We start from the raw sequence: 72,089 nt of genomic DNA on the forward strand, positions 1-72,089 counted from the left end.
ATATGGAGATGTTCGGCAAACTTACATGACTCGATACAAGCGAATCCAGTCAGGTCAAAATCAGGTAATGGTCCATTTATCGATACTATGGTCATGTCATGAGTTGGATGTCCAAATCGCTTAAAATATTCCGAAAACTCTCCCATTCCAAGAAAACTTCCGGGATAACATGCAACAATGCCAACTGAAATAATATCTCTATAATCGTATTTAGTATTCCATAATCCACCGTGCCCATATTCTCAGCAGCTTAACTGCATCTCTTCAGTAAAATCCAATCGTGTTGGTTTCCACGAAATTTTCTCTTTAGTAAAATGAGCAGCAAATGAAGGAACGGTAAAACAATTACTCAGTAATTGTTCAGACCTGACATCGTCATATTTTATCGCAAGATACTTCATTTCTTCATGGAGAGATTCTGTGCTTTAAATGTCTCGGCTAGGTCGTACAAACTCATCATGATTTCCGTCATCGGAACTCTGAAACAACAACACTGATACAGGATCATTCTTACTTATTACATTAATAAAATCAAATATATCTTCGTGGTAAAATTTAACAGTTCGATTTCGTGGAAATATTGTTACTGTATTAGTCCAAGCATGTGCATTATGATCAATAATTTCAATCAATGCTCTTTTCGATTTATACTTTGATTTGCATAAAATCTCTCCGGTTATTGTTCTTATTGGAAATTTTAATTTCGTTTCTAATTCAGCTACGTCTTTGGCAGATGCTCTGGTATCTTTAACTATTTCTCCCCACTCGTTTATTATTTTACGTCTTTTATCCGTTAAACCATTTCCACGTATCACGTTTGTAAAATGTTCCGTTACTCATTTGGCTGCACAATTTAGCTTTGAAAATTTCATCCGTACAAGATTATCAACGCTGGGTTTATCATTTATCAGATAAATTCCATAAATACACGCGGTTACAGGATACGCTCTGTCATAATACGGTTTGTCAACATTCCTGGTTTGGAATTTTTACCTAACATGGCGATAATTCCTTCATGAAGGACAGGGTCACGTTTGTCACTGACAATCCAAATATTGTTTACTTCTGCTAATAGAGTAAGTTCTGTTCTTAAATCTATTTTTGATCGTCGAGATGATTAATAATCGTTGCGGCTCGTTTGTAGTTCATTGTAGCATCGATGACATCTGCGTAGCGTACGATTTTGAACGTCGACCAGTGATGAGATGCACCATCTTTGCTAAATTCTTTCTTGCGTCATGAAATTCATTAATCAAACCTTTCTTCGTCGGATCAACCAGAGCTCTCACCGGTAAGTCAGATGATATTCTGTCAAGATTACATTTATTTTTAGAAGGTTTAATTTTAATCTCTGTCAATTCGTTCATATTATAATTAAGACGGGTATGTATTTAAATTTATATATATATATATATATATATATATATATATATATATATATATATATATATATATATATATATGTATATATATATGTATATATATATGTATATATATATATGTATATCTATATATATATATATATATATATATATATATATATATATATATATATATATATATATATATATATATATATATATATATATATATATATAAGATTCAAACAAAGAATAAATGCAAGTGACTTGTGATAGATTTTATTTTTCCCTGTGACAAAGCTTGTGTAAACGAATTCTGCGGATACCATTCACAAACTGTGTTTAAAATGTGGTGTTGGAGTCAAAACAAACACGCAGTTATGTGTGCAATGTGGTGGTAAAAAAAGAGAGAACTGAAAAGACATTATGATAAAAAAATAACAACGACAATAAGATAAAGTTATAAAAAAGCAGAAAATTATAAAGCAAAATTTTCAGTTTAATAATTTAGACAAAACAATCATTAAACAAATGATATTATTATATAAATGGAAGAAAATGAGTTTGTAAAACATCCTATCCTAACGAATTATAAAGCATCTCGTGATAATGTAATCAAAACTGTCGACTAAAAGATTATTATTCTATTATTAATACTGGTTATCTCAAAATCCGTGTTAGAGGAAAGAAACATTATTTCTGTCACCGATTTATATTCGAATGCTATTACGGATTACTCGAAGTCGGTCTTGTTATTGATCATATTGGTAAAACAATAAATTTCTTGGATAATTATCACGCAGAGTCAGAATTCTGCATGTGGTGGTACTGATAAACACAGAAAAATTGCAAAAAGGGCGATTACATCTGTAAATACAGAGACTGACGAAGAAATAATTTTTCCATCGATGTATGCAACTGGCAATTATTTTTATATTATTCCCAGTTTGGTTCTGCAAGTCGAGGATAAAATATGCAAATTGGCTTTTCCGAAGAAATATGAGGAAAAAAATTATATTTTATTATTTTTAAGGGAGATCTGTCTTCTCAATTGGTCTATCAAAATCTGAGACTTCTAAAGTCGGTGGTGAATATAACTTTTTTCAAAATTTGAACGTGCGTTAGTTTACCCGCCAAATGTTGCACCTCTAAAATTTAATAATTTAATGGAATAAAATAACAATATGTACTCGTATACCAGTTATGTAATCTTATACAGCTAGATTAGCTCGAGAAAGATTAGAAGCAATCAAAATATCATGATTCTGTTAGACAAAAAATGCAAGAACGTCAAGAGTCTCAGGTGGAATTTGTAGAAGGCACAGAAGAGTTATTTAAACCTGTATCAAAAGTCACTGAAAGAGTTGCAGAGGCTACTGAAGGTCTTCTTCCATCAGGAAGACAAACTGCTGAGCAAACTGAGAAAATAGCAAAAAGAACTAAACAAACGAAACAGATTTTACAAAAACTTCCAACTCATATAGGTGCCGCACAACCTCCACCTGTCGGTGAAGAAGGGTTTAAGGGTATTGGTAAAGTTCGTACTGAAATCGCCGACGTGAAAAAAAACTTGCACCTAAACCTAAAGTAAGAAAAGAAAATATTGATCTGATTTAAACATTTAGGGAAGGTGTTGTGAAAGAACTTAGAGAAAAGGTTAAATAGAAAGATATTTCTCGTTTTGCAGTAAAAATATTTTTTCTCGAAAGTCTGAGTATGTTAACATAAATGCTGATAGTTATTTTAAATGACTATATTGTGTGCATTACAAGAAAAAAACAGGCTAGAAGAGATGATGAAGTATACAATGAAAATATTAACGGCATAAACATATTTTATTTAGAACAACTTCAAATACAAAAACTACAACCTCACCATCATCGCTTTCTCTACCTCTGCAACAGATATAACATCAACCTGCTTCACCGTAGCAAGAGATGATGTTGAAACTTGAAAAATTCAGAGACAAAATGAAACAGAGAAGAAGAAATGAAGCAGAGAAAAAAAAAGAGAGAAGAAGAAAGGAAGCAAAGATAAACTAGACGCCATGAGAAATTGTGTTCTTTACAACGTAAGGACAGAGATCCTTCGATGATTATTTTGGCGCTACTGGAAGTAGTTTTTCTTCCGTAACTACAAGGGGAACCGGACAAACCAATGTCGAACTTGCAAGAAAAGATACGCAATTATTTGATAAAGAGTTCAAGAATTTTGTCCCTTTTAACGATTAGACTTATGTTTATGAGCACAATGACTAAACTTGGTGCTGCTAGTATACCTGACGAATATTCCTTAGGTCATCAAGTTTGTCTTCTCAGTAAGTCATTCACTCGGTAGCCTTTGTTATAAAACACATTTCAGTTTAATGCGATCACTTCCAAATGTCAATCCGGCACAACGTTTAGGAATCAAGCTTCTGTTCAGGCTGATCAGAAATCTTTATTTCTGTGTAAGTGCATATGTTGCAAGAAGAACATGTATGTTGTTCCTGCTTGCTACTAATTGAAAGAAAAAATAAACAACATAATCAAGGCAGACCTATTCCGGAGTCTCTTATTTGTATAGTTCTAGGTTGCTGTCATGTATTGAAAGCAATACATGTGTTAAGACAAGCACAAATCAGTATCATTGTAATATATAATTATAAACTATTGATCTCCAACAGTTTTATATCACTCATAGGTGATTCTGCCTATCTTATCCTTATTAAAATTGACGGGACACAAGAGCTGCTCAGAAGCTTTTATTATCATGCATTTTGCCTTTTTTGAAATGTCTTCTTCTAATGAGAGAGTTCTTACTTTAGGAGTAGAGTTAGGGTTTGGTAATGATCCTCTCTATTGTGTAAAGTTGTCATAAGACTTGCTCTCGGGATCCGTGATTCTCGGACTATTGAGGTTATTCATTTATTGCTATGCAGTGGCCAAGCTGGAGTTAAGGTTTGATTAATCCACTTGAAACTGCAACTTAATTCTCGTTATCGCGCGAATAAATTATTTCCACCCATCAAAATTATATAAAACTAAAGCGGAACAGATTAAACTGGACAAGGGCAAAACACTAATTTCTAAAAAAAAAATTGATTATAATTTAAAATTATGTTACTAAAATTATAATAAAGAATATTGTAAACACAATAACCCTGATTCAGACCAAGAAAAAATGTTTCCTCTTCTTGATAATGATCCTAATATTAAACCCATACTTATCGAGAAAGTAGTAGATATGTGTTATGTGTTTCAGAATTAACACCAAAAAAAAAAAATCAATGACTTTAGTAAGGTACACAATGAAACTGATTTTGGACACGACTAGCTATAAGATACATATCAACATAGCCCACATCATATACTGAATATAAAGCAAACAAGCAATGCAAATCAAACCATACGCAAAGGAGTGCTATGCAAGTAACATGCTTAATTATTATCATCAAATATGATTGACGAATGTGTTTCTAATCAAAGGAGTATTATATGAGCAATATTTTTAGTTATTATCATCAAATATATTTGCCTAAATTTTTGTTATACAATGGGGTGTTATATGAATAATATGTGTAGTTATTATAATCAAATATCATCGACTAATGTCGAAGGAGAGTTGTGTGACTAATATTTTAATTATTATCAACAAAATATCGTTGAATAATATCAAAAGGAGAGTTATGAGAGTAATATTCTTAGTTAATAACTGCCATTACATCATGAGAGGATATTTATTTAAGTTTTGTTTGTTATACTGATTAATTCAGATCATCCGCACATATGCAGATATGCCACTGCAATTGTTTCCAAATTATCGCGAGTAAATATTGACCTTGACTCAACCATGCAGTTTCACAATTTTACCATGATAATGATAAATTTATAGTTTGACTCCATTATGAAAATATTTACGATCCATCATGTTCCTTGGTATATTCCATCTTGGATGTCATATTTTCTCGTGGCATCTTCAATATTAATGATGATAGGAGACACAAAGACCGATTAAAATATAACTGTCACATTGCATAACACAAGGACGTTTTCATGCAACTAAGATGCTGACCGTTAGGGGGTTTTGGTTTTTGTCTTTTGTTCGTCCTTAAAATTAAAATTGAGGTCTATGGTTACGTAGACTTAATTGTTTTGAAGCTACAGAGCCATGTCTACGTCAATACATATTACATTTTTTGCTGCATCAAGAACTCCAGTAAAGCTTCAACGTAATTTTGAGTTACAAGTATGAATATGTAGGCTCATGTACATATCTTTCCTCAGTAATTAGAGATTGTTATGATATGTCCATTCTGTTCTTTCAGAAATTAAAGCTTAGGCCTAAAAAAGCCATAGTATTGCTAACCCAGCTGTGGGCTTGAGAAACCTAGATTGTGTTCAGATAATATGAACAGAAGCCGACCTATTATCACGTGGATCGCTGGAGGAAGCTGATAGGGATAATATGCCTATACATGGGGTACAGACAATGAGGTTCTCACACAGGCAGTCATTACGAACATATACACCCCCGCTGATAAAATCACAGTTGTGATGGGCAGGTAAAGTCATTAGCATATCAGAAACTACCAAAGGTGGTCTTCAACAGTGAGTTAAAGGAGGGAAGGAGATCTCAATGAGACCGGAAGAAATGCTCACATGATTACCTCATGTCATAGTTTAAATATTGACTTTGTGTCGTGGGAAAATCCTGCAAAAATATAGACCCCCTCTTGCACAAACTCATCGATATTGTAAGCTACAGACCTTGAACGAAGGTGAATTGCGTTGGAAGTAAAGGAGTGTGAGCAGAATAATTTTTTGAAACTGTAGCACGACCGCTCATGATTCAGCAAACCAGCCGTCATCTCCTGTCGGCTATTTCAGACATTTTGGAGGACGAATTCCTATGTTTGGCGGTTCGGCGTAGGAAGAAAGGGAGAGGCGAAGAGATAAAGACTTGGTTTCTGTGCTAATTTGGTGGTTGTGGGAGTGATTGTGCTTTCAAAGTTTTGTTCCTCAATGGAAATTCAGACATGTTTGACCACAAAGAGTAAAGACTGCATATATTAATCAAACTTGGGATGAACGTATTTAACGCTTGCAGGTTGTATTAACCGACATTAATAAGAATAATAATAATGAGCACTTTGCATAGCGCCTAATATTTAGAAACTCTAAGCTCTTTTCTACATTAGACAAACATATATATCGATATGATAACAAGAAACAAACACTACATAATTAGAAAACAGAAAACAAGCTGAAAATATTCACGGCATGGATATATTATATAGATATAAATTTGTTCTTAAAATAGGTGAGTTTTAAGAGCGCTCTTCAATGAGATCACTTTGTATTTGTGCCTAAGTTCATTGGGCAATTCATTCCATGTTGTTGGGCCCTGATATGCAAAATAAAATTGTCCATATAACTTTATTTTCATATTGGGAATAATGAAAATATAATTGTCAGAAGAAGGTTGTAATTATCTTGCCGGTGTGTACACATGCTTATGGTCGGATAGGTACGTTGGACTGGAGCTCGTGAGAGATATGTAGCACAGAGAACATATTTTATATTGAATATGGATCGAATGGATAGTCGGTATAGCGTACAGAGTAAGGGAGGTGCGCACTGCTCTTGGTACTTTAAGGATGATCTGAGCATATTTGTTTTTAACTGTTGAAGTTTCTGGAGTAGATATTGAGACAAACCAGACATAATTGAGTTACAATAATATAGTCTTGCAAGTACTAAGGAATAAAAAAGTTTGTTATGAACTAAAGCATAATTGTGGATGGAGCACAATATATGTAGCCATGCAAATGTTTATGATATGTTGGTGCAACGAGAGTACTGTCTAGAGTAACACCTAGGTTTCATACTGACTGTGTAAATTTAATGTTGGTGTTGTTGCTATTTATTGTTTGAGGTAAAGGATGTGAATGAGAAAGGCTTTGTGTTGTAGTCAGAATGGCTTCAGTTTTAGTGTCATTCTTCTGCAGATTTTTACATGTCCTCCATGATTTCACATAGAAAATACACCTCTCTACACTTTGGATGTTGGCATCAACTTCAGTTAGGTTGCTAGATTTGTATATTTGGGTGTCATCATCGTACAATTGGGGAGACTGTATGAAGATATATGACACTTGAGATTGGCTGAGTGTATATAATAAAGGGAACAGGTCCAAAAACCGACCCCTGTGGAGCACTACAACATAGATCAATTGGGATGGGGTGTGTTCCATTTACTGACACAATTTGTGTTATGTTGAATAAGTAGGGCTTGAACCACCGTAATTCTGTATCATGAATGACACATACATGCTGGAGACGGTGAAGTAATATGTAATGCTGTCAACTGCAACAGAAAAGTCAAGGAGGTTGAGGGATTGTAATTTTTCTGCTATCCAAAGCAGAGAGGTCATTAACTACTTTCAGAAGAGTAGTTTTAGTATTGTGGCTAGGGCAATATGCATACTGTACATTGCTAAAATTGCTGAATTCAGATAAGAAACAAGTTGGGATAGAACAACTTTTTCCAAGATTTTCGTAACCTATTAAAACGTACTACTGGGGAGTCAATACTTCTTTTACTAATTGGAAGACTGATTAATCTTGTGAGGCACCTATTGCTATATCAAGTGGAGTAGATATATATCACAATGGGAGTGAGAGTATTCGAAAACTAACATTTTGCAATTAATGGAAAATGGAAACATCTGAAACAGTTCGTATCTAAATAAGATACTGTCATGACTCGGCGTGAGGATACGTCTAGTTGCAATGAGAAAAGAGATAAAGAGAGAACGAGAGTCAATGAGAGTTAGAAATAGATCCAAAAAATACAATGAAATGATAATCATTTAAAACATATTGTAATTATTGTGCCATCCTATAAATAGACAATTAAACCAAACTTAGAATTGTGAGAAGACAAAAATTAAAAAGTAAGGAAACAATAGATAAGCCTCTGTAATAACTGCTGCACGATTTAAATCCATGCATAAAACATAGGAGTAACGTCCGAATGTTCAGCATGACCTGTCTTGGGCATTGTTTGCAAAGCTCATTCTAACACAATATGTGTTTTTATTAGAAAATAACACAATGTAATAATTGCAGGTAAAATATGTCAGCCTGTAAGAAACGTTTGCACTTTCTTGAAATTATATGCTGCCACTGCGCACGTACAACTGACAAATGTTGGCGGGGCCTATGTGGGTATGTGAGAAAGCATGCCAGTAGCTTCTCGTGGGTCGGTGGTTCTTCCCAGGGTTTTTCCGGGTTCTTCCTCCACCATTAATACTGGCCGCCATGCATAGCCTATCGTGTGCTGAAAAATGGCGTTAAACCCCACAACAACAACAACAACAACAACTGCTGGCGGATTGAAAAAGAGACGAGTATAGTCAAGTGATCGTCAAAATTGATTGGCAACATGAATAATGACAGTTGCTACATTATTAAATAATATTGTGTTAGGAAAGAGGCACAGAAAGGAAAAATGCAACAAATGAAAATAAGCTTATCACAGAACTATATGAATAAATTCAGGACCATAAATTAAATTAATTAGACAATATTTTCCCTTGAGATACCTGTGTTATTGTGGGACAGAGTTGATAATTCGTACTGCGAGAAAAAAACATCAGCACCATTTTTAATTTATAACTAATCAGTGCTCGAAAGAAAACGTCCTATCAGTGTGACTTTTGATAAAGGAGGATTGGTGATATAATGCATTCAAGATGGCGGCTCTTGTCAGATCAGCACCATTTAAATATAGATTATCTTTTATTTTGACATTATGAAAAGACATTCGGTCAAAACCCCTCGTCAATACGACCAGCAATTGAAGAGGAATTGCGATATCAAGATTTACATTAAGACCGCTATGCTGCTATATTTCACTTCAGATCATCATCATTGTAATTTAAGACCAGCTGGATATCATAAGAAGTCATCTTGTTAAATCCACAGGTCAATATGCCTATATATCCACGAGAGTTTCGATAACGAGATTTTGGAGATGTTTGTCATTTCTGACATAATGGAAGTCATATCGGATCTATTTTCGAAGACCCACTAGACATCAAGCCCTTTTTGATTTGATCATTCATGTAGGAGGCGTAGTGATACCAATATTATCCAGATGCATATTGAACGTTCGAGCATACTTTAAGCCAATTTATAAGGAAATAACAATAGAAAAACTAAAATGGCAAACAGAATAAACTGACATAATTTCAGAACCTCTCTTCTTATGTAACACACAGTGAATCTGTTATTCTTTCCTATTCTCATATTTTCAGAACTTTTATAATATTTCGTACTCGCATCCATTGTCTGTCCCAGTCTTATTTGCTGTTTTTGCATATTTCTAAATATTGCTAATAGTACATACATTATTGTGCTTTCTTTGTGGAGTGCCTTGTTTTATAGTGAATATTTGGTTAGTCGTTGTTAGTCTTTTATGTAAGTGGAACATAACTCTAACATTACTCAAATATTTTATAAGTAATGTTTTGACTGAAGAGTCTCTCGTCTTGAGCATATTTATACTTTCGCATTAGCTTATAGATAACTCCAAAATAATGTGGGAGTGTTTGCATGTGCATCTGTAAGTGAAATACATTTAGAAACTAAATATGAAGATTGACTGTTCCATCACTTTGTTTCAGAAGACTAAAACTATCTGGGTTCATGAACATTGGTACCCTTTGCAAATGAAACATATATATGTCAATCAGTGAGAAATAACATAATGCTAAAGAAAATTAGAACAACATATTAATATAAAATACATTACTACACCTATTATACATTTTGTTAAATTACATCGACTACGGAATATAATAATGAATAAAGGCTTTTAATAGAAAACTGCATCATACACATTAATTTTCGCTGTAAACTATATTGAGCAGTCCATTAACAAAAACATGTATAAAATAATGGTGAGATATATAGGATATGATTATTATGTAACGTACTAACTACAATCTTTTATTACATCTTAGTTTTAATGTTCATAAAGAAACAACATTTAAATAACATTATTAACATTTAGTCCAAGGTAACTAGGGATACAAATCTTAAAATAATATAAACCATGCAGAAGTAATATTTTCGTCATACCTTGTAAACTGTTTCGGTTTGTTATTGTTCTCTGTTTTCTGTTTTCGGTAATAATATTCGGTTAAACAACGAAATAATGCTACAAGATCTTTTATGCAACTGGTTCTGCCACTGTTTAGGCTATGAATTTGCTAAAATGGGTGCTCCAGAATGCAGTGTTTTTATTTGCGTCATCAATATGATTATTTTCCATTATTATGTTTTTCGCTTCGCATGAACCCAAAACCTAAAATAGCAGGTACCTATTTAAAAACAAATTGCCAAAACAAGCAGGGATTAAACACTGTGTTTGTGTTGATACTTAAATGTTTGCCTTATAATTCAATTGAAAGTTCTAGGTTTGATAAGCTGAGATTGAATGTATATTATGTTTACATTTTACTTATGTTTCGCTTTGCTCTTCCTTCAATGGGTCGATAAGTTTGATCTCCTGTAATTTACATTTTCTCCACTTGTCATCATCTGCAACATTGGGAACTTTCATATTCATGCCAGGTAATGGATCCAGATAAAATGCGAATGACATATGCGACCACATCCTTTTTGTCGGCACTCTATACCGTAGGACGGAAAATGGTCTCCATATATAATGATTAGTCCTGGATGTTATCCCAACAATGTCTTGCTTATAACAGCGAAGATTCTCGACCCTAACGTTCATAGTATACCATGTATACTCACTATGACCATCTTGCCTTGTTGCCACAATAGGATGTTGTTGAAACGTCGGATGTCCCTGAGGTGCTACAACTAGAGCATGCATTACTTCTCGTTTATAGCAATAGGTGCCAAGAACTCGAATTTCGGGATGACTTTGGGAGCATTCCCCATATGATCCCATGAGTTCGTCAAAATTGTATCTAATCATATTTGTCCCATACCTCGACCCATCTTTGTAAATATCGGCTAATTCATCGCCATCCAACAGAGTGCCCTGCAATCTGTTTATTTCGGTTTGAGGTATACAAACCGACCACCAGGAGAAGCGTGCAACCATATCATGTCCATCTTCATTGATTCCATACCTTTTTATGTTACCTTTAAACCCACCTGCTTGTATAATTGCATTTCTTGCTGTGTCTGTAACACTTTTCGTCAGTTGTGTGAAATATATGCTTTCTCCTCTAGCATCGCCCTGTTCGGGCTCCCAAATCTCTCGATAGTATATATCCTCGTTGCCACTAATACCATTACCTCGAATAGGTCCTGCAAATTCTTTCAAGGTAGGCAACAGTCGTCGGTTGTCTGAAAATCAAGAGTAATACTAAGAACATGACGAACGTCCTTGGCATAGCGGTAAGACCCCATTCATTCGTGCAAATGCACTCCAAGCCAATGCATGCTTGCAAAACTTAATTTAATTAATATACTTTGCTTACAAAGATAGCTTTTTCAGTAAACCTTTATACAGTTTATATAGAAGGGAATGTATTCACGAAGGTTTAATTTTTTATAAAAATGAATGAAGTGAATTTCTAAATAAAATATGTTGTCACAGGTACGCTACTTCTGATTCAGTTAGTAAGGTATAATAAGTTGACCTAGAGACACCGTCTGTATGTTCCGACGTTGTTTTTCTTATGAATGTTTAGAATATATCGTTTTTGGAGATGTTCTTTGAATTCATTTAATTTTAATAAAAGTATGATTTTGCAAATGTAATTTAAATTCTTATAATAAATAAAATGGTTATTAGAATTTTTCGATTATCTGATTTTACTAAGATGCCTTTCACAAAACCATCAGTACTACTGCTATATTTAAAATAATTATATGCTATTAATCACTGTATATTGTGTCTCTCCCTCATCTTCATTGTCAGACAACATGTGTATCTAATAAAACATCTTCAGTTGAACCTATGATTTACGAATTCCCAGACGGTGACGTAAATAAAAACTCCTCATGGTCTGAGTGTGTACTGGAAGCGGTCTCTGACGAAGCCAGGTATCACAGAAGCACGAGGGGCATGCGATTAGTGAATGGGTACACTCTAAGGACAATGGAATTACCATTACCAAACCCCTAGGACGCTCTAAGGACAATAACAATTTAACATGGGGAATACTGAGTCACTATACAGACAATGGGAATTACCATTACAAACTCCCTTTGGCCATTTTATAGACAATGGGGACAAAATGTTAAAAGGGGTATGTAAAAAATAGGGACCATAGGAATTTAACATAGGTTGGGCCTGTTTAAGGACAATGGAAAATCTAGCCAAGAAGTTGCTGGGTCACTTTAGGGACAATGGGAATATAACATGGGAATTTTATATCTAAAAAAGACAATGGGAATCCAACATATGTTGGGCCTGTATAAGAACACGGGGAATTGAATGGATTGGGTCTGTGTTGGGACAAGGGAATGATGAACATAAGTTGGGTATGTACACGAACAAGGGATATTGAATGGATTGAGTCTGTATATGGACAAGGGGAATTGAACATAGAGATGTATAGTGACAATGGATTGTGACTGTATAGGAACACGTTGGATTGACCATAGGGATGTAGAGTGCCAATTGATTGGGACTGTCTAACGACAATATGTATTTAACATGGGAAAATATTGATCCTCTATAGCAACAAAAATATGTTGGGCCTGTAGTAAATGACCTTATATCTGCTGTGGATAGCGGAATGATTACAATCCTCACCCTCCTTGACTTGCACCACATTTAGAGATTACATCACCTGCCTCTGGAAAGTTCGTATTATGCTGGTTTTAGCTTTGTATTACTATACAATATGAATTGTTCAATATAGTGTTTCTTATATTGTTTAAGGTTATTTTGAATTTGTGTAAATTTAGAATATTAAGCTTTGTTTTTTTTCAGAAATCATTTGCTACCAACTTCATGCTACAAATACTTTATTTAGAAATAGAATACCTTCGAAATTACAGGAAATAGTAGTCTAGTTTAGAAATAGGATTCAATAAAAAAATATTGAAAAACCTTGGTATTCATTTGAAATAACTAACTCTTGAGAATTTTTGAACTATTGACAATTTATTTGGTTTTAAATTTTGAAATGCTAAAATTATATAATTGTGTGAACATGGTTAGGTGTAATTAATGTACAATTTTAGTATATATTTTAAATGAATTGTGCGTAATTTGTCTTCTATATTTAGAGTAGTTTTATTAAATGTTAATAAAGCATTGCTGCCATAGACTTAGATCTCGAGTTCGTGTTTTCCAGTTCGAACCCAATATCTCTTCCCAGATATTAGCGATGTAATACCTGCATCGCTAGAATGACACCGCCGCTTGAAGAAACCAGAATGATATCGTTCGACCTCTCTTTATATCTTCGATCACAACAACAAGGGAAGAATCATATCATTCCCATTTTCATTCAGTCATGTAATATATATATATATATATATATATATATATATATATATATATATATATATATATATATATACTGTACTAACTTCATGCAAAACGCACAACCCAACATCATAAAAAGTAAGCTCTATGTATACTTTCACTGACCATATCCCAGAGAAGCTCTCTCACAAACCCATGTTGATATTGCCGATAGTCATGTCCACGTAGACAGAGGTGAGATGTCAGTAACCAGTACAACCGAGCGCTCTAGATCACATGGTTTGGACGTTCTCAAAAAATAAGTATTAAGATTTTCGAACTCTATCGAAATTCTTCATTACACACAGTCTTTCATGATTCTGAGAATGGTAGAAACCTAAATATTATATTATTGTAATGACCAAGAAGAAATAAAAATGCATAAATAGATGTTAAGGAAAATAAAATAAAACAGGAAGCAATGAATCATTTTGGAAGTGGACACTGACACCGTTAAATCGGGCCGAGTACAATTTTTGCCATAGTAACATGACGCCCGGCCTGTATGTAATATTTCGCTTTTGGCGAAGGCGGGCTCTAGATATACAAACTCAGATTTTTGTAATTTGCCCACTAATTGTCCTGCATCGGAAGGATAATCTGCTATCACGGCAGTGATATCACAACTTCAAATCACCATAACCAACTGTAACAGTTGAAAAGTCGTTCTCTCTCGCATTAATGCGTGCCAGATTCAAGTTCGGATAGACATTAAGGGCGTATTTTGAAATGCTGAGAGAAATCATAAACATTAATAACCTGAGGAATGAACCTAAGAACATCACAACAACATACCATCCTTCTGTAGTAACCAACGAATTACCAGTAGCAGGTCATATAATGTGACTGTTTCTAAATACTTTAGGTACAACTATTCCGGTTTTTTGTCTAATTTTGCTAAGAAATCAATCCCATGTGGCTGCAATACCATCGATGTATGGTATTGTAATGTATTTTGATGGATCAACTGTCAGGCATTCGGGAAATATCTCGAAGAACATTTAAACAGCTCTGTAAAATGGCGCGATTCATCACAGCTCTGTTTCTATTGTATGACGGACACAGATCAAAACTATCTTTAACAATCATTGATTGTGTAGAAACGTATAACAGTATTCTCTATCTCTTAACGCCATACACAGGTCATGTTCCACATCAACTCCACGTGGGAATGTTATTATGAATCATTTCAGATGATATACAATAACAAAATATTCAAGAAATGCCAGGGTAAAAAATGGCAGAATGAATATAAGGTTATAGACATGTTTCACGTGTCCACATAAATGATTCAAAAACAGAGATATTTTATCTTGTCGAGCTAGTTTAAAATGTTATTCATTCAAACGTATTGTTTATTTTATGCCAATGAAACTAAGCACACACATACTAGCACACAAACACCCAAACACAAAATGAAAACAATATGCTGATTTGTATTAAGGCAACCAATTGTTATATACGCCATTGTTACCCTTGTGTCACCGATTCTAAACCGATAATGTTATAAGCAAGGCAAGCAAACGTAATACTCATGAATAGGCTCTAAAGGAACAGATGCATGTGACCATACGGAGTTTCAAGTTTTGACGAGAAGAGCATGCATAACAATGGATCAAATTGTAAATGGACTCTGTAAAAGTTGCATCATTTAAAATTTATCCCGCGATGTTCTGTTGTACAAATCTGATACAGCGAGGATATATAACACCATGGTACACATATTGTCTCCACAATATTAAACTGTACAAAAGTAATGGCAATTCGATTAAGTTTGTCTTAGAATCACTACTCTCCTACGCTAAAATTGCTGGCAAAATGACTAATAACTTGTAGATTTCTGTATCAGCTCTCAACGAAATAACCATATTATTTTGCGTTAATAGTGAACAACTCACACCTTCGAAAGCAATGTCGTTCATATAGTATTTTATACATTGCCTAGTGAGACTGATACCTGCAAAATATATTGTCATATAGAAGGCCCCCTCCGCATATAATCAATACAGGTAATATGAATAAATGCTACGCAGTTTTCGAATCATATAAAGACGACTTATACAAGTTTGATAAATCCGTCACGATTCCCAAAATGTAAGTTGCCTTAAATATCCTGTGCTTCCCCGTAAAAGTCATGTTATAAAGAAATCCACCAATTGCTGCAGAGAAACAAATATAATAAATCTAGGTAGCTGCTAGGTTACCTTGCCTGGATTATTGTGTTCTTGCAAACTATTGATGTATGGACCATTATAGCATGCTTTGACTTATTTTGGGGTGTGTATAACGAGTTCGTGTTTTATCCCAATCCAATCAAGGCAGTTAAATCAAATAACAGGCAAGCATGTATACAGACCAATTTATGACGGTAAAACTCCGATGTGTGCAAGCATGTCTTTCCGTTTATTTATGTGAAATATATATCGAGCAATTGCAGCTGATGCTTTTCCAGCTATAACCATCCCTCAAAATACAGTCAGCATAATAGTCAATATTAATACATACGGCTCTTAAGGCAGATCTGGTTCTGAGATAATGATTGGTTTATATATATATATATATATATATATATATATATATATATATATATATATATATATATATATATATATATATATATATATATATATATATATATATATATATATATCCGTGTGTGTGTGTGAGAGAGAGAGTGTGGTATGTAAGCTGTATCAATGAAATACCACGCGATGTATAATTTTTCATTAAAAGGAGACGAGGCTTGCCGAATTTACTCTTAATAAAAAATGTATATAACAAGTGGTATATCAATGAACCAGCGTACCAATTTTGCATCTACTTTATTCTTATCACATACAAATACACATATTTGACTTTAAAAGGAATTAAGATATGTTCCTGGCAACTGTGAATTGACCGAGTGTATAAACTCATCACATCCCTACGAGTGTGTCCACTACAAAAAGTAGTTCTGTGCCTTTACGTGTTTTTCACAATAACATTTGCAAATTGATAAATTTGTTGTTTTTGTTTTAAGTTTTAATTTTATTCGCATTGGTTGAATCAATATAAGACACATATGATTTAAACATCAAATCTTGTTATTATGGAGAAGGTAGAGCACTACTAACACAGTTTAATGTACACACTTAACGCCTCTGCTTTCAGGTACTGGTGTATGGAATTTAGGTTGGAATATTAACTAAGCACAATGTGGAACCAGCAAGAGGTAAGTAAAACATTGTATTATAATTAGCGTTGATCTAAGTTAGTATTCTGCTTTAATTAACATTACTTCTGACCATACAATTATCCCTCCCTCCCCCTCTCTCTATCTCTTTTTCCTTTGGCCGGTTTTACTTTACGAGGATTCATAGGTTCAGAGACGTCGTCGTCTGACACAAGCGAAAATCCCCAAAGGTCGTTTTTTCATGGGTTTGTGCCATTGTCTTTATACCATTGCCTAAAGAGAGAGCGAGAGAACGTGTGTATGAGAGAGGGGGAGAGAGGTGATTTCGGCTTGAACTTTTTCATAATTAATTAATAATAACAATCGATATTTAGGACATTATAATATATTTCAGAAACCACAGAACAAAATTAAATACGATACAGTATTCGTTCCTCGTTACCGTCAAATTTAACTTACAGTGTCGACCGACTATTGCAACCATGTATCATTGATATTTAGAACACTGTATATAGATCCCTAGTAAAGTGTAAACATACCGTTAAGACTAACCGTATTCTTGTAGGTTACTTGGAGCAAGATCATTTGTAAGGTTTTCATTCAACCCAAATTCTTTTTCTCTCGTACTACATTTTTATACATGTCTAGCTCCTTATCTTAGATACGGGCAAGGGGAACGAAACAAAGAACGGATAATGCTGAAATGTGTAGGATTTTAAATTCATTTATAAAATTAGGACAATGAATACTTTATAAGAGTATTTTCATACGTCACTAATAGTTAATGAGTGGAACTTCATCACTCTTATATAGACCTGCAGCTGAAATAGTATATATTCGTATTATTGTGCCATTGGCGGATCACAATGTGATATACTAATAGTATTGGTATATAAATTTGCTTTATATCAACACTTTCAGTGCCATGCTATTTTAATATATGTACACTATATATATATATATATATATATATATATATATATATATATATATATATATATATATATATATATATTGAAACATTCCTACTCCTTTCCGCATCATCCTACAAATACCACCGCCACAGCCAGTACAACAACAACAACAACACAAATAACATCAATTAATGCTACTGCTGCTAATGGAACATCAACTACTACTACTTGTAATGCTGCTGTTGCTACCACTATATTCAAATCACCCGAAAGCACAGAAAGCACGTATTTTCAGATCCACTTATGCTGTTATTCATGCTTTTGTAGCTGATTCTCATAAAATACCAATATGCTAGTTTATACCATCTCTCCATACACGCACCAGTTTTTCAATGTTGTTGTTCATTCGTGCTGCTGCCACCAACACAACCACTGAAATGTCTAGCTGAATTATTAACAAACCCTACACTATTTGTAGAAGTCAAATACAGCAGCTAAAATAGTTATTTTTGATACTGCTTTTATACATTCAGTCACATTTCTAAGTGCCACCAGCGTCGTAAATACGATCAACAGTTTATTCTCGACTAAAATTCAATAGTTACAACGTATGAGCCATTGGTCCGTTCGCAAAGTAGGTATTGATCATCATATATCTTAGCTTTTAGGATGTTTTCATTATGCAGAACAGCTAATTACCAAGACATGTTATAGAAGTATCAATAGATCATACAAGTAGATACAAAGTGCAAGGAGAAAATGTGATGCTCGAAGAAAATGTAACAGTATTATGACTTCCTACATGAATCTTTAGAATGAATAAATACTTTTTTTCTATACAAGGTAAACATAGTCGCGCACAATGCCTAACAGGAATATGACTAAAATGAACTATTTTGGGAAAGGAAAACACAATATCTTGAGAATGTGTAATGTCACCTTTTGTAGCACAGATATGAATGTATAAAACAGTGAGTTCCGTTGGGATTAACCGTAATAATAAACCCTTAAAATGGCCTATCTGACGTCCAAGCCTGAATAAACTTCATAACGTCGGACTTTGTAGTCCAAGTCTGCATCAAATATATCATATACCGTTGGACCAAACCTGAATCTAATGCACTTCATTAGGTTACTGTTGGAAGTCCAAACGAAAATCAGATTCAGCTCAGAAATTTGGACTCTGTAGTCTATACATGTTTCAAATAAATGATCTGAAGTCCTATCCTAAATCATATACATCTCATAACGTTGTTCTCCGAAGTTTGTTATATTTGTGTTTGTAGGCACGACCCAACACACGTAAGTTGGGTTATATACTTCAGTATCAGGTGACTATGATAAATGTTAAACAGAGACTGACCAACTGGTTTATATAAGGCGCAAACATTCGTGCATATTAGTTACATTACTACCATATACAACACCTCCATCCCTTTAAAAGTTCACATTGCGGTTCACAAGTTAAACAATGTTTCCCCACTTAAGAATTATAAATATAACTATTCCATTTCTAGAAAATGCAGGTTGTCGCTAATGAATTGCCTTTGGCTGTTATAATAAAAGTAGGCCTGAATAGCAAATGTGAGATAATTATGCACTAATTACTTCCTGTTGGTGTCAACACATTTAATATGTCGTATGGTATGGTTTAGAAACTCTTCCATATATAGTTACATATTGTTTATTATCTGACCCACTGTAACATTGTAGACTTTGATCATTGTACACATGTGAACTATGAGACGAGAATGTATCATGCGTGTGTATAAACTGAGTAAATCAATGCTCTCCTCCCTTTTCGCCCCTACCTGAAATGTAGGTAAGAGGGTTTATTCTCCTGAACAGTATTGCTGAGTTTTCCACAATATATGACCGGGTGTATTGACATATTTTATAATGTTTGGGGTCCAGCTGCAAATCGTTTGTACTTTTGTAAAAAGTGTTGAGACCGTTTTGAAGTGATTTTAAGAAATGCATGTGTTTTCGCGAGCCATATGTTTTGTTATTTTTGTTTTTTCATTTGTGTTGCGCGATATTTTCTTCTTGTCGGAGAACCTTCTAATTAGCAGGTCCTGATATTATTTTGTTTCTGGAATTTGCGAAGAGTGGTTTTAGGTTTTCTTCTTAGAAGCAATAAATCGGGTTGTAATCATTGCTTAGACCATTGAACCTAGCAAAGAACTAGGCGTGTGTGTGATCACTTTGCACGCATATCACGTTACATTTATGTCCCACATACAGCAAAGTCCAAGCGTGAATTAGATGCATCTCATAACGTTGGACTATGAAGTCCAAGCCTGAATAAAACGCACCTCGTGGGATAACATATATGAGTAAGTATCAGAATAGTACAAAAGACCGAAATCAAACTTGACATAAAAATGCCGTGTAAAAGAAACGAGAACGTCTTGGCTGTTAAGTAATGTCTTGCGTGACAAAACTAATTGGATCATAATGTAAAACAGACTAATTGATTAATCTTGTATTGTGTTATAGATTACGTATGTGGTCCAATAAATTGTTTAAAATGTAACAGTTATGTTGTTGTTCATGATAAAACGTTTGATTGTCACGTTTATTCATATCTTGTTTCCCAGCTAAGCTCAAACGTAGGTTCCATATAATTGTACTATCGATTTTAAACGAGGTTTGCGCAGGTACCATATTCTGCACATCAGTAGAATAAAATGCATGTATCTAGTGATGTACAGGATATAAAAATAGATACCAATATATCTAACAGTTTATGAAAACTGTAAGACACATAATAGCGGTGAAGCGACAAAATGGCTCCAACTATCGTTATACCCAAACATAAAACTTTCCCAATGCATATTAGTATCAATTGATTTTTACTGACTCTGAAAAATGCCGTGCTGATGTGCTTTTCTTGACCTATTTGCAAGGTAGCAGTATTTTGAACTTTATGCAATAAGGCGTGGTGTTGCTAAGGGCTGTACAGTAAGTGACCTGTCAAATATTTGTTAGACTGAATAAGATACCTTTCGCAATGATGCACTAGTTTGTCTTCCATACGGAAAATATATATAACACCTATGCTGTGGCGATTACGTTTTAAGTAACTACAGTGTTACGAAGGTCTAGCAATAACGGCTGGCATCATCAGTGCTAATAATCTCAAAGTTAATGTTTAATGGTTTGAGATAATATTATATTGCCTAAAGTTTCTACCCTGCTATGAATGAAATGCTTATTTCGCCTCCCAAAGCACACAGTGCAGGTGCTAAGAATGCGTGTCTTGCCCCCTAAGCATAACTTGTGCAAGCTCTTGACAGTTACGTATCTTCTATATCCACGCTGGCGCTCGAGCAAGATTACAGTGAGGACATAGGTCACACAAATCCATTGTTGCTCACTGTGTTGAACGTGTAGCTTGATGGAGAGAGCAATTAGCTACTGATCACAATCGCTTGAGTTAGTCCTGTGTCCATGCAAGGTCATCAATATACAGGCCAGTATTTTCTGAGATATCACTGTGGTCAGGTAAGGACATTACAATCCAGTCCTGTAATTTCTGAGACATCAATGTTGGCAAACAAAGCAACTAACATCAAGACCTGAAGTGTCTGAGATATCATAGTCGAAATAAAGAGTACCACTAGTTCAGGTCATGGAAATCAAACTGCATCCACTTCTATACCAGCACATCCCTAACACCATGGCTTTAAACGACATATAAATATAAATAAAAGTTGGCAAATATTTGTATAGTTTCCTGCAGATAGAGGAACCACTTAATAACATTTTGAATGACATATTGAGCTACAAAATCGATTTTCTAAAGGACGAAGCAATGGATACGTACGGAAAACATCTTACTTAGCACAAGATAGAAACAATGATGTATTTTTAAAAAGATCCGAATAAAACATTCCACAACTAACAATTATGACTGTTTCGTGTTTTCTATTTTTTAAGATATATTCGTTTTACTTAAAATATGCCTTTCCTTTTGCGCATTGAGAGCAAAAATCCTTGACCCTTCAGATATTCTCTTACACAATCCTTTGGTAGGTTTTTTATGGTTACGTGCTAATTTTGGTAACAATTGCTTTTGAGAGATAACGACCCAATGACAAGTATCCACATATATCCTTACGAAGTAGTGTTGTTTTGTTTTGTTAATTATTTTGTTTTTTTTTGGGGGGGGTGGGGGGGGGGGGTGAAATAATAGTATGATGGGGCGTAACTAGGACTCCAATTTTTGTCTTTATTTCTGGGAGTTTATCACGTAAAAAGGGTCGAGCCTTAGCTGCTATTTATTGAAAGCGATTTATAACCACACCTTCACCATTACTTATTAAATAATTTATAAAAGCTGTAGAATTATATTATGGTCCAAATAATCAACATGTTTATCTCGAATATTATCTAAGTACAACATAAAACACGTCAGCAGACTTACAACATAAACATACGAAAAGAGAATGACACCAAAATCGGAATGGAATTGATTTATCAGTCCTCTCTCTCAGCTCCTCTTAACTTTTCACTGTGTAATTTAAAAAAAATACGTTATTTATTAAAATTCTTAAACGTCTTGGTTATATTTCCTTCTGTTACATTGTTGAATACAACATAGTAATTTGATCAGTTAAGGATATGATATCGTCCTGTTGCCCGGGTGTATGTACTTTCTAAATTGATGGATTCAAAGATGATACGGCGTAGTGTTGTCCTGGGCGATATGAAAATATTGCTTTTTTGAAGTCTGCATGTCCTATCTATATTATTGCAGTTAAAAACGATATGTGACAGTATTGTTCGACAATATGTGTCTTAGTAAAATTGCCTATATTGATACAATAAAGGACGATTATGAAACAGTGTTTCCTGGGCAATATGAATCTAACTGAGCAGAAGAGTGTGCGTTCTAAACTGATGCTGTTAAGGATGATATATTGTGATGTTTCTTGTGGTCATACGTGACTTTTGCTGAGTGGGAATGATAATATGGTCCAATATGCCAGTCGATGTACGTGCATATTAATGAGTGGGAGTGTTTGTGTCCTTTTTATACTGATGTCGCATGCTATGAAGGCACAAACTCTTATCGAGGGATATGTTTACATTTGGCGACATTTAGAAGCCACGAAACTCCGATCGATAGGCTGACTAATTGTTAGAAGTTACACATTTCTTACCATGTTATAAATTTATCTGATTAGTTACATAAGTACATGATTGCATAGGCTAAAATGATATAAATAAGGAACTAAAAAATGACAAGAAAACTAAGTGACTTAGCAAAAGACAGCTTCAAAAACAAACAAACGTAAGGATTGACGTATGAAAAGTCATATATACAGATTTATAGATTAATCAATATGTATTTCAAGTGAGATCAATTTGATTATTCCTTGTTAAAATATCAGTGTTAAAACGAATAATTAGAAAAAACCCCACTTAAACGTCGATTTCTTTTAAAATCAATATCATTTTGCATTCTTACAAATAATATTTTTAGAATGTTTGCCTGCATGAAACCTATATGGCTATTATGGAAAAATATGTTTGTTACCCACTCCAAACTATGAAAATATTATTGCAAGAATTTACAACTTTCCTACGTAAGGTTTTGCATTAACTAAACGTTTCTAGCGGATGATCCTACTGACTTGTGACAGGGAAGTTAAATCATGTAATAATAAAACAGGCACTTTTTTGTTAGACAACATCTGCTTCTTAACATAACTTAAACACAACACACTTTATAATAATGACACATATTCTGGATCAAAAATAAATGCAGATACGACATAAGATATATCGACGTACAGTTAATACCAATCACTCATTATTGTTTGCATATTATATACTCTAGAATATTTGCTTAGCCGTATACAATCTCAACACATACCTGCATATCTATATATTATTATAACCAACGGAAGGCTACATGAATATCTGATTATCAATCTAAAAAACGTTCAAAGACAGGCTTTGTGACTGACTGAATACTTTTCAAACATAGTGCTGGCTGTAGCATCATGTCCCACACAGCCACATTATCCAGACATTATCCAGACCCATGCCCGACCAGTCCTAACACTAACCTCTTAATGCTGAGCGCCAAACATGGCAGGCAGCTGCTTGTAACAACTGAACTACTTTTTCCTTACTCCAAGTAAATATATCCTACTCTGGCTAATTGTTCTGTGTAGGTCTTCCCAAATATTTAGGTTACTTTCCCTTCAACGTTTGGAATCGACTTTCAAGGTCACAACAGCCAGGCAAAGGCACAGGCAACGATTATTCTTCTTTGACAAGTTAATACGATGAGGTGGGGGTGATACCCGAAGCACTTTGGTCAGACATGAATGAGATTCGTAGGGTGGTATACTCGCTTATCTTGGACAATTTCATACCTTTTTGTCCAAATAGCGACTGATAAATTCGTGCGTTGGTAACCTCTATAATTGTGTGCGGCACTGATGTGGTTACGATAAAGTGTTGGTCCTCTCCTGACTGATAAACCTCCTTCGGCACAGCAAAGTTGGCCAGTAGAATAATCCAATGATTCAGCGTGAATTTCCTATCTATGTAGGCGGTGTGCAATCCACCTCGTTTGTCACTGTATTCGTAGTCATCATTTTTAAAACAGCCGCTACCGAAACTCAGTTTCTTTTTCCGGGGTGCTCGTCTGTCCATGTTCCTAAGAGGTCTCCTTCGATGGTAATGTGAGGATGATCAGGGCAATGGGTGTAGATTCAGCTGTTCATGTCAGGTACAGGACACGATTTCCTCACGTACAGTTTAATTCGAACGTTGGCTGTCACTTAGGCAGCAATAATTACATCTCCTAATTCGTCGGCCAGTAATACCCTGGTTCTACAATCTTCACGCACTACATCGACGCCTTTCATATATTTTGTTTTGTGATAAATCATCTGAGTGATACATCAAGCAAATGGAAGGCATGCGCCTTCCATATAAAATGTTAAACGTGTTTAAAGGGTCCACTTGGTTTTAACTTTCTACGAAACCACTTGGTATTTTTATTACTCTAATTTTAGGCGTCGTTGGTAAGTGTTTCATTACAAGGTTGTAATGGCCCTCGGTTAAGATTCATATGTCGGGCCTAGTTGACGTTACCAGATTGAGCATTTTGTGGAATAAGCATCCATTAAATTCCTGGACGATCTTGTGCGACTTCTAAGTCCCATGTATCCACCAAATATTGCTAATGTAATTTTTGCCTGGTACATTTCGGTCTTTTTGGATATATTTGTCTCACTTCGCGCACAAGTAATTTAGCCAGTGCTCAGCTTTGCTGGAGTATCGAGGTCTGATGAACAACGTAGTTTAAGGGCGAATGAGAGCTAGGGTTCATGATTCGGTTACTATAGATTATGGAGCATCCTTTGACGATGGTGTAGGCTTCCTTCAGAAGATCGAACCGTATGTGCTCCATAAACAGTTGTAGAAATTTTATACAGCAACATCGGACATCGTATATGTCCGATCGAGAGTACATTAACATTTCCTCCCAAAACCTATGGCGTATGAAGCGTGAGGGAGGTACAAAGCAAAGAAAGCGTTTAGTTGTTCGGTGAGCATATTGCCGGTGTCATAACAGTGGGAGACAGGCACATGCGGTAGGACGGTGTGTTGATTGGATTCGTAACTAGAAAGAGTGGAAAATATCATTTGGTAATTTCTGTCATTCCAAACGTTTTAGGCATTCGACTTAAAGGCATGTCTAAATAGCTCAAGTAATCTTTAAATTCTACTTGTCGCACTTTTATATAGAAGACTTTGGCTATGTTCAGGATGACCTTGGGACAATAGATTAGCATGTCAGAGTAAATTCATCTTTGTATCTTTATATCTAGAGAAATTGTTAGCCATGACAATCTGGATAAAGAGGGATGACTCGGTATCTTTCAATGTCATCTTGGTACCATATGTGGTCGAAAGATTCCAAGATCCATACGGCGAAATCGAAATATTTCTTCCCGTCCTCTAGGGTTATTGGATGCTCTTCTCTCATTGCGCCACATATAAATTAGGGACATGAATGCCTGTCTCTTGCATGCATTACACATTAAGCAAGATGAAATTCTCTTTCCTTTTTTCATCGTTCTATTTCGAGTTTTTTGCAATGTAGCATTTCTGTTCCAAGTCTTCAATTTGGTGACAAATATGAAATCGATTCTTACCTCAACAAACTTGGGATCTGGATTTGGCATGTACTATTTTGCTGTGAACCTTGCATTATAAGATCTGTTGGCAACACTTAGTGATGATTAAATTTCACTGACATGCTGAGCAGGCGACTCGAATTTATCCTTCGGAAATACAGGGTTTATAAAAACAACACCGATATTTCTCTCCGCAATGAGTGTGTAGCTCTTGACGTATAAACGCAAGGTCACATTTTTAACTATAATGATTGTATCTGATGAATAAATTGATAATGGTAATTGCACCAAAATGTTCTTCGAGATGATATACATGACTCTATTTTCCGTAAGGGAAATCGTGGAAATCTTGGCCACGAATAACATAGGTTGCGCATCAGCTGAGGGTGCAATTTCAACGTTAAGCATACATCCAATTCGTCTTGCAGACTGAATCAGCAAATGACTGCTTCGATTAACATAAAGAGGAGAGTTGTAATTTGCATTGTTTCATTTTGAATATCCGTATGCAGTTACCGGTATTCCTGTTTTATGCTTGCATCAGATGGATGCATTTCTCCTCGCTATGTGTTTTATTTTCAATTACTCAGTTTTGCAATTGACAATTGCATGTCCTATCTCTGATTTGTTGATTAATAAAATACTAGTAAAGTTTTCTATCCATAAAATTTCATTAATTTTAAATCAACGAGCCAAATTATTGGTACCGTTTCATCTTAATGGGGTCGTGCTTGTGTTTTGTCCTTTAGCTATGTGATGTCTTCTCAGATACGTTCATAATTACAGACACTGGATGAAACAATTGGAACTATGTGTGTATGTTAATGGGAAAATAGTGACGAATGTAAATACGTGTGTAGAGAAATATGATAAATGTGAAACTTCGAATAATGAGAGTTACGTCCTGTGCTGTCATTAAAATATCATGTTTGAATGAAGTACCTTAATTCCATCCATGTGTCTATCAGTCTCGTACGTAAGGTCATAATAAACCAGGTCCTAATTTGACGCGAGTATTGTAAGGTCTTTCATATTGGCAGTTTGTTTTCATTATTCATCAGAAAGTGTTCTGAAATAATAATCCCTTTTTAACATAATATTATTATGTGTATGATACTTAATCACACATTGTACACGTGTCTTGCACGTTCGACGCGGTGTCCAAATGAAATGGCGTGAAACATATTCGGATTAGATATGACTTTCTGGAACAAACATGTATCATTTACGTTATATACAAGCGTAAATGATTTTGATAAGTATATGTTTTTATTTATGTGACTGCGAATCATATTCTGATTTTTAAGAAACACGCTTGTTTCATGACTGAACTTTACATATTGTCTCAAGTCCACTAAATATTTTATTTTTCTTGAGCAAGAGTGATACATGTGTTTTTGCCCTCTCTGATAAATACCATGCCCAGGTATTGGCGTCCCAATCAAAGTGTCCATGCCTATTATACCAAGTGTGGATAGAAAATTGTATGACACCGTAAAAATACTTCCTGTTTTATAAATAGGCTCTCTAATGTCAGCAAGATGTTTTTCGCAGTAGCAATAACAGTGCAACTTAACCAAAGCACTTTAGTTACAGCTTGTAGACTGCAATGTCTACAACAGTTAACATACACATAGCATATTATACTGCTGAAAGGTTCAGGTCATTTAAATTGTGCGGTGGTAGCTGTGTTTTTCGTTTGAGCTGACTTTATTTCGTAACGTGTAAGCCTAATCAACCCACAGTTTCTAGATTTCAACTTACACAAATAGCAACACACATAACGTACATTCATCTATGTAAATGTACTGTAAGCTTAATTGCGGGTGGTTGAGGTGCTGCGATTTTATTTTGAGCTTAAATGTAATATTTACCTTGATTTAAAGAAAATTAGTATATTTTCCCAATGATTATGATGGACATGATATTATGTCATTATTCTATTAATCAGAGCATTTGATTTTTCAAGCTAATGACGATCGGGAATTAGAGATAAACGGATGAGGTCCCAGGTCAAGAACATTCAACTGTTGGTCCTTAATAGTTGTTGTATACAATGGTACATATCACTGTAGGTTCAAAAATGTGGCTTTTTACTGTGGTACAAGGTTGATCGTGGTTTCCGGCTCCGATATTATACAATCACCTAATATAATAACTTTTTTTAGCTAAATTACGACCTTTTCTATGACTGAAGACATCAAACCGATAGGAAACATAAAGCTATATCAAATCGCACGAGCTCGGTCCAATTTAAGGTATTAGTATGCTAGAACTGCAACTTTGAACAGGCAAAAAATTAATATTTTATCATTGACAGGATACATGAAACTAAACATCTGTGTAATGTTTAAGAAGGTGAAGAAGAAGAATATTATTATTATTATTATTATTATTATTAGTAGTAGTAGTAGTAGTAGTAGTAGTAGTGGTAGTAGTAGTATTAGTAGTAGCAGTAGTAGTAGTATTTAGATTTTAAGACATTTTTCGTAATCAGTACGAGGCATGGAGAGTTACAAGAACCATATGAACAGCGTGTCAGGTTAAAAAACTATGCGAACGGCATGTAGAGCTACAAGAACATTTTGATCGACAATAAGAGTAAGAAGATACATGTCATCGTCATGTGGAGTTACCTGAACAATATGAACTTCATGTTCATTATTTTATTTTAGGATCATTCCAACTGAAGCTAGAAGAAAATTGGTATACTTACATATCTTACCCTGTTAAAAAATTTGACTTACCAAAATCCTTCTTAGATTTACAAACGTCATTACACGTAATCCACAACTAGAATCATTAAAAAAAATATTAGAACGTTTTTAAACTTTAACTCAATCATGTTGTGTAATTAGTCAGTGATGAGCGTATTATGAAGTTAGTATTGTGTTAAAAAGACTTTTTTCAAACTATGATGATATTCTAGTGGAATTTCATGATTTTACCATAAAGCAGTTACATTGGTTGGGAGAGGACAATGTGACAGTGTTTGAACTTGTGGGTTTAATGCTATTTTTCAGCACATGATAGTTAGATATATAGTGAAGTATAACCGCAGAAGGAAGCACGTTAAGAAAGGAAGCTCATTTCAAGTTAGCTTACATGCTCACGATGGTCGGGCAGAGACTAAAAAGACTAAAACATACGTGGACAGAGTAACCTTAGCGGGTAAATGCGAGGGCCGTAAGCCACTTGCTCCACCCACCTTGAACATGTGATTCAGAGGTTAGAGAAAGATTTAATACAACTATTTACAAGATCGAAGTTGTCTTCAATAGCGAACACAATACAAAATTAATGTGCATTTGTGCCATTATAATCATACTAAAAATACGTTGACTAGCTCGGACTCTATCCAATTGTGAATGTGACTAAAACAAATGTGCATTTGTTGTAGTTTTAAAATCATATAAGGAAACTTTATACTTACAAATATTTATAAATCCCTTAAGATATGGTCTCATAAAAGATCTGGTGTTCATTTTAAAAATTTTTCAACATAATATCCAGCGCATTGTGTTTACCTCTAATATACCCAGAGAAAGGCCTATTGCTACAACACAAACACAATAGCAACAACATAATATTTCACTATACCTGGTTGATTGCTTATTGTTACACACTATAGTTACAAGGACTTTGCGATATATATCTAAAGACGTTTGGTGAGATAAGCGTACCGATATCATGCCTTTTGTTGCATGAAATTAGGGTATATACATAACAGTAATAGTAAAGAATAAACACGCGGCCATTTATTATAACACATTTCAGTGTTTGCACATTTGACTTCTAGCTTTTTCTTATAAAAATCATTAACCCAAGATACTGCATCATTTCTTTATTTTGTTATGTGTGTCAGGCTGAGCAGTACCAACATCTTGAGTGAAAGTCTGAGAAATATTGATATTTTGAGTAAAATTCTGATCAGTACTAATAATGTTATTGGAAGTCGGAGTAGTGCTAACGTGTTAAGTGGGCATCTATGCAGCACTAATAATTTGAGCAGTTTAATACATTCAGTGGACGTCAGAGTTGTACTAAAACGAAATAATGTACAGTACGAATACTTTAGGTGGACGTTTAAGCAGTAATAATATTTTGAGCTGACGACTGAGTAGCTCTAATGCTTTGAGTGGAATTGTTATTAGTATTAGAGTGGAAGTCTGAGTAGTGCTAATACTTTGAGTGTAAATCTGAGTAGTGTTAATAATTTCAATGGAAGTCTGGGTAGTGTTAATACTTTTCAGGGGAAGTCTGAGTAGTCCTCATAATTCGAGTGGAAGTCTGAGTAGTGTTAATACATTGGATGGAAGTCTGAGTAGTGAAAATACTTTAAGTGGTAGTCTGAGCAGTGCTAATGCTTTGAGTGGAATTATATGTAGTAATAAAGTGGAACTGAGTAGTATTAATACTTTAGAAGTACTAATACATTGAGAAGAAATCTGAGTAGTTCTAATTTTTTGAGCGGTAGTCTGTGCAGTACTAATACGCTGAGTATAACTCTGAGTAGTGTTAATAAGTTGGGTGGAAGTCTGATTAGGGCTAATACTTTGAATGGTAGTCTGAGTAGTCATAGGGTTTAAGTGGAAGTCTGAGTAGTGCTAATACTTTCAGTGGAAGTCTCAGTAGTGCTAATACTTTGAGTGGAAGTCTGAATAGTGTTAATAATTTCAGTGGAAGTCTGAGTAGGACTAACACCTTGAGTGGAAGTCTGAGTAGTCCTAATATTTTGAGTGGAAGTCTGAGTAGTGTTAATAATTTGGGTGGAAGTCTGAGTAGTGCTAATACCTTGAATGGTAGTCTGAGTAGTCCTAATGCTTTTAGTTGAATTCGAAGTAGTACTAGAGTGGAAGTCTGATTAGTATTAATACTTTAGTAGTACTAATACTTTGAGTAGAAGTCTGAGTATTTCTAATGCTTTGAGTGGTAGTCTGTGTAGTGCGAATTCCTTGATTGGAGGTCTGAGTAGTACTAATACTTTAAGTGGAAGTCTGAGTAGTTATAATGCTTTGAGTGGAAGTTTGAGTGGTACGAATACTTGGAATGATAGTGTGAGTAGTACTAATAATTTTAATGGAAGTATTATTTGAGATCTCGGGAATCCTACGCCACATAAACGAGAGATCAATATTGTTTCAATGTTTAGTCGATGACCTTAAAGTAAATAATTACTAAGAAGCATATTGTTCGCTCTGTTATATTAAAGGAATAATACAGCGGCAGCAAATGCGAGCGCTACAACTTTTTAAGAGGGTCCATTCGCGAAAAATAAAGCTTCCTACGAAAAACGAAAACACAAACGTCAATAACGCCAAACCGAAGCCTCGAACCCACCGAGTCTTATCTAATTGGGTTAGCACATTTTGTTACTGTATCTTTGACGTTCGTGTTTTCGTATTTCTATGTGTGTTCGTTTACGTACCAGGACACTCAGTTTTTGTCGTCCCACTCTCTGCTGCTCCAGTGTGGTGCAATTAAATAAATATCATATCAATAATGGGATTCTAGGTCGACAGCGTCTAGAGGCAATTCAGAAATATCGCCCCGTCTGTGATTCTGTAAAGCAATAACTACATGCTCGTCATGAGTCTCAGGTGGAATTTGCAAAAGGAGCAGAACAGTTATTTAAACCGGTTACAAAACCCACTGATAAGCTGTTGCTTCAAATAATGGACACAGTTAGATCCACGTTAAAAACCGCACAACAAACTAAGAAAACAAACAATTCTAAGAGAGTTTCCAGCTGAAATAGTTGCGACTCAGCCACAAGAAGACATACATCAAGTACTTGCGAGTACTAACACAGTTGGCGATGTAAGGGATCTTGTTATGCCAAAACCAAACCCAAAACAAAAACCACCAGCCCGATTTATCGAAGAAGGTCGTAGACGTCATCACGAGAGAACTATAGCAGTTGCCGCAACAGGATATCCAGATCTTGCTAAATTATTAAACCCAAACGACGCCAGTGTTTTATAAAAAGAAAAACATCGGGTTCCTTTTGTATTTCGAAATTCCCACGGTATAACATGAATCATTGATAAATACAAGGATACATTTACAAAATGTGAGAAACAAGTCGAAGAAGTTAAAAGAGCGACATTACCCGGAAATATATAACCGCCAGTAAAATCACCATTCAGCCCACCTCGTATTGAGTAAGAAGAAAACAACTGGAAGTCGTCTGGTTGCCCCTGGTACAGGTACCAAGGGAAGTGGTCTTATCACATCATACCCCAATAACGTTCGTGCCGACATGTATAGAATAGAAATTCTAATTGGTGGAAAACGAGCTAGCAATAATTCCTCAGAAATCATTAATGAAGCAGCTACTATTTGACAGAAATTATTTGCTGGCGGTATTATGGACATTCATGTTCATCGGTCCCTCATCGATGAAATCGTTAATGATTACCACAGTGATTGAGGGTATGTAATTAGATCAGTAACAAGAAAGAAAGATGACCATACATAATGCTGAACGTAGTCTTGTAATGGTCAAAGCGATAAATTCGCGATTACACACGTATTAAGCGATCTACGGAAATGGACTCTGTGATGTTGTTCATGATATTTAGAAGGATAGCCCCAAAAGCAATACCGATTGCAAAAAGGTAGGAATGAAACCTATTGACATTGTTTGTGATAAAGGTATTGGTGAAGTTGGTGATGTTGCTAGTAAAGCATTATCTGCAATCAAGGAGGGACTAGTACGATTAATACGCATAACGCAGGCGGTCAAACCCCAGACAGTATAATTACCCAGCACAGAAGTTATGCCTGCAAATATTTGACAAAAAATAAATCAAGCAGCGAATTAAAAACTAGTAGATTTGGCTGGTGAATGTTTGTCAGAAAAAGACAAAACTATAACTGCAAGTTTAATATCAGGAAGTGGTATTCGTGTTACACAATAATAAATATAATACAATGTTTAAACGTGTATCTGATTCTGCATTTGACATGGATGCACCAGTTCTCAAGGGCGAATCTGTGCGCATATATCAATATTATTCTTATGATGTGCGTGCATCCGATTTGCGTGGAAGAATCTAATCACAAGTTCGGGATACGCGTAGATATTTATTACCCGCTGAGACATTAACTGAGATCAACGGTCACCTTATGGAAGCAGATATAACATCATACGGACTTTTATATCGACCTGGTTTTGACATTAATGGCATTATTGCGTTATTCAACAGCGACACATACATGATCGACGGAAGAAATATTTAATAATGCCAGAACGACGTCGACGTTGCTACGACAATACTTTGCGTTGCAAGATACAGCGATGATTTTTCGAGGTTAGCTGGTCCATCAATGATATATGCAAAGGATATAAATGATCATCATGAAAGAGGGAACGTGAGATTGAATGCCACTGGAACTGAAGTCACATCAATGAACGACGATTTCAACTTAAGATCTGCCGCACGCAGATTAATATTAAACAACGAAGAAAAAATTTCATGTGCAATTCCACTATCACATATTTTGGGATTTTCCAGAAATGTTAGAAAAATTATTTTTGGAGCCAAGCATACCGTTGTACTTATAAAAAAGACTACATAAAATGATGCAATATGGAGACCAAACGCTGTTGATGTACGTAAACTAATACTAAAAAAGAAATTTGTTGTGGACGCCAGTAATGACTCATTCGATCGCTGAAGAACAACGGTTAGTCTCTTTCATGGATCAAGGTGGCACATCAACGATATCATGGTTGACTATGACCACATACAGTATTCAAAGTAATGCTGCTTATTTATTCACATGGCAGATATCATCACAACAAGGTGATTCTGCACAACGACATATATCAATCGCACTCCAGGAAAATGCCAGAGTAGATTTGCTGGAACGAAATCCAATGGTATTTGACACGCTTGGGGTTAATTAAGTTTCTTTGAGGATAAATGAAATTCAAGAATCGTCTGATGAAGTGTTGCTGGATTTTAACAACAATCATGCTGCACGTGCTTATTATCGGTTGATGATATTTATGGGGTGTGATCAGAATGTTGGTTCCGGTTTGCAAATATCCGATGTATCTTACATGCTACTTCTTGCTGGAACATTTTGATTTATTTAGCCAAGCTATTTTAATTTCAGACAAAACAATGATGCTTGAAGGTGCTGGTGGACGAATGAAAGTTATTGATGCCACAGTAGAAAACATGTAAGTGTTTTTCGAACATGTAATGAAATTCCTCATGATGTTATAATTTCATATCATTATGTTAATGTTATTCTGACTCCTGGACAGATTAAAAAGTTACGATCAGCATAAAAAAAGAATTTTGAATGAAATATTACTGAAATCAGAACAGATCGCAGGTGGTCGAAATAAACTATCGCTGTCAGCACGTCCCTTCAGGCATTTCAGTGAAATCAAACGATCAAATACCGGCGATAGATTTCATCTTATGCGGATGCTGTAAAAGACGCAGTTGAGACGGGTGGTATATTTCCACTTATTGCAGCTATACCAGCGTTAATGGCCGCTGAAGCCCCAGGTGTTGCAAAAGGAGCTGCGATGTTAGAACTGCTGCTGCGATTGCACTAATTAAAGCAACAGATCGCAGACTAATTTGCAAGAAACAGGCCTTCCAAGAATGGATGGGGTCTAAGATTGCCAGGAACTCCACGCTCATGGTAAGGTCAAAGTCAAAGACTTCCCAGGACATTTCGATAAACATGCTTCCCATCTCCAATTTTGATCAACTTCATGCTGCTAAGAAATTTAAAAAAAAAAGATTTAGGGGAGTTTTCGTTCGAGATCAATTATCGACTAAACCACATAATAACATAATACAGAGACAGACATTACTGATCTCGATAGAAGTTCTGGTCCAGGAACTCACTGTGTTGAATATGCTATTGATCCTCGTGGTGTTGTAAATTTTGATTCATACGGAATGGCACCACCAAAAGAATGTGTTATACACATATGGTTTTCCGTTCTGGTATTCAACGTTACCAACACAAACGATGGCAGATCCTCCTATATGCGCCCGTGAATCACTTGCTGTACTGGATGTTATTTTCAAAAATCTTCCAATGCACCTCATAAGGCTGAACATGCGCAGACTTCCATTTTAAATAATCACCCATCGTATAATGGTTGATATTTATGGAATATCCTTTACCATTGGAAAAAAATGAAGATGATAGTGATTTGTCCAAGTACGCAACTAGGGATGATCTTGCTGACATTATAATCTCACTGGAGTGGACCGGAATGAAGTTTTTGTTTTTAGGATAAATACGTTGTTTTAAAGACGAGTCATATTTAGTGGGTCGACATGATTCGTGGTGTTCTCGGTGTTACAGGGGATAACATTCCAGTATTCACTGACAGCGGTCGAATCAGAGACGCAAGCGTATCAATCGCAACTCTCGCAAATGAAATGAATTATCGTTTACAATCCACTGGTGATACAATGGCAGGTGAACTCAACATGGACATTAATACAATTACCGCTTTAAGAGAACCAAAATCAGACAATGACGCTGCAACAAAAATATATCGACGACAAGAACCTCCCAGTGATGAACTAGTTAATTGCAATCAATGATAGACTGACATCTCTCAGATCTGGTTATACCACTCACGTAACCGAGTATTTAAAATCTTGTAGAAACACATATAAAACCATTTTGTTTAAAATTCCAATAGTCATCAATATTAAACTCTGAAATGAACAGAAAACTCGGCGACAATAAAAATATTCATCAACTATTAAGTGTTATGAGAGATCCTAAATCATTTTCAGATCTAATCACTATAGTGCAGAGGGATATCAATAATATTAGACAAAAACTAGAAGACGTTGTCAATGAAATTCTCGATATCGTTAAAAATATTGATCTCAAATTTCCTCACAAGCAGGTCATCAACGTGATCTACACAGTATCATCAGGATCATCAACATGGTCACAGCAATATAACACTATCAAACATACCGCTGAAGTCACTGATGTGTATACGCTGTCCATGTTCAACGCTGAAAACTTAAAGATATGTATAACATATCAATATCGTAATTCACCCGATAATTTATCAGGAAATGTTTACATTGTGTTATATAAAGTTGTTGAAAAAACATTAAAACTGGAACCATTTGATACAAAATTAAACGCAGTGTCTTACTGGTGGTGCCTGGAATTTGTCGCGGAAAAACCACAATTGATTACTTGGTAAGTGTATATGAATACACGTGAATTCACAATGGTCACAATTCTGTAAACAAATACAGATTTGAACACGTATGCTCGTGGCATACCCAACTGAACAATATCATCGACGAATATGCACTAAAACAAAAAATTAAAATACCGCACACGTGTCGCTGTCACTGATATAATTATGTGCTCTGCATCTGAGGTCATCGTTGGAACTGGAACAATCATAGGTGTATCGTCAGTCACATACGTGATCACACGAGTAATAGGAATTGGTGTTTCAGTTGCAACAGGAATTCCTGGTATTATTAATATCATCGGAAAAAATATATTCACGTGTGCTGTTGATAAATCACAGGAATATACAATAAAGTTGCATACAGCCACGCTAGCATATTCCAAATTATATTCCTTGGTATCACCAGGTCCCAGCGATGGAATAATATCAGATCAAGAGTTCACATAAATGATTATGGATTACCATGTTGCAATGACGCAGTTGTTAGGAGACGCGAGACCCTCTGTTTAAGAATCGGGATTTAGAAATCTGATTTAAAAAATCAGGGTTTAGCAAGCATAAAAGTCACCATCGCAAGAAATACTATAAGAGATCGAAGCTAATATAACACCGTTGAAAACCACGATGATATCAACAAGCTCAAACAATTCCCAGTTCAGCATTACCTTTCTAACGGCGATTCCAGCAAAGTAAATAGTACTAGTACAATGACGAGTGTATCACAGCTGGCCTAATATTAAATTAAAGTCATTTGGGGGTTGAAATGAAACAATACACTGGTATTTGCGTATAAAAATAAACCGGATGAAATACCAAACTGAAATGTTGTGAGCATACATACGGGCATTATCAAATCGTACAGATTAACACAGAATCAAATCCAAAGTAACTATTACGGTTCATGAACCAACGTTAGCAGCCGCGAAAAAAATATCAACTGAAGAATATGCCGTCGATATATATCAGTCATCGATTCGAACTGTGCTGGGATGGCCGGAGATAGCACATGTTCATCAAGCACCACCATAATCACAAAGTGTCGAATTCTCCACGATCAAAACATATTTTTAAAATTCCAGAGTATCAAAAAATTATCTCGTGGTCGTGTAATACAAGAGTATTATCGGGTATCGAATTATTTTGTTTCACTACTTTTGATGATACTAAGACCGTTATATGATTATGACGATGCTAAAAGTCCGATCGTCGACGAAAAACTTATCAAATCGTTTTTTCGACGTAATTAATCCTGAACATCAACAGGTATTAGATTTTCTACGAAATTAATTTTCCAGTATAACACAATACTGCAGCGATGATACGCGTCAACAGATCATTGAAACGATACAGCATCTAAGCCAGTTTGCATCAGACCTCAAGTATGTTAATACAATTATCGCCGGAACAGTGAATGACACCTGTTATTAGTTCGTTGATTTTAAACGCCTCCACAAGACAATACTTAAGCAATTTTGTTTTAAGACACTATTAAATAACCAAGGAAGATCTACCAATATTTTTCTTTCCTGGATTTAACGCCGACGACTTAAAAAAGGTCAGTCACGATATGATTAATACTATCCCAAAATCATTGACTCATGGAAAAATATTATCCCACCGGCAGGTATCGTCAGACACAACAATGTTCCATATGGCGGTGATAGGCAGGTCTCTCTATGTGTTGTTAATATTATATCAACCATTGCAGTTAATATTGCATGTGATGTAACTGATGGCAGCTACAAAGTAAATGTTTAAAAATCCAGCCAGGCCCTGCATGGATGTATGTTATATACAGTTACGCCTCAAGCTCCAACTGTATTCTTAATTGTTATGGAGCCCATTAATCCGGTTTATCTACGTTGTCATAATCCGCTATTGTCACGGATACAATTCAAACTTACTGACTAGACAGGACAACTTCTTAATTTTAGGGGAGATTTTCTGAATTTAAAACTGTATGTAAGATCATAGATCTTCTTCATAGGACGCCATCGAACTTCATAGTCATCGTCATCCTGACAGTCAAGGGGAAATTAAAAAAAAAAACACATTATTCTTAGTCAAACTTGCCGTAAAGATCTACGAAGGCGTTTTACCTTATGTTAAGCAAATCTTTGAGATTCAAGCTATTGTTTTCTATAGAATTGAAAAGATGCATATCTGGCGAAGATAATACTGAAAACTTTAAATTAATGGCGATCTTTTTTATAACTTGTTTCATTGAAACAACTGGTAAAAATCTTACTTCCAAATACAAGCTAAAGTACACCCCTACAGGGATTGATTTACTAACAATGCCCGCAAAAAGGACTTTGTCATAGATTCTGGCTTGAATAACGTCTTTTTAAAATTGATCATTCGGACATTTTCGTCATTGTCGAATAATAAGAATGTCTTTCTTGAAAGGAAACAACGCTATGCGATTGAGCCATCATAATATCCAAGGTTGCATCAACACAAGATAACAATAGGCTTTGTTAATATCAGTTCTAATGATGCCAGTGTTAATACAAAAATGTATTTCGTCATAGTACATCCGTCTTAATTTCTCTTCAATCATTGAGAACAAAGTCTGATGTGTAGTCTATCTTGAACAGAAAACGGATATACAAATAGGTCTGTGTAGAATCAAAACAGGCAAACTGTGGATTATTCTCCAGGTACAAAACCGACAATGTAGTTCTTTAATAATTGATAAACACACACTGAGGCATGTACATACAGCAATTTCCTCTTTGACCATTGCTTTGATGGTGTCTTAGGGCATGATCAACTTGGAGGATAGGATTGCAGTAGTTGTATCTTGTCCGTATCACTTGTGGAAGTCTATAGTTCACGACAAACTCAGAGTGAGCCTGCTTCTTACATGATTGAATGAAGTTTCATGTTCCTATGCAGTATCCTCTTCAATCTCTGTAATTTATATACAGCATTTCCTTACGGGAAACAAATGAATTTGATTATAGTCATCTTAATATACAAAGGGTGCGTCAGAACAACGTGACAGTTGGCTTTGGTAATACCGATGCTAATGATGCCAATGTTGAAATACAATTTTAGTTTGCCATGTCACTCCCGTGGTCACAGTTTTCAACTTTCAGTCACGTCATGAATTTTCTGTGTCCTATGTTCGTTTGCTTTTCAAGTAAAATGCATTTTAGAGCATTGTTGGATATAATATATCGATCGGATTCCCAAAAAAGAGGTAATGTATGTATCATTGTTAAATTAGAGCAGATATAACATTTCAGATTGAGCATAATATTTTACCTTCTGAAGGAAGTTCTGTATTGTAATCCTTGTAGCGCTGTTGACACATGAACATGCTACAATATAAAATGTTGTAGGCACAGTGGATGACTCTTGATCAGTCCTCAAGTGGCTTAAGCATCGTTACAAGATCTGATCAAATTTCTGTGTAAACTGATTGCCCTCTAGGACTAATCTTATGATTTTCATGATGCATAATCGGTAATCAAGCTCTATATTGTTTAGGAAATGTACAACATTACGATACATTTAGCTGGAAAACCGAGTGTTTCACAGTATATATATATATATATATATATATATATATATATATATATATATATATATATATATATATATATATATATATATAAGTGTGTGTGTGTGCGTGTGATGTGATTTTGATTTTTAACGTAGCCTTAACAATTTGTCACTCATATCGCTACGATGTCTGCAATGTGGCAGTTTATAGTGATGTCTAGCACTGGGGCATCATGCCGCAGACATGTAGCATGATGTCCCACCCAGTCATATTGTCATATCATACATACATACATACATACATACATACATACATACATAAGTAAAACAATTGTTCGTTAGACCCTTAAACATCTTCAAGGGGCTCTGGGATCAAATATGTATCGATAATCCATATTGCCTATCTACGTGAATAGTCTAATCGGAGAATCTAGAAATGTTAAATAACGATGTACTATTAAATTGGTGGGGAATGTTAAATACAACTTGGCTATCAATTAGGTTGAAAACAAAATTGAATATCAACAAAACGAAGTAGTTATTGAACTTATCCACAATGACAAACTTTTCATGTGCATATAAGATAGAGCTTTAGCTTGGATATATGTATCAATATATACAAACTATTATAGACAGATATACAAGAAACAAAATACTATTGATCTGTTTGGATGGTTGCTGCTTAAAGCATCATCAGGATATACTATAACTGTGTGCTGAGACATTTGTAGTAACGTTTATTTGTCGAGAGACATACCAGTTAGAACCATTTAGTCTCGACTGTCATGATTCCTACATAATCCGTTCTGGTCATAAGTTCTTAATGCTAACCACACAAGCAATATTGCTTTCTTTCTAACGAGGGCATACATTAAACGTTATAATGTATTTTAGTGCACCTTTTATTCAAATGCAGGACCATCGTGTCTATATATGTCTGTTCTGTTTGGTCCTTTGCCCTATGGATAGAGTACCCTTAAAACACACCTTACTACATGAATTTAAGGTGTCGTATATCGTTAGCAGTAAATTATCCTTAACAAAATAAACGGCAATGCAATGTTCATAATTGGAGTAGAACAGAAATCTACATTCTTTTACATATTACGTATATTGCTTTTTGATTGGCTCACTTGGAAACAAGTGTCCAGTTCATAAATTATGATTATCTTAACTCTTCACTCTTCGATTGACACTGTGAGCACAGCCTGGGTACACTATTCATGTCTTTAAATGTCTTGTCGATTTTATCGATATTACATATATAAGTATAGGTCATGTTGAGAGATAGAGAGAGAGAAAGAGAGAGAGATAGCTTTTTTTCTACGCGTTTTGGTTTCGCATATACAAATGAATGTGTATATGTGTGTGTTTCAAATTTGCACGTGTATGTAAAGGGATAGAGACGAAATGCTACTCATTTGCACATCCAGTCAGCTGGTTATAAGTAAATGAAATCAATTGTATTTATCTCGAAAGAAATTAAATTATGTCCTCTAATTACAGTTTACATCGGTGTCAAAAACACCATGGATAAATATGATGATATTAAAAGAACAGAGAGATAACATATGTATTATGTCTGCTTTCCGTTGACATTGTATAGTAAAATAAATGGTCTAGAGACGACCGGATTTGGTGTTTATAGCAGATCAATACAAGCATATTACTTAGTGCCGATGCAAGTAAAATAATCTGTTCTGACCAAACACGCAACATGATACTCAACCCAGGCTGAACTCCGATTCTTTTTAGGCAAGAATCAAGTTCGGTAGCTACTGAGTAGCCTGTATTCCTGGGTTCGTCATGGGCGCATCTGGATAAATTATTTCATGGACATTGTCAATTAGGATAATAAAGATCTATATTTAATACAATCATTACTGCTTTACCATATCCAACAAGTGAGAATAAAGACATTTCATGCCTTACCATATCCTTCAGCATAAAGAAAATAAATGATTTAGCATCCCTTTCGAGTCAGAATAAAAACTTTAGTGATTTACCATATTCTTCGTTGAGATGGGAAATTAATTGTTTTGGGTTTTCTAACTTCCTACAGGAAATAGAGATACAGCTGCGCAGTCCAGAATGGTTCAACCCACAGAGTATATCTCTCAACAAAGAACTTTACTTCAAATATCTCAGCACAATAAAGTCTATTTAATGTTGACTAACGGCAATCAACCAAATAACCAACCTACTTAGAGAAGGACCTTCTCTGATTTGAAAACATATTCAAACCACATCATGTTCGCTTTCAACATAATCTGCAATCCAATAAGTTTTATAATTCAGGCTCAAATATACTTTATATTAAATTTGTACTAATAAATCATTCTCACATCCATTCCAAGCTGATCGACAATCAAGTACATACATCTAATTCATAATCAAATTAGATTTAACTGTCAATTTAGTGTATTAATATGTTCATTTCCTCGCTGTTACTCCTAACGTTAATAGCAATCGCACCTGCATCAACAACTCATCATTAAAATGATTTTGTACGATTTATCATGTTAACGTCTGTATCCCAAAATAAATAATAAGGTAACTTGAGGTATTGCTAAGGTTATTCCCTGAATTTATAACTGTTATTAACCTTGTTTAGCATATGTTTTGTGCAACAAACGTTTATCACATTTGGTTTGAAGATCATAGAGACAATTGTTGTATTATTTTTATCTAGGTCTTACTTAGACTGGTCAAATTAAATCAAACCGTTGATGTTTCACTTTTAAAATGCATCTTAGTGCTGTACCACGACGGTAGTAAATCATAAAGCCTCACCTTTGCCCCTTACATATTTGGGTCTCGATTCATATCCTATTTTTAAAAAGATTTTCTTAAGTAATGAGATACAATGGGAATCAAATGAAAAAAGGAAAGGTAGGAGAGAATATAACAGAGAAAAAGCCCATCTGTTACCAGGAAGTTGTTATATTCTACTATTGGCAAAACTACAGCGTTACTAAATACGGAGTTCAATTCCACAGACCAAAATACTAAATGCTAGGCTCTAACCCCACAGACCAAAATACTAAATGCTAGGATCTAACCTCACATACCAAAGTACAAACTACAGTGCTATTGAATACCAATTTATAATAACACAGGCCAAAATAAGTGCCAAGGTCTATTTCCACATGCCAAACTACTAAACAAAGCAATAAATACAAAGTTCTTATTCTACTCGCCAAACTAAAGTAGCACGAAATACCAAGTTCTAATTCCACAAGGCAAACGACAGATGCACTAAATAATATCTTAAATTTAGAAAAGAAAATATTATGATTAGAATATTTCGTTTAACATCATATCGTTGATATTGCAAGTGTTAAATGATCTGGCTCAATAGGATACATACATTTACCTTACGTTTGCTAACAAAGTAAATAAGATTAGAACAATGTTGCTGTTTTATTAAAATAGTTTCGTTCGTCCTAAATGCCATCTATCTAGGTGTTGCTGAAAATTGGGAGTATGACGTTTAAATACAGCGTGAATACACACACAACAAAAATATGTTGCATTCCGTTGACCCAATGAATATGAGTTATTCAGAGAGAGAGAGAGAGAGAGAGAGAGAGAGAAATTGTATCTAGCAGGCGTGTCTGTCCTAATATGATATCCTCTCTGATCATTACACTAGGCTATCTGATATTTAGCACAACGTTTGAATGTAATCCATTGTTTTCGAGTGAACTTAACATAGCTGCAAAGAAAAGACACACCTGGCGAAGGGAATATAGTGTGAAATGTTTCTAGTAATTGCGAACCATAGTTTCTCTTGTTCGAAAATGCAGCTGATAAAGGGCCTACGTCCAAATACGATTCAAATTACTCCTCTACAGAGAGTAACTGATAAACTATGCAAAGCACTATTATTTCCTTGATTTTGATTTGAATACTTCTTTTAAATTGATCCTTCTGTCATTGTTCTCATTGTCTAAAAGTATGATGCATATCTTTAATGGAAACGAAGGCCGTCGTAATATCCAAGGTTGCTTAGACACAATTGTACATTTTGATATTTTATAATCAATGCTCTTACAAAATGTATTTTGTCATAGCGCGGACGCTATCATCACCTTCAGTCTTTGACAAAATGCTTGTTCTATATTGAAGAGAAAACCCATATACAAATATAAGTCTGTTTACGATACGAACAAGCAAACAAGTGTTTGATAGAGGTTAACTGGATAATTACATCAGGTCAAAGTTTGCATTCATTTTCTGATATGTATATGTCCTATGTTCGAGTTATGATTGGGTATCAACTCAAAATGCATTTCTTTGTATAACGCATGTTGTATTTCACTGATCCTATACAAATTAGGTTAGAGAGAGAGAGAGAGAGAGAGAGAGAGAGAGAGAGAGAGAGAGACAGACAGACAGACAGATAGAGAGAGAGAGACAAAGAGAGAGAGAGAGATAACTCGTACAAACAAGATTGTCTTTTCAATTAAGGGATCCATTTCTGATCCATCCACTCGGTTATTAATTTATATTTAACCCGTATTTTGAATGTAATCAGTTGGTCTCGATAAAGCTTAACAAAGTTCTGAACAAAGGCATATCTGACGAAGATAATACAGTGTAAACAGGTTATATTAATGGCAAAACTTAGTACACATTCTTCGAAGATGCAACCGTTAAAATACCTACATCTAAACATGATTCAAATTACTTTCCCTACATAAATTACTTTGGGAACAATGCCCTCACGATTTTTTTGTTGATCGTAATTTGAATGAATTTTGTACTCCCCCATTATCTAATACTATGCAGGCCTTTCACTAACACAAACAAAGGCATGTGATTATACACATCGTAATATCCAAGGTTGCTTCAACACAACAATACATTTGGCTTTGGTAATACCAATCTTAATGACGCCAATCTTTAAACAGACATTTACTTAGTCATAGCACAGATGTCAAAATCCACTTTCAGTCGTTGACATATATGTTTGATGTGTAGTCTATATTAAAGAGACAATCATACAATTGTGGGAAGTATGCGTACGATAAGAACAATCAAACAGTGTAGTGTTCTCTAGAAAAAAAATCAAAACAAAAAAAACAAAACAAAAATAACAAAGAAACGATATCTGTATTTCTCTAACAATCGAAAAATACACACAGGCACAGAACGACAAGAATGACGTGTTTGGCCATTGCTTTGAACATGGTTCCACTTGAAAACTAGTGAGTGCAATGTTTGTATCATGTGATCAGGGTGATGGAAGTATCTTATTCATAACCAGCTCTGACTGCATCTTCCTGTGTGCATAACTGTTGGAAGTTCTGTTATATCCAGCTCTGACTGCGTCTGCTTGTGTGCATGATTGATGGAAGTCTCTTGTTGATATCTAGTAGACATCCCCTGGTCCCAAATTGTCTTAAGTTTCCATTGTGAAGTTAATCCCACGCTATCCCCAATAACCTGGATAATTAAATCAGGTCAAAGATTTTGTTAATTCATGTCCTGAAATTGCTATGTTATATGTTCATTTGATGATGTTGCATCAACTCAAATGTATTTATGTGTATATCATGACTTCATAAAATGATCATAAGGCTATTTTTATTTGCTAATGTGTTACATTCTTATATCCAGTTTCACATTGACTATAGGGTTTGACAAGGAAGGAAATCACAAGTTGCCAGTGAAATCTTTAAACATATATATTTTCATGTTTCCCCTGTAACATTTGCTGACAGGGATGGCATAACATACATAAAGATATGTCATATCAGTAAAGAATCTAACGTTCAGCATCTGTTTGTAGGTCTGTGTAGTGCGATTAATGAGCTCGCGATGATGTGCCTTAGCAAAGAAGGGATATATGTGTCACAGATATTGAACAGACTTTAAAATGCTCAAGAAGAAAAGGATCTGCGTGGTGCGGTTAATGGTCGTAAGTTTACGAAGCCTTAGAAACGAATGGATCTCTGTGGTACATATAATGTGCACACGATAAGGTATCTTAGAAAACAAGGTGAAATGTAACACTGTTAAAGGTTAGTGCCAAACTTTAGTTTTTATTCTTCAAAGATCGAATTCATAGCACAACATACATTCAAATAAGATTTAGAATAATATCCCGAAGAGAGTAAATTTAAAACAATGCCCGCAGGACTGTGTTCTTGATCCTGAGTTAAAAGGTGTTGCTTAATTGCTCAGCTGGACATTTCTATATGTGGGTACTAGTATGAGAGTCTTTCTTTACCGAAAATAAAGGCAACTACTTACAGCGGTCATAACATGCAAGAATTTATCAACATAATACGACATTTTGGTTTTGCTAATGCAAATACGAATGGTGTACTCGCCATACTCTGCCTTCAGTCCTTGATCACAAAGCCTGATTTGCATTATATATTAAAGCGAAAACCGGTATACAAATATGGAATGTCTGTATACAACGAGGACGACCAAGGTCGAAAGAAAGCTGATTATCTCAGTCGCAAATCAACCATATGTACTTCTTTTACATTGATATACACGAAAATAGTCTATGGCCGACAAGAATGACCTGTTGATATGGCATTTATTTGAATATGTCTTAGGGATTGAAGAATAGAGAATGCAGGGCATGTATAATGTGTATATGATTCGTCGAAGCATCTTGCTCATATCCATCAAACCCATTATATACCTGTTCACTATCGGATGAATTCTTTAGGCGGACTAGCCCTAATAATGCTGGCAATGAATGATCAAACGTACGGGTATTTTTTTGTAGACCTTGACATTTCATTATACGGCTGGATAATGACCGAACATTTTACTGGAATATGATATACTGAACTTTGCTTTAGTTGAGTTGGGTTGTACAACTTGTTTGGAACGTTGAAAAATGCCAGAGGTTCCTTAGTTGGAGACAGATTATATCTTTACATCACCAGAGTGAAGCAGCACCCAAGATATTTTATATTCTCTCGAAAATTATCCTAAACAGTGTTGCAGGTAGCGTATTAGAAATTTATATCATATACCTATGCGAGGGATATTGAGTCATGTAAGGAAGTGTATATTAATAAATTAGATTTGATTTCCAATGATTTGAAATATATTTTCAGGCACTTTTAATAAAATATTTCTTATCGATACGTCAAAACGGTATAACACTGGTACGAAATGTTTTAAACAAATATTTCTGATTTACTTCAGTAAAACATTCACCTAATAGTACGATCCCAAACTTCAGTGTGAATATATTTTCAGACGAAAGGCAAATATGTCTATTCAAATTATACAAAAATATAGGACAGTCGGATCACTGTAATAACATTTCATAAAATTAGTCATGCAAATATCAGTATAAACATTTTATACAAAATCCTTGGTCTGAAAAAATGTACATGTCGGACGATGTATTCAATTGCATATAAACGCACTCGTTCATTATTCGTAATGTCTGCAATTTTGCGAATTCAGCTACATTTCCTGAAGTCATATAAGACGTGTTTGCATTGCCTGTGTAACCTCTAGGTGAAATAGTCGTACGGCTAGGGCGCCAAGATTTGTGGGAGGGCACCAAAAAGGAAGTACTATGTCAGGATATTCAATTATTGTAATTAAATATGTAGACTAAATAATGAAATTAATAAATTATCAAGTCGAATGTGTATTTTTACTAACAAAGAGTTTATAGTGAACAATGCTCCGAGGTACAGTGATGGGTTGGGGCGCAAGGTGGAATGTGTGCCTAGGAAATATTGTTGTTAAGTTCCTTTTTTATTAAATAGCTCTAAAATTTGTGTAATCTGTTTTTAATGTGTCTCATTATGTTAAATATATATAACGTTATTGTATAATTATGAGATGTAAGTGTTTGACTTTGTTTACTCTAATAATCATCATTTAATGTGGCAACATATCAGACAACATGAAAAGCCTTCTGTTAAAATTGATTGTAAAATGGTTTAAAATGCATAGTTCTAAATATGAGGTGACTAAGATATAAAGGTACAATTTGGTGATTCATGATTCTTGTCGTTTTAAAGTCTTTAGAAAAAATGTTCCTTAATTCAACTGTTTTCCACACCCTCATTTAAGTTAAATAATGAATGAACTGCGCTCCGGTCCATTATTTAAATCGAGCCTTGATTCAGCCACTCTGCCTACCCTGATTCAAGGCGTCTTTGAAGTTTGGTAGCAAAATACTTTTAGTAATGAATCTATATTTACTTTTGTTAGATCCGGATTGTATCCAATGTTCAATTCTCGTCATTGTCAAGAAAATCATTCGAATCAAATATCTAGGTGCTAGATTTTGTCTGTCTTTTATCTCACTAATCGTCACTTTTCACCCTAAGTCTGGCACTGTGCCTTCAGCTTGGATATCCTATCTCTTTTACGTGACCCTGTTATTGATTATATCGACATTATATCAGTCGACGAAAGGGGGAAAATGAGCGAATATCTCTTTGATTTCTATAAATACAGTTTATATTTGTTTGTATGTACTCATGCGTATGGGTATATGACTATACATTTTGAACGAAACAAAGGGGAAAGTCTATAAGCAAGTGACAATATCAAAAAGTGTAACTGTAAATAATAGCTGCAATGAAACTATTAATCTTGTCGTTGCTTGTCTGAATGTTTATCTGTCAAATGCATACTGATGAAATGTGAATTCACAGTTAATGCTAATGAATGTTATCAATTATAGTGTCATCAAGTAGAATGAATATTTTTTTATTACTCTCTGAGAGGTCCGAGAGGCATTTATACAAGAAGACCCCATCTGTATATTTATCTGTATGACATTATTATTATTATTTTATATATATATATATATATATATATATATATATATATATATATATATATATATATATATATATATATATATATATATATATATATATGCATATATTTATATATGCAAACATTTACTAGATTGACTGGAACGGAAATACTATTAGAGTATATACCTCAGCTGATTTATCAATATATATGTTTTACGTGGACAATGTGAATTATATATATTGATAAATCACCTGAGGTATATACTCTAATAGCATTTCCGTTGCAGTCAATCTAGTAAATGTTTGTATATATATATATATATATATATATATATATATATATATATATATATATATGTTGTAGTTGTGCAGTAAAACCAAACTAAGTATAATGTGAAAAGAAACATCTAAATGACTATAACATCCGGCCAATGGATTGTATTGATCAGCGTTTCTTGAATCCATTCATCTGTCCAGTTCCTACCATATAAGTAGTTTGTTACAGAGGTTGGGAGTGGTATCAAATCACCATAAGATCTTAGAAAAGAGAGCGGTGAGGAGACATATGTCCCAACTATTGATGTCACGCGTGTACAGACGTGCTCAGCGTTCTTGTGCCCTATTTGTATACAATATAAATATACTCTTTTCTTTGTGTTTATAATCAGGTTTAGAATGCCATATTTATATAGAATATATGGATATACTGTGTTGAGAGATATGTGTCGCCATTCTCGGCGTTGCATGTGCCCTATTTGTGTAGAAGTTGATGATTGCCTGTGTTTATATTGTTGTTGCACATATCGATCACGGCATAATTATACTTTAGCGGCCGTGAGTTTACTTGCTAATACGTATATAAGCATAATATGTGACAATGTCAAGACACATTTTGAATGTATCAATTGACATATGTATGATTATCATATAATCGTAATTGCTTGGAGGAGATATGGAAGCAGGTGTAAACAATTTAAATTTACTACAAATCAACATTTATAATTTCTGATGTGCGATTGCATTGTTCATTTCTGGAGCAGTTTACACGAGAATATGTTTTCTCGTAACTTGATCAATTTTGTTGGAATCGTGAAAACGTATATGTCATATACGAACGGTTTAGTAACCCTTTACAAAATATATATGCATCGGTTCATATTTTTCATACATACTTTTACAGATTTCCTCTTGTCACTTCTACTCTTCAAAAATGAGATCTGCAAATGCATCTTCTCGGGTTTAAGTTTGACATAACAACTATGACAAGCATAGCAACCCAAAATGTAAATATATACTACTACTACTACTACTACTACTACTACTATTACTCAACAATCCCTTATAGCTCCGTTTTTTACATTAATTTTGCTATTCTAAATGATATACAAGCATATTAAATCACTGAACATGTTGAACCATGCAAACGTTATTTCAAGGCCAGTAACTGTGATAAGCTGAGTTTCATTGTATAAGCAAGGATTTTGTATGCTGATTTTAAACCACTTCCACCGGCCACCGCACAACACACAAAACGTTTTGGCGTGTTAAGGTAGTTTTCCTTTTTTATATTGAGAAACCGAATGTATGATTCAAGGCTTTGACTTTACAAAGGAAAACGAGTATGTATAAACGCGCTCATCAGAATAAAATATACAAGACGTTTGCCGATGTTGAGAAACATACGAATATATCTCCTTGTTTGGGTTTCTTTTTTGCTTTAGACAACACAACGTTCAGCATAAACATTTTAGAACGGAGATAAATCTGTTATATATTATTAGCTACCACGCACCATCCCTAAAGGATTGCCTGAACTCCGTTTCGAAATGACTAACCCGATGATATTCTACATGTATGTTAGATAAAATTTTGCGAATTACACACATGTACATCTCAGCCTAATGGATTTCAACCGGAACTACTGTGTAAGAACAATGCTAGAAGTTCTGGTATTTTATACCCAACCAAATATATCGAATTATTTGTTGACTACCCTGATGTCTGTATATATTATCGTATCGTATATAGCAACAATACTTCTAACTTAATACCAGGTTAAAATCAGTTAAAAACTGGCCTATCTAGCTATATGGAAAAGCAACTTGTATCTGGTTTACCTAGCTATATGAAGAAAAAGACATCTTAAAGCGGGATTACGTACTTTACCTAATTTATGTGTGGTTGACACTTCCTTAAAAAACATCGTAGAACTCAGTATAATCCCCAAATCAGCTTCTTAACAGACACATTGCTGTGCTGTGATGTCATGTACACGTTGTACAAAACACATTGCTGTGCCGTAAAATTACGTATAAAGATATATATATATATATATATATATATATATATATATATATATATATATATATATATATATACTGCTTTATAAACCGACACGCAATATGTTTGAAATAAATACGCATCTTATTTTGCATTTTAATTTTACTTATTAAATTAACCTATAACTTGCATACATTGAGTGACATCTTGGCCAGCAGAAACAAAATATATCAACCTTTAAACTACAGAGCTGTTGATTCAACAATACTGACAATGAAGCGACAGGGACAGTAATATAAGTTAACTGGATGTTTTTGCTCTCTAAAATAAAAGAGTTAAAGTGATGTTTTCGAATGTCTGCAAATATGGATCATGTACACAATGTTAAATGCAGAATGCGGATGTACTTTCAGCTCTATGGACAACGCCTTATGCATGCCTATATCCATTTATATTTTTTCATACAAACAAAAACAGTTTCTTTATCAAGTGAACCCGAGAAAATTAATATATTAACGCAGGGATAAACAATGTTCATACATTTTGTCGTATATGTTGTAATTTGTACATATTTATATACAATGTTAAAAGTTCTATCCTTATCGAAACACAAAGGGCGAGAAGAACATTAAAACACATGTCTAGGCAAAATGAATTAGTAGGAACAGTACACAAATTTAGATATGGGACAATGGGGAGTTAGGAATACCAGTACACAAGAGTAGATAAAGGGAGTTAGTATTATTAGCATTATCGTGTGCAGTGCTTTCTTAGCCATTTAACAGCCCACCGGGGAACTTGGTCACTGGACAGTTGTTTACAATGTGTGAAATGGTCTGAAGATCTCCACAGCAACATGAAGTGTTAGCGGCCTGGCCGCATGGACAATGCGACTGCACAACGACCATGTCCTGTCCGAAAGCGGTTCAGTGTGGTCCACAGATGACGTGGAAGATTGAAGCCATGAGGGCAGATTGATAGATCAGCTACGAGGGAGTGGTGCGGAGGACCATTTAAGAAAATAACATGCCAAAATAATTGTCATAAACTCCGACCATGGACAAAACATGATGGGCGTCTAGAAGTCAAGCGTACTGCTAGATGTGAGGTGATGTCCATCTACAGTGGAAGCTTCTCACTGGCATAGAACGTAGCCATCTCTTTTGTGCCTGCTTCCTGGCGACGCAGATGTGGAGGAGGAATATTTCTGGGTAATGGCAGCCTTGGTAATGGAGTGGGACGTAGTGTTTCAGAGATTATGCGTCATGTTGTGTTGATTTTAATTGATGGTACCAAGTGAAGATCCTAATTTTAATGACTGGTGTGTATGGAGATTGTATTTGATTTTGCAGAGTGCAAATGCACTAAAGCTGAATAGAAAAGGTCATAAACCCTTTTATGATAGTATATATTTTGATTATTTTGATCGAATGTCCACTTTAGTGCTATCTTCGTTAGGCAAATGACAAACTTTGGCGCGTAATATTGTGGGTCAAAACTCGTCAAGTGCTGGCTCCCATTTTCCACTTTGGATCAATTAAGAAGTCGATGTATAAGATTATCATAACACTTTATTTAATTAATCTATATTATCTCTCGTTCAGCAACATCTCTCTCCTTTCCGTGATATGGCTTTTTTAAATTTGCGTCACCCATCCAATCTTTTTCAGATACAGCAGAACGTCAACAGTTACAGTAATTTTTAATCCATAACCAATATTTACTTTGCTATTGACATCTTTATTCTTAAAAAGTCAGATGACGATACGGTAATCTATGAATGAGACTTTATCATCACACTATTGTCATAAAGTTTCTCAATGTCTTTACGTAACAGCTAAGATAAATATAAACATTACCTAGATGTTTGAGGAGTATATTTAAAATTTATAGTTTGAAAGATGGTATCAACATTATATATATATATATATATATATATATATATATATATATATATATATATATATATATATATATATATATATATGGCGAAGAACAATCCTTTCAAGTGCACTGGATCCAGCAACGGATCACGTATGTCAGGGATTGATTAGATAAGTTCAATAAACTGACAACGAACAGAGCAAAACCAGTATCTTAGTAGCCTGAACGCTTTGGACTCTTAAATGAGTCTTTTTCAAAGGCAAATACTTAACAAAGACAAGACAAACAAATACAACAGAAAAAAGGTTATGTTTGCGAAACTTTGCATGGCTGTTTCTACAGGAATTAAATCTTTTAACTATGCTATGTTTAAACTAGATTATTTCAGCTTCTTGCTGATACTGGAAAATATTTGTATTGACCTAGAAACTGATTAGCCATAATGACATCTGTTATTTGTAAGTAAATTTATTTTAGGCGCAAATTATATCCCCGACATTTCATTGTTGTAGTAGTCACAGGCTATTAAGCAAATTTAGAGAATCATTTAAAAGAAAATGTGTCAGCTGCAGCACACACTTCCTAGTCCAACTCCTAAAGCTCAATAACTTTACCTTTAATGAAGAAAACTTGTCTAAACGAATGGAACCGCAATGGGTACAAACAATGCAAATAATTTTATGGGAAAACTCCAGGGTCACCGTTTAGCATCGGTTGAACTTACATAATACCAGTGGGTACGCTTTATCGATCACATAGAAATCAAGTCAAAACATAGAGAAAGTCTGGATTATTTCATATCAAAGGCAAACAACTTCCATCCCCCAATAGAAATCATGGGAGAAGTCACTAACTCAAGCCACATCTTCCTGGACACAACGACCAGACTGGTAGAAAACAAACTCCACACAGACATTTACTCGAAACCGACCTACAAACACCAGTATCTCCTCCCAAGCAGCTGTCATCCAAAACACTGCGTTAGGAACATCCCATATAGCCAGGCAACGAGGATACGCAAAATTTGCTCCGACGATGAAACATTCCTATAAAGGTCCGAAGAGCTATCTAAACATTTAATTTACCGAGGCTACGACAAAGACTTGATTAAGGAGGCAAACCATAAGGCTAAACAAACAATCCGCGATGACCTACTAAAATATGGAAAGAAGGAAAAGGCTGATAGGATACCATTTATCCTGACCTACCATCCAGACCAGACAACCCCAAAGTAGGTAAAATCATCGGGAGACAGTGGCCCATCGAGGAATCGTCGGAAGCACTAAAGTTAATCGTCCCTAAAGAACCTGTAGCAGCCTACCGGAGACCAAAAAAAAACCCTCAAGACATCCTAGTTAGGGCGAAGCTAACGCCAATTACTAATCAAGACCACCCTAGTCAATCTGTCCCCTGCGGTGATAAAAGGTGCAACACAAGTCAACATATGATAGAGACCAGGTCATTTTCTAGCACAGTGAGTAGAGAACAACTAAACATACATGGTCCAAACAAAAAGTGCAAAAAAGACAATGTTATTTTTCTCATCACATGTAAGATCTGTGGCCTTCAGTATATTGGAGAAACTGAAAAGCTACACAAAGGATCAACCTTCATAGATCTGGTTGGATGACAAAGAAGCTGTACAGAAGCTCGGTCGCAGAACACTTCTCCTCCCCTTACCACACTTTTAGTGATATTACACTTATTGCAATTGCTCACAACCTCAACTGGAGTTCCCGAACCAGGAAAGAAAAGAAATCTTACTGGATACGCCAGCTCAGAACATTAAGACCATGCGGTTTAAACCAAGAAGACTACACAAAGACAACATGCACGAATACAATTATCTTTTTCAGCCGATATATTTTATTTTAAATAATTCTCTAAATTTGCTTAATAGTCTGTGACTGCTATACCAATGAAATATCCGGGATATAATTTGCGCTTAAATAAATTTACATACAATAACAAATGTCGTTATGACACATCAGTTTCTATGTCAATACAAACATTTTCCAGTATCAGCAACTAGCTGAAAAAATTAGTTGAAACATAATAAAGTTAAAAGTTTGTAGAAACAGCCAAGTACAGATTTGCAAACATAACCGTTTTTCTGTTTTATTTGTTTGTCTTGTCTATGTTTTGTCTTTGACTTTGAAAAGGATTCATTAGAGTCGAACACACAGAGAGAGAGAGAGAGAGAGAGAGAGAGCTTACTCATGGTTCGTTTTCTTAGCTTCTCGGAATTTTGTTATAATATCAAAAAAATTAGGGAATTATCTAAATGTCATCCCAATGAATGCAATATCCAATATATCTGGTACTATGGATCATACGTATATATCTGGATCGAATCGTTCACAATAAGTGCCATGGCAAAATTTGAAATATTGTATAATCGGTATTTTTTATACAATACAAATGAGTAATTCCAGTTAATCATATATATACGATTATTTTGCGGAAAACTAACATAGGTTTTGAGTTCTAGATGACGCATTTCGATATCGTTTGACTTAATATACTTTAATGTACATTAACTGTAGACCTGTCCTTTCTTGGTCAATCCACCGTTCTGACTTCCGAATTGGTGTATTTTCTCAGTCAATCATCACTTCCATGCGATGGACTAATATATTTTCTCAGTCAATCAATACCTCTGGCTAATGGATTGACGTCGTTAACTTATGTTCATTAATATGTGGCTATAAATTATTGATGTTAAGGGCGTGTCCGCGTCAAACAATACAATTTCGAGAAGTCTAGAAACGTTCACTTGCCAATCAATACACGTAAATAAAATTGTTACATTTTCATTGGTCGACTAGTGACACTCTACATTGATGAAACGATGTTTTGACAGGCCAACTCGTATGTCCCTTCCCTTTGAAGATATTCATATTCTCCATAAGCGTTCCGTTGTTTCGCTTGTCGTCTGCTAATAGCGTTGTTCCTCGACTGGGATGGTTCGTGGAAGAACACAAATGTATTGCTTTGTTTTACTCTGCAACTCCATCATGAAATCATGCCTGTTAAGGTTAACAACCTACGTTTATCCTTTCGCTGTCTTTTTCCTGATAGCAGGATCACAAGCCTCTGGTAAGCATTACTATCTGTCTTTCTTTCCTTTTAAAACTGGCAATTGACAATAAGACGTGTTACTGTTAATTGATAGTTTTTTGTGTGTGTTCTACGACAAAACCAAAAGTAATATCACAAAGTAGGCCCCACTAGCAAACACCAAAAAAGAAAAAGTATTCAGATCGGAAAAGAAACATTGTAAATAAACAAAATAAGAGAACAGTACACAGATGAAACGGCATTAATTAGGAAAGCACATGGTCAAACTTTCTTTAATATAAATATTTCATGGCAGACATGCATAACTCCTCACCATTTTATTTGGACACTAACTGTAGAGCTGCTACTTTAAAATTGATGTCGATGCATTTTGGCGGCTTTCATGCCTGTACCGCAAATTATGATTTCAACTTTGGCAGGAACGTACGTGTGGGTTGCTTGACATTTATTTTATATATAATTTTAAAATCACGAAAATATCTCAGTCTATTTAAGAGTTCATGTACGTGCTATATCACTTAATGAACTATATTAAAATATTTCCAAGTAGCTTCTGTTTCTAGAAAGGTTATTGTTACATCCATTATTATGTCAATAAAACTAAACATATAACCTTATAATGCCTATACTCTATGTCTGTATCTAAATTGTGTTGATGAAAAATAACGGATTTTTTTTAAACTTATGCATTAAGTGGTTTGTGGTAAATATAGTTTATCAATGACAAATGTTTGCTTGTTTATTAAGTGTTTAATTTAATTTTTGATATAATAAAATATACATGTTTTGATTCACGTTTTCATTGAGCAGTATTCATTTTGAATGTTCTCCTGGAATATTTTCCGCGGTGTTCTTGTTTCCATATTTTAGCAAGGTTGAACATTGCATGTATGACCTATGTTTAATGTTTATTTAAATGTCGATGATTCGCTTTTAAATGATATATATATATATATATATATATATATATATATATATATATATATATATATATATATATATATATATATATATATATATATATATTTATATACAGGAATTTCGAATATTGAATAGGATTTTTATCTTGGTATTGACAAGTTCAAACAATATGTTGCGATGTATTAAAGTAACGGTTGCCTGATCACTACGCAATTATGGGTCAAGATATTAGGAAGTTCCCTTACTAAGTTCGACAGCGGAACATACAGTTTGGATCGCTGACGAAGAATCGTAACCGTTGCTGATGAAAACCTCAAGTAGAATTTGAAATTTTATCTATCATAGATATATATGTATTGTTGTCCCACATTCATATATATTTCCTTCCAAGATATTTCAAGCAATAAGTAGTTACTGAGTCATTGTTTCGAAAAAAACAATAAAATTCGGAATGAAACTGACCGTATCTACTTGTTCCTATGTTGTTGTATATATGCCTTGAATACGCGATGTGTAGCCTTCTTCACTATACTTTTCTAACTAGTTCAGGCTAAAATTTCAGTAAAAAAACAGCTGAGGTCTCCTGTTAGTTATGTACCTCGCCAAGTAGGATGCAACACACAAATATGTTATACACTGACGAAAAAACTGACTTAGTAGATGCTTATCTTTATCAGTCAAAATATATTGCAATGATAAAGATTAATACAATTCTCCATTGTTCTACAATTATAATTGAACTGAGATTGAAAATGACCTCGAAACTAAACATAACAACGACTGCATTGTTAGCTATATAAACTGGAAGTAAAGATTCGTTTAACAATAAATATCGATCCTGCATAAATAGTTTCGTTTAGATAATTTATAAATAACACATTACTTTCATCTACAGATACCTCGATGAGTAGATGTAGCAACTGGAACTTAGATCATGATTCAGAAAGCAACCTCGACTCATCATCTATATTGTGGGAGAAAAATGAGTGCCCGTTGATCGATTGTGCCTTGTTTTGCGGAATGGATCCATCTTGCAGGTCATTCTTCCACCACCCTTCAATGAAAAACTGTATGGGGTCTCAGTCATACAAACGCGGTCTCCCTGTGAGTCACGCAATGCAGCAAGGATGGAACTACTACACACGTATGTAACATATAGACGAATAACATAAACAATATCATCTTTATTTATCGATTACAACTGAAACAATATAATATATGATTAAGAAATGTACGAGTATGTATAGTGTGGATGAATGAACTAAACAAAATAACTTACTGACGACAGCAATCTGTCAATTTGCAATGTTTAATTAAAAATAAACAAGCATGAAAATGTACACAGATATGCTTACCAAAAAAATACATATTTACATTTCGAAAAGGGTCAGAGGAGTGGGAGAAGCCACCCATGTTTAAGGTTATTTTCTCGATCACGATTCATATCTCTAATGGAAGGCAACCAGCCCCCCATCATAGCTTCCGCTACCCCCTAAGAGCTCAAGAATACCCTGCGAAACCAACTAAAAGAAGAAGAAAAAACTCCTGATGCCTGGGTGTGGTAAAACTTTATATCATCCAGGACAAACATTATGCATATTGAGTGCGCTGCACTTAGTACACACCATCCTGAATATATTAATTAGTGTGGTGAGTAAAGTCATGTTATTATAATCTATTTCGTTTGTCGTAATCGTAAGGAATTTTTGACAGTACTGAACATACTGGCCTACACGAGGCTCAGGAGGACTGCTCGCTATCAAATATAAATATAAAAGGACATTCATTTGAAACAGGGTGAACGCGCCCAGGAATGAAATGTATTTTTATTGTATATCTGATTATGCTAGGAGAGCGTATGCCGCACTGATCTAACGCGCTGTTTACTTGATATATCATTTACAGTTTATTACCGCGTAATGAGAACACATGGCTAACATTAGAAATTACAATATAAAGTTCGATTGACGCCCGCGATAAAAAAAACAAAAACAAAAAAAACCACTACATATCCTACTAGAGAGATCCACTGCTGATCATATCCGAAATTGATGAGAATAATGAAAATATTTAGCCTTTATTAGTAGCGGATGATGTACGTTGTCAAAATAACTTAGAAATGTCAAATAAATTTAAAACGCTGTGTGGAAGACTGACAGAAACGTGGAGGAGTTAGTTCCGTTTGTACGTGACGTTGACAACATAAGAGCTAAATCGGATCGGCAATTGCAAATCGTCGAAAAGTAAGAGGATTTTTTGAGTAAAATGGGCACGATAGTGTAGGTTGATTAATTGGTTGACTTTTTAACGGCGCATCAGCACTGTTAGGCTATTTAGCGCCAAACAAAAAGTTATTTGTATACTCTTTTTTTAAAAAATTATAAAAGGTCCTATATTAACCAGCGATATAAAAGAACACATGGTTGAAATGAAAAACGGTAAGATGTTAACGGTGCAAAATAAAGCTTCCCGATCAACGGGAGATATAAATGTTCTATGTTAATGAAAAAAGATGAAAAGTATTAAAATGGGACGGTATATATATTGCATAAAAACTGCACAAGGTGATAGCATTAAAGTCAGAGTTTAGAGTACATATTTACGGCTTTCAGGAACTCTATAATACGAGTGATGTTTATAGTATCAAAAAGTTCTTTCATGTCATGCACAATGTAATAACGATAGCACGTAGGTTGCAGGTCAAAGCACTCTATCATAAAATGCTTAACAGTGAATGGTTCATTGCAAGAAACGCACTCTGGTGGGTCTTCACCTTTTAGTATGTGGGAGTGGGTGATATGATTATGACCAATTCGGATTCTTGCAATGACAACCTCCTCCCTACGCGTGGTTCTGTAGGAAGTAGTCCATTCTCCTAAAGTTGGCTTGATTGCATGAAGTTTGTTATTCACGGCATTATTCCATGATGCCTGCCACTTCTGACGAAAGAACTTTCTGATACAAGGTTTAAAATCAGTGTACGGTATTTTAAAGTCAGATTGTTCTTGAGTAAGGGCCATTTTAGCAGCGCTATCTGCTTTTTCGTTACCTTTAATACCAATATGTCTAGGTAACCAACATTATATTATATTGTGGGATACACTCAGCTAGGTATTTTTGACGAGTATGTTTTTCAATAATGGGTTCTCCAGTTTTCTGTTGTGTAGTGACTGGGGTACTGATAGCGAGTCGGAGTAGTTGATACTGTTTAAAATATGTTTCTTTTCTATATGTTGCAGAACAAGGTCCATTGCTCTGATTTCGGCTGTAAAAGTCGATGTTCCATTTGGTAAGCGAACTTGCGTTGTGTGATTTCCAAAAGAAAGGCTGCAACAGTCTTTTCCTCATCCTTGGATCCATCAGTGTAAAGTCTTGTGTAGTTTTTAAATTCGGTGAGGAGATCATGGTAAGAGTTGTGGAAGACAGAAGGGTTTCTCTCCGATTTTTTCCATCGTGTAGCGTAAAAAGTACTTTCGGTTGTTTGAGTAGCCAGGGTGGTGTTTCAGAGATGGACGTTTTCTGAATTGTAGAAAGATTAATTTTTGTAATGTCAAGGCTGGACGATATTCTAATGCCAAAGGAAGGTATCATGTTTGGTTTGTTTTCGTATAAGGTTTTGTATTTGGGTTGAAAAACAGCCGAAAAAGCAGGATTCAGAGGATTTGATTTTAATTTGAGAGCATACTGTGCGGAAAGCATTTCTCTACGATGCGATAACGGTGGTTCGTTCGCTTCAGCTAGTAGGCTTTCACAAGGGGATGTTTTAAATGCTCCCAGAGCCAGTCTTATTCCCTGATGATGAATTGGATCAAGCATTTTCAAATATGATTTTCTGGCTGAACCATACACAACGCAACCATAGTCTAGTTTGGACCGTATAAACGTTCTATATAAATTGAGTATGACTTTTCTATCAGCACCCCAGTCAGTGTGCGCTACTACTTTAAGTAGGTCAAGTGCTTTTGAGCATTTAGCTTTCAAGTTCTTTAGGTGTGGAATAAAAGTCAGTCTTCTGTCAAAGATAACACCTAAAGATTTTGTTACCTCAACAACTGGAATAGGTGTTCCGTCCAGCGTGAGGTGAGGTTCATCATGATGTCTTCGTAACTGACAGAAATGCAAGCATACTGCTTTGGACTTCGAGAATTTGAAACCGTTTGCACTGGCCCAACTTTGAATCTTGTTTATATTTTGCTGAAGTTGTCTTTCAATTGTATGCATGTGCTTCGATCGATAACATATGCGAAAATCATCAACATAGAGCGAGCAATCTACACCAGGAGTCAAACACTTGGTGATGCTATTAATTTTGATATTGAAAAGTGTCACAGATAAAATACTGCCCTGGGGCACACCCATCTCTTGCTCGTGCAAATCTGAGAGAGAAGAGCCCACTCGTACCTTGAATTCTCTGTCGGAGAGAAAGTTGGATATGAAAGAAGGCAGACGGCCTTTTAGACCTAGATCGTGCAGGTCATTTAGTATCCGTACTTCCATGTCGTGTCATAGGCCTTTTCTAAATCGACGAAAATCGCTACTAAGTGTTCTTTCTTGATAAATGCATCTCGAATAAATGTTTCTAGCCTAACCAGATGATCGTTGGTGCTCCGGCCATATCGAACGCCACTTTGGAAAGGAGATATTAAATTACTAGTTTCCAAGTACCAGACAAGCCGAGAATTGATCAACCTTAACTTGTAGGAAGCCAACTTTGACAACTTTAGGTACCGTTGGTTTGTTGAAGGTGAGTATAATGGTGTTGGTGTCCTGCAGATTGTTGTTTCGCTTGATACGAATTCTGCGGACTGCAGTGACACCTTCATTTTTCATGCCCTCGACGATTTCTTTGTCGCTGACTCCAGCTAGGTCACGGCAACGAATGACGCCTTTTGATGTATTAAGTGATGTGTGTGCGAAACATGTTACTGGAATGTCATGAAATAGCTTTTTTTTTAATGTTCTCAGTATGTGCTTTACGTTCGCACTCCACAAGCAGACCACCTGATTTAATCTTTTTAATGCTTTTTGGTTTGCCGACTAATCCAAGTATAGTCTTTTCGATTATAAATGGCGATAGTGCGGCTAGGGATTTGATTTCATCTTTTGATTGGATGACCATGAAGCGAGGAAAGGATTCCACACTACATGGTTCATCATCTGAGTCAGTTCCCGTTTTGGAACGCTTATTTTAATATTTTTGATTTTCCATCTTGGCTCAATTAAAATTCAGCACCCATGCTCCCCACCCACCAAGGAGCCCAACAAGGGGACACTTTTTAAGTGCCAGGGATACACAGATGCTATACTCAGTTGATAAAATTACCTTTAATTGACCCTGAAATCGCCAATTTCTAAGGTCGGTAAAATTACCCCCCGATTGACCCTTTAAGCCACCGCCTTCCAGGAAGTCTTCTAAGACTTGAAAAAGGGAAAGAAAAAGGACTAGAATATAGGGGCAACCGTGGTATCAAGAGAGATACAAGGAGAAAGATAAAGAAGGTGAGAGAGTTAATAAAGACTTCCTAGGGCTCGGCGTGACCAGCTGATTTGTCGGAACCGCGCCCATCCCGACCACCCGTCTAAGAGAAGTAGAGGCCAAAGTAGTGTATTGCATGGAAAGGCTCTGCTCAACTACCAGGATCCTTTCCTCCCCCGACACGCGACGCAACCCACGGCAAACAGGTCGCCTCTACTTAGTCGCCTTTTACGACAAGTAGCGAGGCACGTCGGGCCAATTCTACAACCCCGGACCCGCAGGGGGAGATAGTGTAGGTCCAAAAATATTGTATGTTGTTGTTGTTGTTGTTGTTGTTGTTGGCCAGCTAGCCTACTCACTACAATGTTTTATTTTCTTCCATGTTAAAATATTCAAGTTTGGACGGACATGCTTTACATTTATCGGTGATAATCCCACCGTCGCCAATGTCCAGCTGATACAACTGTGTAAATCCGTGCAGGCTCCCTGCCGCGGATGTCTTTTACGGGATGTGCTTTTGAATTTTCGTGTGAGCCTGACTGACATTAAATTACTCCAGCCGGAAACAGCTCCAGCTAGTAACGATTTTGCCCGGGTACATACTCCTATTGGGGCGCCACCTGATGTCAATGTGGTTGTTATTACAGTCACACCAAGTTCAAGCGTGGCTGCTGATGCTACATCTTTCGTGTCTGGCAAGTATTGGCTGGCGCTTGGCAATTCCACACACAATGTCGCTGTGTCGATTTCGTTCGTGGGCCTCATGAAGAGGGCAAATGTTTCTTCGAATCCAGCAGTGGTATCTTCCAGGCTTTCGCGACGACATTGTAAATGTTGCTTCGCCGCATCGCGGGCTAGTAAATATCGCTTCAGTGTTATCATAAGCTCCTGAGCCAGTCGTTTTGTTCGTGATATTATTAGTATTATTATTACCTCACTTTTCAATGCACAGTATTGTTTACAACTAAGAATAACATTATTATAAAGATGGCTGTAGCATATATAGAGCTGATGATTAATAGGGTCGATACATAATGAATTTAAAATAACGAAACAGAAAAAGCAATGTTCTCTATAAATAATGTGAATATAAAGTATTTAAGAGAAATACAAATTAAGAGGTAGATGGAATGCGTGAATGAGATCGTCCTTCTCGGCGTCTCGAGTTCAAAACTGCTATGGAGTTGCGGTCACATATTCTTCAATACTGATTGACCCAACATAAAAACAAAAACTCGGTCTAATTGCTGGAGCTATACGCAGGACCCCCGACAATGAGTTTGAAACGGATAGGCGCACATAAGAGTTGGATGAGCTTGTCCTGAAAGAAATGGATATATATTTATCTGACATAGAACGCGCTAAGAAATAACCTTGGCGAGTTTTCCTGGCTCCACACAAAGCATATTCTTTTGTGCCTGAAAGAAACGATGTTACTGCCAGATAATGCGCATTCTCTATCAAAATGGTATAACATTGCCAATCCGGAATCTCTGTTGCGACTATCCTGACTATAACACACTGGTGCGGGATTGCTTGTGCGAGTGAAAATAGTTCCTTGGCCTCACGAATGATCATGTGGAGAATTGAACAATTCTTTGTGGGGTTTGTCAGGTACGCATCCGGGACTATTTTATTTTGATCAAAGTGTACAGCTACGCTGTTAGGTACAATATCTGATATCCGCAGTATTTCCTTCAGACATTTATATCTTCACCTTCTGGTTCAATGAAGAACATAAACCTCAAGGGAGACTGGGCTTTCTTTACTCCCAGCTGCTGCCACAATAAAATACAAGGATAATAAATCCACATTCGTATATCTTACTTTTATCACCAAGTGCATGAATAGGATTGCGGTTTTAATAAGAAACGGTGAGTAGTTAGCACAAACCGATTGCATAGTTCTTTTCCTCGTGGTTATTATTTGCATTTAGTTCCGACAATTAAAAGACTAAATTCGTCCAGTTCATTATACGCAATATTTGGTTTGAAATACAAGGTATGAAATCTTACGCCATAATCAATAAATAGAAGTACTGTTTGTATTGAACATCTACAACACTGCACTTAGTTACGGAAGAGCTTGGAGTATAGGAGTATCATGTTCGTATTGCTCTATTGGTAAAATTTTACATTGACTAAAGGAGGAGGTTGGAGGCATAATATGATCGTAATGCACTATTGGTTGAATGTTACATCGAATAACTGAGGAGACTATAATAATATAATAATGGTAATGTCCTTGTTAACTGCTACTTAGATTCATGTAGGGAATATGCAATTATAATACTTGGAGAAAAAAAATCGGCAGTGATGCAACAATTGCTACGCTTTAAAGTATAAACTTGAAATATATATCGGCATTATTAAAACAGAAACTTATTTAGGCTACTCTGTAATTTCGCAATCGCGAAAGAATGTTAGATGAATGATTTCTTTTCTTATGCTATGTGGGAAAATACAGGGATACATTAGAGAAACGCCCTTTATCATAGATATCAGATTCTGAATAACTTGTTTTATATGTAACAAACAAAGAAACATTGAGTGTAATGTTCTTGCTGACGTATACATAACAGCAAGTTTAATACGATTAGGATGTACTGAAATTAATTTGGAGTTTATCTCGCTCTCTCTCTCTCTCTCTCTCTCTCTCTCTCTCTCTCTCTATATATATATATATATATATATATATATGCCATTAACTGACAACGAACAGTGCGAAACAAGTTATCTAGCTAGCCTTTGTGCTTTAAATTCCTTAATGAGTATTTGCCAATGGCAAATACAAAACATTGATAAGACAAACAAATAAAACTGAAAAACGGTCATGGTTTCGAAACTTTACATGTTTGTTCCTACAGGAATTCAACCTTTTAAATTTGTTATGTTTCAACTAGTTTATTTAAGCTTGTTGCTGATACTGCAACATATTTGTATTGACCTTGAAATTGATGAGCCATAACGACATGTTATTTTATATAAATTTATGTAAGCGAAATATATATCCCGGATATTTCATTGTTTTAGCAGTCATGGGTTGTTAAGGAAATTTAGAGAACTATTTAAAAGAAAATCTGTCGGCTGCAAAATATATTTTTATTTGTGTATGTTTGTCTTTTTCTAGTCTTCTTGGTTTAAAACACTTGGGTTCAATGTTCTACGGCGGCCTATCCAGTAAGATTCCTTTCTTTCCTGGTTTGGGGACTCCAGTTGGGGTCTGTTTCATTTGTTTGTCTTGCCTATGTTTTATATTTGCCTTTGAAAAAGACTAATTAAACAGTCGACTCGCTCTGGTTAGCTAGATACTAGTTCGTTGGCAGTTTACTGCATTTATCTTAATTAATCCCTGCTACACGTGAACCTTTGCTGGATCAAGTGTACTTGAAAGGATTTTTCTTAGCATGTTATTTGTGTTCTTTATATATATATATATATATATATATATATATATATATATATATATAGTGTTATTATTTATTTCTAAAAAAATTACTGTGTTGTTTTGTTGCATGTAATTGTACTTTTCTATCCAGGGATATAAATCTCATAGATCTGCTTTCAGTTAGGGACATTTAAGAGAGTCTGATTCATTACCATGTATGCTCTGTCAGCTGCAATTCGCAAAGAATAAAGTATGCAATTCATTTAATGTCATTCAAATGTAGTAAACCCTCATATAATACCTCATATAATATGTGAACTGTATTTACTTTGATTTTTCTCTTGCGTGCAGGGCCACAGATTTGTGATGGAGACTATATATACATCCAGACTATTGGACTGTGCTATAAGATTCACACCACACTGAAGAACTACACTGACGCAATGACTTCATGTGAAACAGAGGGAGCCAAGCTGCTTAGCATAAGGAAAAACACTGAACCAACATACTTCGGAAAGCTGACGACAGGTATCAATCTGCTATTGCGTTTTACTTTAAAGTGATATACCAGTCAAACACTTTCCAAGTTACAGTTTCATACGTCGACGCAAGATAACCAAAATAATGTTTCCATATAGAAAATGCTTGCCTGTAACATCATTTGTGTGCAGAAAAAAACTGCTCCATCATTGTATAATGCATATAAATATTAAGATTATTTGTATTTTATGAAAAAGTCTTTATTAACATCTAGTAAGTAGTCAGCAATTTTAAATAAGGTCTCGATATGATTCTTTGCAAAAATAAATTATTCCAGCCGCAGTATTCTGTGGTCAAATCTATAAACAATGTCCAAGTCATAAAGTGGAATTGTTTTTTTTTAAACGGTTGCGTAAAGTAACACTTTAACTTTAAGTTTATTTCTTGCATTAGTTTGACAACTTGGGAATTATACTGCATATTTTGGATTATTGTTTCAAACAAATTAGTAAAAAGTCAGAGCACGTTTGCCTTCATGGAGTATGCAATTAATAAACTGTTACTATTATCATTCCCAGTAATCTACGTACGTGTACTCTAAACTCATGGTCAACTAAATCAATTTATTGGAAATCAAGGACAACAATATTGTCGAATATTTAAAAGCTGATGCTTCAGAACTACCTTCTGTCTGTATCAATATACCAATTCCAAATACAAGACAATTAACTTGATAATCCTAAAGTGTCATTTGCACTAGGCACTCTTTGGACATTATTGAATCAAGTTAAGTTTACTTAATCTCTCTGGGAAAGAAATAAATTATTACATATATGTGACAATAACATAAAACGCTTGTTTTCTAAGAAAGCGCTGGTAAATTTCAGCGTATATTATAGTCTTAGGACTTCGCTGATCATACTGAATTCTGCATCGTGATGGAAAGGGTATCAGTTTCAGGACATGTTATGATATTATCGTTCCATTACTTAAAGGATCATACTAAAGGGAGATAAACAGGGATATGATTTTTAGCTAATACTAGGTTAGTCCATTACTTACATGACGAAGCTTCCTGATGAACAAGTGTACTGTTGTACGAATACACTACGTTATTAGATCAAGTTGATTAAACAATCTTATTCACAATCTCCTGTTATGAACTCATAAACATCATTATTTCTAATACAGCTCTAGGATATATTTACATCAGGAAAAATTGATATTACTATCATATGTGTTCGTCGTAATTACGTCTGCAGTGAATGCTACGACTTTGGTATGACGTCTTCCTTAGTACACTATCACATAATTATATTTCTTTTGCATGATTTCCTTGTAGTTACAGCAGCAAACAATTATAAATACTTTCATATCTTGTATCAGTAAGTATATCAACACAAAAGTAATTACATCAGTGCAATGATGTTATTAACATATATTTTTATCTGGATTATATTAACACAGAATGATTATACAATCTTATATTTCTGTTGCAATTATATGAACACACACTGATACCGCTACCATATATGATAGATGCAGTTACATCAACAAAGAAAACTCTTGGTACCGTATATTTTATTGGCTATTACTTCAACAGAGAAAGATAATATTATTGTATTTATCTTTGTACTGATATATACACATTATGCTAATACTGTAATATTTGTCCTTGTAACTGCATCAACACATGATGCTACTATTATCGTAAAAATGTTTTGTATGTGCATCAACACTGAATGATACATATATTTATGATAATTACTCGTGATGTAGAACATCTGTATAGGGTTTTCACAGGGACTTCCTATTGTGTATAGTTGATCATTTGTGTCAAGCTGGTCCTGAATAATGCGACACATAATCCATCATTAAAATCTTATATAGACTGAAATTCACACACACACACACACACATATATATATATATATATATATATATATATATATATATATATATATATATATATATATATATATATATATATATATATACTTACAGGGAAAATTGCTTTCTGGATTGGACTTCGAGGCGTGGATGCAAATACAGTTTATAAGGGGTGGAATGGTGCGGCGGCATCATATATAACTTGGCACTTCGGATATCCAAACAATGTTGGAGCTGAATCCTGTCTTTACACTGATTACGGAAAAATTGCGAACATTAATTGCGCTAAAGAACTGGGGTTTATTTGTCAGAGGCACATTTAATCCTTTCAGATAACATATGCCCCATCACGATGAATTACAGCAAATATCTAACATATACTATATCTTATTACCGTGTAAGGATGAACGTAATATACTACAAATTTGAACTTGAAATTTAGCATATAGCTGGAAATGTTAAATATAAAATTTGACTGACAATAAAGGATTGCATACATTATAATATGTAATGTATTTTTCTGCCTTAATCTGCGTTTATACTTATATTAATTGCCTTTTGATATAAAACGAGGTTTACCACAGTAAGATTAACTTAGTCCATTTAGTCATTGATATTTTATTTTATGTACTTTTTGTCTCTTAGAAAGGGGTTATCTCAATAAATGAAACCTCATAGGCGGGGAATAATTGTAATTACAGAAGTATCTACCCTGACGAGAAATATAAAGTAACTAGAAATAAATCATCATTGACGGGAAACATTATAACTATGTACCAAACCCCATAATCTTATGTTGCCTGCAGACACAACTGAGATGAACCAAACACAAGCTGTACTGGTCTGATAGCTTTGTGCTTTCCATCAATGTTTGGCAAAAAATCTTTCATCTCTTTTTTTTAATTCGTATAATGTACAGTTAGTATGACCATTCTAAAGCAATAAAATATGTGTTGTATACATGTATCTCGTTTATCATAAACATCCCATTGAATGTTTCCAAATTCTAATTTTCTGATCTAACTCTATTTCTTTAATACACACATCTAACGAACTCGCAAAAGGGACCAATATGTTTTCAAAGCATGCAGTTGCTGGAATTTACTAAGGTGAACTGATCATCAATGATGTCAAGAATGCTGACCCTTTCTTATACACAATGAGAATTAGACATCAAGAATACTTAAACCCATTTAAAAATAAAACTTTACTGCATGTATTCATGTTTAATATTTGTCCACGCATGAATCAAGCAAAGTAAAAATGACTGAACTTTAATGACCTGTCATGCTGCAATTCAATAGTATATGTCAACCATACAATTGCGTATAACTGTTACATACAACGGATGAAAAGAACGCATATTTAAGTAAACCTCTTGATTAAATAAAGTAATACATCGGATAAGGATTTACTATACTTTTCATCATAATTTTGACTACACGCGATGGACAATTCAGTTTTGATGGGTATTGATTGAACCTTAAATTATGTTACATAGAAATTAGGGTAATTTTGTTTTACAAAATATAGTGCAAGATTGGCAACAAGCAAACGTTAATGTTTGAAAAAAGGAAATCATATAGGTAAGAGAGCAATCCTTAAACATGTCGATTAATGCTGTTGCACTGAAGTATTTTTTACCATTGAATTAAGTAGCATGCCTTGCATACATTACTGTGCCGAATGACTTGTTCAGTTCTTAGGAATATTCATTTTAGTACCACAGTGCACCCCCTTATCCCGGAAGTGGATTCTTTGCACGGAGTATGGGTCAAAACTCGCCGCTTGCTGGCTCCCATTTTCCACTTTGGATTAATTAAGAAGTCGGTGTGTAAGATTATCATAAATCTTTATTTAAATTATTCTATATTATCTCTCGTTCAGAAACAACTCTCTCCTTTCCGTGATATGGCCTTTTTTGTAATTTACGTCACCGATCCAATTTATATTCAGATACAGCAGAACTTCAACAGTTACAGTAATTTTTATTCCATAACCAATATTTGCTTTGACAATATCTCCCTTAAAGTGTCGTATCTATACGAAAATTAGGAGAAATATTAAGCACGATCTCCACGAGACTTACATAATACGTGTGCTGCGAAATCACCGTAAGACTGTACAGAAGTAGTGTGCTACAGTATCCGCATTCCACTGTAAAGAATTAATATTGTGCAGTATTCCCATCCCACTGTAAAACAAAATAGTCTGTTGCTGGATTCCCACCAGACAATACTGAATTAGTATGAATACGCGACTCAAGCAGGACAAATACATTATCCATACCCTCCTATTGCTGCTAGCAACACTTTTAATTCCTGTCAGTGATAACACGTGCAATGTGTACGTTTGCCTTCATATGATATTGTTAATATTTACTTCCGGTCACGTAAAATATATCCACTAGAGTATTTAGTACTTTGAGTTTTTTAATTTACAAATCCAACGATTGCCCTCAAAGGTTTTAATGAATAAACAAATAAGATGAACTTCATCTTTAACACTAAAAAGTATCTGGATTATTAGATCTTGAATAAATATTAGACAATTAGCATTCATAGAATTCAAGATTTACAATCATTTTCACTGGTATATTTGCTGCAGTTGCCTTCACCTGCATACAGTTATGAATAAGTCTCATAAGAGTTTCCACACATGAAATAGCCTATACGTTTCAGATTAAATCATTATTCGAAATATTTTACACATTAGTCGGTGCATATTTTTTCTAATAATGCTAAAAACCTTGAAGTAGTTTATTTTTCTTTATCTCCTTTTGTTTCTATTTTTACACTCCAAAAATAATTTATTTCAAACTTTGCTCTCTTCATTATTGACTTTGATGTCCTCCTACGTCATTAAACGTTTAATGTGAGGATTTCGTAACACAATGCTTCTAACAAACATGCAAACAAACTGATTGCACATGCTTATGTCTGCATGATGGAGCAAAAAGGATGAATTTTCTGAAAGTAGTGTGAAATAGCTTCATTATGTATGTATGTATCATTAGTGTTCTATTTCAGTTCTACGGACAAATATTTTGTTATTTCTTTCATATTTTATTTATATTTTGTTCATTCCGTGATTGCGTTTTCATGTTAAAATGTTCAAACTGGCACGTTGGGAATAGAGCAGAGAACATGAAATGAATTAATTGATCACATTGATTGCATGATAATTTTAGTGAATTATTTCTTATTATCTTCCTCATGAAATATTAACATGACCAGTGTATGTGACGTGATTGCTCTCTCGCATCCCTGAGTATAAAATTAATGCACAATGGAATACGTGCTTACATATATTATGGTAATCAGCTTTCTCAGCTCGTTTAGATTATTAAGGGTAGATTCCTTGTTTGCCACTGACGTACTCCCACAGATGAGCAATTTTTGATGATAAAATATTTACAATATTTAATCAATTTGCAACTGTTTGAGTTCACCCATGTATAGATAAAAAACGTGATATTTCAAAAATATACTATAATAGTTCATACCCATTATTGGATGCTGATTCCTTATCTGAAGGAAACTGGCTAATAGAATACTCGATTTATGAAATGAAAATGGTCCACTAGACAGTTTTTTGATGAAGTGTCATCAGATGATAACATATTGCAGAAAAATGAAAAGAAGTCTGCATTAAAGGTACAAATAAAAACTAATTATTGCTTTGTGAGGAAGTCATTGTATAGTTTTGATTAAGGTATTCAAGTTAATTCCTTGAATAACAAACATTTTTACATAGGACCAACACTGTATAAATCCTTCTTTAACACTGTTAATTTTCAGTGGTCAATGACTATTTTGATTATATGTCGGTCTAAGTTGCTCAAACAAACAATATATGCTTAATTAAATGTCTTTGTTATAATAACAAATTAACATGTTTCACCTTAGATCTGAGTCATTTCGTTTTTGAGATATTCATATATGTAGCAGACATACATAAATTTATAAACGACTCCTGTATTAAATTACGGCAAAGTAACACAAATTTTAAACCATCATTTCTATGAAAAGCAGTGACAGATATTTTTACATATACACCCTACTG

The 72,089-nt window shown here is 34.9% G+C and overlaps 2 protein-coding genes across 2 annotated transcripts; one reads left to right on the forward strand and one right to left on the reverse strand.

Annotated features, from left to right (window-relative positions):
* Window positions 1–10,270: 10,270 nt before the first annotated feature.
* Window positions 10,271–29,613, reverse strand: LOC149787042 (uncharacterized). The gene is made up of 2 exons (XM_089978329.1): window positions 29,559–29,613; window positions 10,271–11,734 (listed from the first exon to the last, which is right to left on the reverse strand). Exons 1-2 carry the CDS (start codon window positions 29,608–29,610, stop codon window positions 10,872–10,874), a joined length of 915 nt encoding a protein of 304 aa, XP_089834455.1. The 5' UTR covers window positions 29,611–29,613; the 3' UTR covers window positions 10,271–10,871.
* Window positions 29,614–55,733: 26,120 nt separating this feature from the next.
* LOC149787043 (collectin-12-like) lies at window positions 55,734–68,372 on the forward strand. Its single transcript, XM_089978330.1, has 4 exons — window positions 55,734–55,888; window positions 57,687–57,935; window positions 66,006–66,182; window positions 68,139–68,372. Exons 1-4 carry the CDS (start codon window positions 55,753–55,755, stop codon window positions 68,345–68,347), a joined length of 771 nt encoding a protein of 256 aa, XP_089834456.1. The 5' UTR covers window positions 55,734–55,752; the 3' UTR covers window positions 68,348–68,372.
* Window positions 68,373–72,089: the final 3,717 nt, after the last annotated feature.

This window comes from Sinohyriopsis cumingii, chromosome 12 (genome assembly GCF_028554795.1).
Source record: "Sinohyriopsis cumingii isolate HCF-2022 chromosome 12, ASM2855479v2, whole genome shotgun sequence".
In the NCBI taxonomy this organism is placed as follows: domain Eukaryota; kingdom Metazoa; phylum Mollusca; class Bivalvia; order Unionida; family Unionidae; genus Sinohyriopsis; species Sinohyriopsis cumingii.

Bases quoted from the DNA above. Each gene is read 5' to 3' on its own strand.
- LOC149787042 (XM_089978329.1), bottom strand. From the start codon at position 29,610: ATGAACACCAGATCTTTTATGAGACCATATCTTAAGGGATTTATAAAT. The intron at 11,735-29,558 runs GTAAGTATAAAG...CTTGATTTTCAG, and splicing joins TAAGGGATTTATAAATATTT to ACAACCGACGACTGTTGCCT.
- LOC149787043 (XM_089978330.1), top strand. From the start codon at position 55,753: ATGGTTCGTGGAAGAACACAAATGTATTGCTTTGTTTTACTCTGCAAC. The intron at 55,889-57,686 runs GTAAGCATTACT...TTTCATCTACAG, and splicing joins AGCAGGATCACAAGCCTCTG to ATACCTCGATGAGTAGATGT. The intron at 57,936-66,005 runs GTATGTAACATA...TCTTGCGTGCAG, and splicing joins AGGATGGAACTACTACACAC to GGCCACAGATTTGTGATGGA.